This window comes from Nelusetta ayraudi, unplaced genomic scaffold (genome assembly GCF_046127955.1).
Source record: "Nelusetta ayraudi isolate G7.1 ecotype Tasmania unplaced genomic scaffold, CSIRO-AGI_Nayr_v1 ptg000060l, whole genome shotgun sequence".
NCBI lineage: Eukaryota > Metazoa > Chordata > Actinopteri > Tetraodontiformes > Monacanthidae > Nelusetta > Nelusetta ayraudi.
Window position 1 is genome coordinate 4,275,029 of NW_027466110.1, and position 52,333 is coordinate 4,327,361.

General features: G+C 45.3%; 3 protein-coding genes across 5 annotated transcripts in view; 1 reads left to right on the forward strand and 2 right to left on the reverse strand.

The window, feature by feature from the left end:
* The window catches only part of sp3a (sp3a transcription factor), a 6,183-nt gene extending 4,585 nt beyond the window's left edge, over positions 1-1,598 (reverse strand). Inside the window, exons 1-3 of the mRNA XM_076040163.1 lie at positions 1,424-1,598; positions 904-998; positions 1-113 (exon numbers count right to left, since the gene is read on the reverse strand). The exon at positions 1-113 is cut by the window's left edge and continues 1,103 nt beyond it. Coding sequence (XP_075896278.1) covers positions 1-113; positions 904-963 — 173 coding nt within the window. The 5' untranslated portion in view covers positions 964-998; positions 1,424-1,598. The remainder of the gene's footprint in view (positions 114-903; positions 999-1,423) is intronic.
* Positions 1,599-6,957: 5,359 nt separating this feature from the next.
* Positions 6,958-45,701, reverse strand: LOC142897682 (obg-like ATPase 1). Of its 3 annotated transcripts, XM_076040177.1 has the most exons (11): positions 45,547-45,701; positions 45,354-45,445; positions 41,222-41,365; positions 40,351-40,478; positions 30,248-30,423; positions 26,464-26,544; positions 26,075-26,172; positions 13,472-13,612; positions 12,762-12,858; positions 9,518-9,640; positions 6,958-7,207 (listed from the first exon to the last, which is right to left on the reverse strand). In XM_076040177.1, exons 1-11 carry the CDS (start codon positions 45,559-45,561, stop codon positions 7,106-7,108), a joined length of 1,197 nt encoding a protein of 398 aa, XP_075896292.1. In that variant the 5' UTR covers positions 45,562-45,701; the 3' UTR covers positions 6,958-7,105. The 3 variants fall into 3 exon arrangements, with proteins under 3 accessions (XP_075896292.1, XP_075896293.1, XP_075896294.1); XM_076040178.1 differs by lacking the exon at positions 9,518-9,640; XM_076040179.1 differs by lacking the exons at positions 45,354-45,445; positions 45,547-45,701 and adding an exon at positions 44,522-44,570.
* A 2,896-nt stretch (positions 45,702-48,597) lies between these two features.
* sp9 (sp9 transcription factor) lies at positions 48,598-51,399 on the forward strand. The gene is made up of 2 exons (XM_076040171.1): positions 48,598-49,003; positions 49,569-51,399. Exons 1-2 carry the CDS (start codon positions 48,983-48,985, stop codon positions 50,886-50,888), a joined length of 1,341 nt encoding a protein of 446 aa, XP_075896286.1. The 5' UTR covers positions 48,598-48,982; the 3' UTR covers positions 50,889-51,399.
* Positions 51,400-52,333: the final 934 nt, after the last annotated feature.

The window sequence follows — 52,333 nt, forward strand, 5'->3', positions numbered from 1 at the left end:
GTGAATAGTCCTTGACTTTGGATCTGTATCATTCCAGACGCATCCTTTCCTGACGTGGAAGTCAAAACCTCCCACTTGTCACTCCCAGCAAGTTGTGCAGAAGAATCTGAAGTCTGTGGAGGGAAATGAATGGTATTAAAATAAATAAAATGATGAGGCGCATACTGTTAGCTGAAAAAGAAACATCAGTCATTTGTGTGCAGTATGCATCTATGTCTGACGTGTTTGCCTGGCAAAACAACATTATTTTTTTTTAACCGAAAAATATTTAGAAAACATTTAATACGTCCGACAGTCCTAATATGTCCTGCAGGCTTTAGAGTCACCATAAATGTTTCAAGATGTTTTTTTTTAAACAAAAACAAAAAACAGCTATTTAATTCTATTTACTTATATGAAGCAAATTACTTTAGTTTAAATAAATAAGGTTTAAAAAAAATGGGGTGATGATGCATAAAATATCAGAATCGTTCTTATTTGACTGAACATAGAGCGATATTTTTTCACTTTCATATTAGACAATGCTGAAAGTTTACTTCAGGAGCAAAAAATAAATGTTTGCAAGTTTGCTGAATGAGGTTCTGACGTCCTGAACTGTCCTCGGCTGAACCTTCAACACCAGGCAACCAGACATCGTTTAGCTTTGATTCGGCGGAGATCAACACCCTTCTATCACTTCAGTCCCGGTGAAGAGACAGGCACCAGAGATGCAGAGTGAACCAAAGTGTTGTTGCCTGAAACTTTTACACAAGAGTGCAACAACACCCCCTTTTCGAGTGTGAAACACATCGACTGACATAAACACCGGCTACTGGAAGCTCTACAACTACACGCGCGCCCGCGCGCGAGAGAGACAGAGAGATAGATAGGTAGGGGCAAAAGTCCCGAAGGCGCAAAACCTACCTGATTGCCCGCGTCTTCCTGTTGCAAGAATCCACTTTGACCACTATCCAAGGAAGCCATATCAGCAGGAGGAGGTTTTATAGGCCGTTCTGGAGCTGTGCATAAAATAATAAAAACATATCAGCAGAGAGCGATAAAGCTAACGTTAGCTAAACAAACCCAATGGGTTTTGGGGTTTCTTTTTGGCACAAACGCTTTGTGTGGAGCGTGAAGCAACAATGAACAATCAAAACTATATAGGACGCAAACAATCGCACTGGGTGTTAATTCAACGAGAAATAGCAAGTATTTGCCAAGAGCCGACTGGCTTTGCTTCCAAACAGGCTAACCTAGTTAGCGGAGACAAGGAGCGAAGCGTTAGCCACTGATGCTAACGTTAGCCTCCGCTGATTAGCAGTATCGCGGACGAGCATCATTGCTAGCGCGCTAATTTAGCCGGAGGATGCCTGTGGTAGCTCGTTAGCCTACGTGAGGGTTAAAAAACAGAGAGAGAGAGAGAGAGAGAAGAAAAAAATCATACCAGCCACAGCGTGAACGGAAAGTTCCGATGGTCAAAAGCCAGACGACATGATCGGCGGACAATATTGATTACATGCGCGCAGGGATAAATAGCTGTCAGATGTTTTTTTATATATATATTTTTGATTGACGGGCAGTAGGAAACACAAAGGGTGGGGCCTCTGTGTTGGCTGGAAGCGTTGCGTCACAAACAGGAAATCCCGCCCCTTATCAGAAAGCTGATTGGTTATTTGCTGGGAATGTCGGGTTGCTATTCGGCACACGCATGCCACTCATCCTTTGTTGCGTTTCCTTTCCTGTTTATTATTTTTTCAGATTTACGTTAATTGTCCTGGCGCGGCGGGCAGCCGTTACTTTATTTAAATACTTTAAGATTGCTATCGAAATGCCCTCACATCATCTTGTATGTGATGAAAAGACCTTACAAGTTTAGACTTTAAAATTTACTCCTATTTATTTTAATAAACACGTGAAAAAATAACTCGTTTTGTGCCTCAAATGCCTCTGGACTTCCCACTTGTATAACTGGTACTTTTTGGAATACTAATTCTATTAAAGAAATGTAATATGGTGGTAAGAATGACGAGAGCACTGATTTTTATTTGTCTACAGACACTTTACAAAAAATGTCTTTGATGCAAGTGTTTTGCATTGTTACAATATTTTGAAAATGGAAAAAATTAAATCAATAAAGGCTTTGTAATTTTGTTTTAACCTCTGTTCCTCATTATATAGCTGGTCATGTCATGACACCTGCATCTACTTGTCACATACATTTGTGAATTATTTAAATAACTAACAAACCAAATGTTTTTTTTTGGGGGGGGGCAGCCTAACTACATTTTTTTCCATTGGAGCTTTGCCCTTCCAAAGAGATTTACTCCATTTAAAACATTGATACCTTAAATTCTATCTCTATAATAAATCTGAAAAATACCTCTGTTATTACACCTATCATAACCATTTTCCAAATTGTGGCTTTCCGAACCGTGAATAAGAATTTTATCACAGTAGAGTTTAAAGATGTCTATTGTGTTTTTGTTGTTGTTGTTGTTGGATTTTTTATTTATTTTTTCTTAACCGGGCATCAAGGCAAAGGTAGAGAGGCACAATCGAGACACAATCTGAATTTGTATTTGACTGAATTTCTTCCCCTCCATCTGATTCTGCACAGTGCAACATTGTGAAAGAGTGCATTGAAATGAGAGCCTGCATGCTATTGTGCCCGTTCTGTGCCTGTGATGCTATCTGGGCCCCACTCGTGGTATTATTTGTGGTGTGTCAGTTCCTCACAGTGTGCGACCGCAGTGAGGCTATTTCTCTCAACCTTCAATTCAAACTTGGCCCATTACAGCCAGACTACAAAAGCACTTTCCATGCACTCAGGAGCTCACTGCAGTGAATGGTGGATATTTCCAATCACTCTGCTGTCAATCCAAGTGTCAGATAAACACAGGCCGACGGAAACAGCTTTAGAAAAACCTTGCAGTTATATCTGTCTTACTCCAGGAGTCCTTGGAAACGAATCAACAATTTCGACAAAGACCTCCAAGTTAAAGGGAAAAGTGAAATATTCTAAAAGCACCAGAGATGCGACACCTTGGAAGGATGTTGCAGCCTGCGTGAGACCTAACTGGTGCAGTTGTCCGGTAAAATCAGATTTTTGAGGATTCAGTCTGCATGTGACTGTAGCACTAGTGACCTTGACATCGCATCTCAGAAGCATTTATCTTGTTTTAGAATTGCCATTTAAAACAAATGCCTCTTTTTCAGTCTCCTTCCAGGAGTGGACATGCGGTCACTGAAATGTGTGGCAGCCAAGTGTGTCCACAATGGCTCTGAGTGTCTCACATTAACATACTGACAGTTGTTTTCATATCAGGGCCGGTCCAAGAGAGAGTGACCCCGCAGAGACAAACGGCCCTGCGGGAGACACCTCGTAGGACTCAAATGGGATCTGAGGGAGAGAAGTGAAACTGGCGCATCGTGGAGACGTGTGTATGGAATATCAAACGCGTGTTCCGGCCTACGCTGGAGCACCTGAGGCAATCACACTGTTCTTTGTCTGAGGAACTGATCATTAACAAAATAACTGTCGGGATGAGAGAAAAATTGAGAAAGTACTGAAAGGGGCTGCGATTTCAGTGGCATGCACACGAGAATTGCATAAAGTGTCATTTCCAGGGAGCTAGCCTATACATCCCCTCTGCATTGATATAAATTCTACACTGTATAATCTACAGCATGTAATTTATTCACAATAGCAGAAATTTTGGAGGGCCTTCGTACAGGGAGGTGGAGAGGAAGATTATGGTGAAAGTAAGTTTGATAATGCACACAATCATCAGCATTTTTAATGGTATGTGAAGGGACCACCTTTAAGAATAAAGTAAACTTGTGCAACATTGCTTGCATTATACCATGAAATGAATGAATGAATGAATAAAAGAACTGAAGTTTTGTTGGAAAGGACTCAGATGCACAATAGATGTTGCCCTGGGTTACATAGGAGACCACAACGGCAGTATGTACAGACATACAAATGGCAGACTGTATGTGACTGTATGTGATAGTTGGACCACAGACCAGGTTGAGCGTGTATGAAAGGTTTACCTTATCTGCTGTACCTGCATGGAAGGAGGCTCTATGGCTGAGTGACTTGTGCTTGTGATGGGGACAGATTTAAAAGGCCTGGAGAAGAAACTTTCAACGCTCAGCCACCTCCTTCCTGCTTCAGTGTTTTAACTACATGTATTTTCCAAAACTTACTAGAACAGCCTGTTGTGTGACTGAACTTGCATGTAGGCATCACGGCGATGAATGTCCCCCTTGCCTCCTGTCAGAATATCACACAGAAATATTACCTATTAATAGAAATATATTTTGAGTTTTGCAGTATTTGTGAGGCGGCTCTGCTGATGAAATTGAATGGCTGCAGACATAAAGTTGCACTGTATTCTCTATAGGAATCCCAAGAAATAACATCATCTGGCTGCCTCAACTTTATGCAAAGGCATTTAGTTGACCTGACAAATAAAGCAAAGCAGAAAATAACCAAATTTTGCCTCATTAGATCATTTGTAGTCCAGTAGGAACTGTCTGAAGCAGACACCTGCAATGGCAATGATCTAACATTTAAACAGAGACCCTGACTTGTGTGTGTGGAAGTGTAACATGGTGGCGAAGACACTGTTGCACAGCCGCTCAACAACGAAGACAGAGAGGGACTGCCATTCACTTCAGGTTGTGCCCTGATTTCTCATCTGCTCTGGTGCACACTCAGGCAGAGATGCCGCCGCACAATGTGAATAATAACAAGACTGCGACTCAACTTTCCTTGTTAACCAAAATAGAGATAATTCCCCCCGTCTTCCGATGGCATTCAATAAGGTTGTAATAGTCGTGACATTTAGCGACACATTCCCTCTCACGCCCAGCAACAGCTCCTGCAAAGTGCCACTTATTTATATGTTTATTTCTCAAAGCTTGTACATTCTTTTTTTTCTCTTTTTAAAAATGTTTTTAATCCTTCCGAGTGCTTTGGTGTGTGCGGTGATTTACGGCGGCAGGCTGCGGTTTGTGTTACTGGGTGTGTTAACAGAGCAGCTTCCCACTCTGTGCCCTGCTTGGTGTGATGCCAGTGCGGTTTGACCCCAGGCCGCCGCGGCACCGCCTGATTGATGACACTGACAGATCATTAAATGTGCCACATTTCTGAGCTTGTTTTTGCTTCTTAGTTTATAGGGGTTTCCTAACAATCGGATAATATCGTTCCATCGTGTTTGTGAATAACTGCTGGATGTGTAAGCGTCAGTACTTGTGTGTCCTGCGGTGTCAGCTTTGTAATTGATTAACTCTTGCGTCTCAAGCGGCCGCAAACATTGCTCATGCTGGTCCCTCAACCTGCCCCTGGGGGTATAAACTCCACGCAACAAAAGACTTTGTTGTGTTGTTTTGCCTGCAAATAGTTCTATTACTCGTCACTGAAGAAGATTTATCCCCGCTTTATGAAAAACAAAACGACTACCAGGAGAGTTGAGAGACTACAGCAGATCACAGATCCTTCACGTTGCAGGTTTAGATTAGGCAGCGTCACCGCAGCCCTGAGAGGAATGCAGACGCAGTCTCGCCCTGAGCCCTTTTTCTGTGCCCTCCAAAGGACGACGCCTGTTGTGTCACAGGGAATGAACGCGAGAACATTTTCGGTCGCAGCAACTTCCTCGGTCTGCTGCATAAAACATCTCAGAGTCATTAAAATCGGCGGTTACAGCTAAAGCGACCAAGCTAAGCTTAATATAATTTCATGCACATGTTGTCATCTGCCTTTTATTCCGCCTAACCACAATAAAGGCCCGGCCTATGCTTTGCCACTGATCTTGAACCTTAAAGACTATAATCCACCTTATTTCCATGACAAACACTGTGCTTTTGTGGCGGCGGCGGCGTTGTCTCAGCTCTGTAAAACATTCCATCTCAAAAAACTTGCGATATGCAATGCTATCTGCACAAAATGACCATTTTTATTCAATCCTTTTGTTCCCATCAGAAGGCCATTTTATTCTCCCCTAATGGTTACAAGATATTCAGCGGAGCACAGTTGATCCAGCGCTCTTTGTTCGGACTCCTATGGAGAATACAATCTGACTCTGGAGTACCGGGGGTGCAGCCGTGCAATTCCATCAGCATAAATGCTTCACAAACACTTACGCACAAAGTAGAGGGGCAAGAAAAATACCACTCCACACAAAAGGGCAGCGTTTTCTGCTCGTGCCCGAGAATTGTTTCAACCCCTATTTTTTTATACTAGACAGACTTTCAAAATTGTGGAGTTTTGGCTTGAAAATATGGTTTGAATACATTTTCCTTTTTTCTTTTAGGTGCGTATTTGCCTTTCTTGTGCTGGAAAACCACACATAAGAAGTTAAGGATAGTAATAAGTGAAACAAAACAAATATAAAACCGTGTTTCTGTAACATTTGATGGCAGGAAATATTTTTGGCATGATAAGGGTTTGAAAAAATAATGTAAGGGTTTGAAAAAATAATGTAAACAGCCGTGAAATCAAAGTCTTCACAAGGAATCCTGCAGATTGACCGCTTCCTTTGGCGCAGACACCTGCATCCTGCACACGGCCCCACTGAAATCAGCATCACTTAACAGATTTAATTATAATTGTCCGCTCTCTGCTACAGTCAATGTCAGCTGTGTCTTTTTAATTCTGTAATCAGCGGTCGGCAGGACCGCTATCACCATCACCATGCAGCTTCCCCACTCAATACAGACATCCCAAAACACACACAGGCTGGTTTTGTCAAATGTTTTATTGAGTGTCGACATCTGGGCTACTGTAAAACATGCATTATCTGCCGGAGGGGGAGAGGAGCAGGTGGCATTGTCCCCGCTGTCAGCTGTGTCAGCGCTGGCACCCGTGATGGAGATTAATGAAGTATCTGGAGAGTAATACGCTCCTTCAAATGCTGCTACAATTTGGAGTGGGGGGCCGATCCTGATCTTAAATAGCAAAGCTGTCAGAGTTTACTGAACCTGCGCTTTGGCACGGAGGGGCGACTGGGGATCTGCAAGTGAGAGCGTGGCAGCGCTCGTGAGGCTGGGCCAGAGAAATAAGAGGAGGCCACGGTCGCAGTCACATGTGCGAAGCAACAAACACGGATGGCTCTCGGGGTCACTTTTTCTTGGGCGCGTTCGGCGTGTTGAATTTGAAAAAGATGACGTCTCCGTCTTCCACCGTGTAGTTTCTTCCCTGCTGTCTGTATTTACCGGCCGCCTGTAAAAAAAAAAAAAAAAAGAGGGGAAAATGCAAATCTCAACAAACACAAAAAACAACAACAGATGATGTCTGAAATGTTTTTTGCAGCTCATTCACAGTTTCATTAAATGTGTAATTGTACATATTTGAAAAATATGGAAATTAGGCCTAGGATTTATATCAAAGCCTTGTTATCTGGCCAATTGCAAATATCACACACACCCTCTTCACTAAATCACCACCACATACACCCACCCATCCATCCATCCACACACACACACACACACACACACACACACACACACACACACACACACACACACACACGCACGCACACACACACACACACACACAGCACCATGTTTTGCTCAAGGGGTGCCTGAATTCCCACTGAGTGAATGATCCTTTTTCTCCTGCTCGTTTCAGTTTCTTGCGCACAGGCGCAAAAATGTTAATAAGTCTTTGATTACGGCTCGTGCAAACTTCTCAAGGAAACAGAATAACTTCTAACATTTCTTTTGTATACAGTTGAGTGTTTGTTCTCCTTCCCGGCAAACTCAAAAATAATTGACTTGAAGTGCTAATACGGACAGGTTTATGCATTCTGGTTCTGCACGGCGCACAATTAATTAGAGGAATCAATGTCCCCCTTAAAGGCTCAGGAGACCATTTAATCCGAGCTCAATACCACCAGAAACACTGCATGGAGAGGGAGGCTGGAGAGGAAAAAAAAAATCAATGGCTATTTGTGATTCCTGAGTATGTATTAAACCAGACACGTCTAACTGGTTCATTTGCACTTGAAAGCAGCCATCTGGAGCAGCAAGCTTGGCTTAAGCAGATATGATTACTAATAATGTGATATCCCCGTACACTTGCCCTATTCAGACAGCCTATTCCCACAACTGGCATTAAATAGCATGGGCCCTAATGCCACAGTCAGAGACGCTGCGTGCTCCGGCCCAGAAAGGGATTAGCAAGAGAGCATGCAGCATAAGGACCTGACACTCAGATCTCCACCTCAGATAACAATGCCCAAACTCCCCAGAGAGCCACACATTTCTCCCCACCACCCCCCTGTCCCCACCGCCGCCACCACCACCACCACCACCACCACCACCTCCCCTGTTTGCAGCTTATGAAGGGTGTGGACACAATACAACCGCCGCTGCATTAAATACTTATGTAAAATGGCCTGAATAGTAAAGAGCTTTAAATGTTTTCTTAGGGCTTCCTTTTCCCCCCGCGGGCCCCCGTGTGTCACCGTAATTACATCAGTTGAGTCTGTAAGTGGGCTCATAGAGTCGACGCTAGCAACAGTCGCATTGTAACAGCGCGGCTTACAGCTGCGGCTCACAAATGTCATGCGTGGCAAGGTTGAAACGACTCCGGCTCTAATTGAATCAGCCGAGAATTAAATTTGGAAATGTGTCCATACAGAAAATTAAATTGCGGGCCAAAAAAAAAAAGAGCATCTCTGATGTGAAAGGCATCCTACGGCGTTGATTAGCTGATTATTAAGTCTGTACCTTCAATTACCAAATCACAGTTTGCCCCGTGTGAAAGTAAATGCCAAAATTCCCCGCCAAAACACCAATGGCGGCGGTGAAGAGGAGGAGGGGGAGGAGGAGGAGGAGGAGGAGGAGGAGCATCTCGAGGCGCGTGCCGCCTGGTTATTGTCCCCCACCACCACCACCTCTCTCCAAATCCACCATGAAATCAGTTATTACACGTGACCCCCCCCCCCCCCCCCCCCCCAACTCTCCCTGAGCTAAAAGGTCAAGGCAAACACTGACCGCGGCGGCGAGGGGGACAATAAAGACATGCAAGTCACATTTCTGCGCCAGCCAGCCATGAGAGCGCCCTTATTTGGGGGGAATTTCACACTTTATTTAACTTGCTGCCTCGAATCACTGTCAGTTGCGGCCACAGCGCCCCCCCCCTCCACTGCTCCACCCCTGGAAGGGGTGGGGGGGGACTTGGGCAGAGTGAGTGGAACTGTAACACAGCACAACTCTGGCAGATCAGACGAGGCGCCTGGTGGGGCTGAGGAAGTGCGACGGCGGCGAGGCCGCCATCAGCCGGTTAAAGGCACATTGTGACAAAGATATGCACAGCTGGAGCAGAGAGGCAGTGTTTAGAGACCCGAATCAGCCGGCCTTGTCAGGAGCGGAGTGCGCGTGCAGTAATTTCTTCCCCCGGGTAAGGAAGAAGAAAAAAAAGAAAAGGCGAGGAGCAGTTTGCAGTCGGAGGCCGCGTCGCCAACTGTCAGCTCCACTGATCACAGGAGAATTCCCCCGTCATCCAGCCGGCACCCTGACTGCTCACCTTGACAGCGCTCTCGCTGCCTTCCTCTTTAAAATCCTGGAATTTCATTACTTCCGCCATAATGAAGCCCCTCTCAAAGTCTGTGTGGATCTTCCCCGCAGCCTGCGGAGCCTTAGTTCCTTTCTGTCACCGGGAAGAAGTAGTGGGGGAGGTGGGGGGAGGGAGGAAGGGAAAGGAGAAGAAGGAGAAGAAGGAGAAGAAGAAGGAGAGAGAGAGGACAAATGAATTGTTTTGGAGAAGATGGATTACAGCATGCGAGCGACATGGTGTTTGATAGGGCGATAGCGCCGCGAGCATCACTCGTGGGCGGGTGTTTTCAGTCGGGGGGGTGCGGTGGGGGGAGTGGTGGTGGTGGTCGGGGGGTATTCTCGCCTCCTGATCTCTGGATAGCTTTCCCACTCGGCCGTGCCCTGGCAGGGGCAGCCCGGACTCTGATAAGGACCCCGGGCGCTGCTATCAATGCTCCCCGACTCCCATTCCGTGCTCGTATTGATTTCTGTCCGAGCAATCTTTCCTCATTGTGGGTCGCTGCGCGGCTCTCTAGTCATGACAGCAGAAAAAAAAAAAAAAAGAACCCGGAGAGAGTTGAAGGGGGAGAGACAGAGAGAGAGAGAGAGAGAGCGAGAGAGAGAGAGAGAGAGAGAGAGAGGGAGAGAGAGGCGGGGGCCGCTATTCAACTCACTGCATTAGACCCCACTCCTCTGGCAGGCCAGCATTTAGAAATTATTTAGTTTTTAGGGATGTTTCACCGCAGGAGGCGCCGACGGCTGCTGCGGCTGTTTAGACTAAATTTCACACAGACTGCAGCAGCAGCAGCAGCGCATTGACATTCGACCTCCGAGCGGCTACCGGAGGCTGTTTACAAGACAATAAATAGACATTTTCACAATTTTATACATTTTCTGTGTTCATAAACTAACAGGCCACGAGTGGCGACTGTTAAAATGTGCAATTTATATGCAGCGAAAATAATGCCGGTCGCATTTGACAAATGGCCCAAATAAGTGACATGGCTGCTGTGCATCATTATGACTCGCGCCTGTCGACCTGCTCTGCCGTGCACGGCACTGTTGAACACTTTTAATTATGTATATAATCAGGGTTGGGGTCAACATATTTCATGCCAAAAGAATGATGCGTATTTAATGACTCTAATACATTACCATCTCTTTGCAATCTCTTTGACGGAGTGCTTGTGAGTTTAACTACCATTAATCAGCATCAAGGTTTGTCTATCTGCAGAAAAATAGATTAAGGGAGGGATTTTTTTGTACCCCTCCTCCCCCACATACACACGGAGGCCTTACAGAGATCCACATTGTCCTAGTTAAGAGCTATGCAGAGCAGGCTGATAGATAATGGTCACCTCCAGGCTGCCTAATAAAGCATGTTAAAGGGTTTGGGAACACGACATTACTGAGTGTAGTTTTTACAATGCAAGATGTATTGGCGTAATATAGTTACTCACTGATGCTTACCTGACTAAATGCCCCTCGCACACAATCAAGGCTGGCTGCAATCAGTTATGTCAGAGGAGGACGGCCGTGTTTTGGAGGATGCCTTTGAAGTGTTCCGGGAGTTCTTTAGTAAATAGCGAGGACATCAGTCATGCTGAGATGAATTTTGCACCTAAATCCCGTGATGTCACCCTGCTAAAATGTTATGTGTCCTGTGTTTAAGAAGCAAATGGGAATGGGGATATAGCGGTGGGAGGTGGGAAGTGAGCTCACCGAACCCTCTGGCCCGTCTGTGAGGCCATCGTCAAAGTATTTTGTTTACAAACCTCTGGTGTGGACCTGGTCTGTGTCTTAATATTCAACCGTGTCTTAATATCAGGACACACAGAGTTAGATAGAAAAAAAAAGAGAGAGAGAGGCACCAAAGTTTTTAATTCTAATATTGTTATTTGTGCAGAAATAAAACGCGTTAATTTTGAAATTAATTTCTGGTCTTTGTTCAAGAACGCGTGAGTCAGATGTGCAAATGAAAAGTCCTGTGTTGGCAGCAGAGACACTATATATACACATGACTCAGAGAAAAGTTCATGTTTTTTGATGAATCTATGCATTTTGCATCAGGGAACACTATAACTTGAGTGGAACATTTGACGACAGGCTTGGGAAATGAACAAGCTGGAGCGTAAAAGATGTGAAAGGAAAAACATGGGAAATTAGGTTTGTTTTGGGATTTTTAAAAAAAAATCTGGACTTTATGGTTAATTGACTCAAAAAAATTGTTATTTTAATTCACTGTTTGAAACTCGCAATCAAGCATTTAATTTAGTGTTATGAGTTTTAACACTAAATATTTGCAGCTACAGACACGGTCAGAACTCATCGGCATGTAAAGCTTGGCAGAAGAATATGTGATTGAGTCTGCAAATGCACATTTTGATTATGCAGTCTATCTGAAGTATAGTACACAGTCATTCTTCTGACAAAAGTTCCTACTTGTCCTTTAATGCATCAAAACCCGTCTGCAAGTTACCGGACCTGCACTGAAAAAACACCTTTAACTTGTGTACATAATGACCTGTCAAAACGCTGCAGCCGATCCTTCGATTTTCTCGCTAGGAAGGAGGAGGAAGAGGAGGAGGGGGAGGAGGAGGGATGAGAAAAAAAAGAAGAAGAGAAACAAACAAGAATCTGTGCACAATAAGAGCATGCGCGGCCAACATCTGTATTGATGTAAACCCCGCGATCGCGGGCGAACAAAGCTCTTGGCGGCGCCCCCTCCGGCGCTCAGTAAACTGAGACACACGGGGAGGAGGAGCCCGCCGGCGGGGCCCACAAACAGTCGCGTGAAAGGCGACATCAATTTTGGCGCCGACAACCTCCGTCACACAGATTAGGCAGGCACAAAGCGCCGGCTCCTTATCTGCGGCGGCAGGAGGAGGGCAGGCAGATCTTGCGCGGGGATGGAAACATTCTCATGGACGTAATGGGCAAAATCAATTGTTGCCCTCCTCAATCAATGTGGCCGCCCCCCCACCACCACCACCACCCCCCACTTTCACTGTTGAGCAGCTCACCAGTAATTGAAGTTATCCTCAGGCCTGTAATGACTGGCTAAAGGCACAACCATGACAAAGTTGAGAGTGTGCGATATCAGCGAGGGCGTCAGCAGGGTGGAACATCTGAGTGCGCACACGCGCATCCTTGTGTGTGTGTGTGTGTGTGCGTGTGACACATACGGCACTCAGATGTGTGTGTGTGTGTGTGCACCACAGGAGGGCCGCTCTTACCCGAATGGTCCACGCACGGACCTCGTCTGGCCCGGCCGTGAAGAAGTACTCCAGCTGCAGGACTGCGTAGCCGGCCTTGATGATCTTGCTCAGGGCGCTGGTGGAGGGAAGCGAGAGGAGAGAGGTCTGAATGGAGAGAGAGAGAGCTCTGAAGTGTTATTTATCGCCCGGGATGCCCGGGCGGCAACAACGCCCCACCGCCCCTCATCCACCATTTGTTCCAATATAAACTCATTAGGGCGCGAGAAAAGATGGGTCACTTCGTTTGGCGCGAGCCATTCAACTCTCGGGTGGCTTCGCTTTGATTAATTGCGACGCTTGAAGAATCATTTAGCATTTTTAACAATTCAACCCGATGCCTGCGAGCGGGGAGAGAGGAGAGAGCGGAGAGGAGAGGAGAGGAGAGGAGGGGCGGGGTGCAAAAAAAATAATTCCGCTGTCACAATTTTTCTCTCCGAAGAGGGTTTTCACATGAGAACAATAAAACCAAAATGCCCAAGTTATAATTATACCTACAGATGACAGATGACAGTTAAAAACTTAATTTAGAGGAAAACCCTTTTGACTGAGTTGTTCAGCAAGAAGAGGGATTCTTTGCTTTATAATGGTAATTACTCTGCCATTTATTATTCTATCAGCACATGCAATTAAAGGAGTGCACGGAGGACACGGCTGATAATAAAGTGCGGGGAGACTGCATGCTAATTAACCTCTGCGTCTTGCACTCGGCGCAGTACTTCTGCATCTCCTCCTCACTCTTGTCCTGTAGCTGGCTCTCCAGGCCGCCGCTGAAGGGGATGACCAGAGCCCCGGGGTCGTGGCCGTCCACCCACTCCTTGATTTTCAGCAGCCTGGCAGAAATGGAAACGCGGAAACGCGACGGGTTAAAAGTGTTCGGTTCAACACAGGAGGGTTTGTTATCCTCGGGTGCATGAATATTCATGGCAGAGAGGCTGAGCGAGTGTACAGCTGTTTGTGGGAGATTGCGCTCTGGAGGTGGTCATTTTGTTTTGTCACACTTCACTTCAAACAATGAAAAGTTTCAAAAGAATGTGACATAAAGTGAATCCTGGCATTTGTATATAATGAAAATGTTTTACAAACTGAATGTAGTAACAGTGATGTGCTTTAAAATGTCTTTCTGTTCATAATAATAGAAAGGTGAAAAGATGTGATCAGCAAATTGTTAATGCACAAGTGTCACTTTGTTTGCATATTGTCATAGTGCAGTACCGTTTGTGGTGCATTGATGCAAAGATGAAAAATAAAGCGTCAAAAATGTATTAATTTTTCCACTGGAAGAGAAAGACGTTATAGGGTAAAAGCATGGTATGAAAGATTATCTACAAACTACTAACAAAACATGCTGTGCTTCTCCGTACAAGTGGACCTGCCTGCTCTTTGTGTAACTATAGAAGTTAGTGATCAATGGACAAAAACAGAAGTTGTCAATTTTCAGTGACTGTATCTAAATATAAACACATGTATTTTCTTGTTTTATTTCATGGCAGTGGATAAGTTCAAATGTTCACATGTTGCCTTTGGGCCTTAAAACTAGTTCAGTTTAAAGAAGAAGAACATTTTTTTTTAGATCAAATGATTTGGACCTAGATTTTTATTTTTTACTTTTTAATATATTGAATCATGATTTCAATAGCACTGCAGAGTTAAATGAATAAATAAATAAATAAATAAATAAATAAATATCAAAAAATTCTAATATCAAACAAATAAAACACAAAACAAGGAAACATTTATTTAGTTGTACGACTTTGCGTAGGAGGCAAAGCACCTTGCAAAGTTTCCCCTTCACTGCGTTAAAAACTTTCCCCCCCACCCCCCCTCCGATCTGTCTTTGAGTGCAGCGGGACACCTGACATTGCGGGACAAAGATATCCACGCTCTTAATGGCAACCCTCGGCCAGAACAATATGAGGGTGTTAGGACAATTATGAGATTAGCCCCCGCTTTCTCCCAGGCTGGGATTGGACAGGCCTGAAAAGAAACAGCGCCACACAAATCTATTTTCACACGGCGGCGGCCCCGGCAGACAGAGCTCCTGGGCTGGATTGATTCCGAGGGGTCCCTGTCATTATCTGTAATCCCGGTTTCCTGTTTAAAGCTCATAAGAATCAAAGACTGGGAGGTTCCCCACCACTTCAATGCCGCATCCATTCCAATAACAATGTCACCCGGCTCTGTCACCTTGCAGCAGCACCGTGGCGCTAACCCAATGATTATCAATATACAACATGTGACAGGCTAACGGGCGCGAGGGAAGAGCACCGGTTTGCTTTGATTGGGTGTCTTTCCCCCCCTCTTTTCTCCACAACAGGCGGAAGAACAACACTGCGGGGGTACATTTCTGAAATGCATCACGCTCGCCAGTTTGTCCGTCCGTCCGTCTGGATGCACCAGCTATTAAAAGCCGTAACCTGATATTTCCTCTTGCTTTTATTTCCCCCCTGCTCGCACCGAGGACGCCGTCTTTTGACTGCCGCCGCAATGAGGCGGTAGCAAATGTCTGTGCCCAATAAAGGGCAGAGTCAAAGTATTAAAAAAGAAAAAGGGAAAAAAAAAAAAAAAAAGTCAACAAGAAAATAATAAATAAAAGGCTGAAAACATTGGAGAGATGGCAGGCTCGTCCAGAGAGATGGGGGGCGGGGGGGGAGAGATCCAATCTGAGATAATAACAGCTGTAGTTTCTCACTTTTAGCAGCACAGCTGTCTATTTGGTGGCAACGTTATTTGCATTCCTCAGGTACCGCGCGCTCTGCGGGGGGCTGAATAATGATTCACAAATCACTCTCTCCACACCAGTCAAGGGCTGTGATCCCCTGAATAGACCATTGTACCTGAGACTGTAATTGGTAAAGACTTGACAGAGCCCGAGCCCGAGCCAGCCGAGTAACAAAGAGGCTCTCGGGCAGAAGGCTGAGGGATGATTTTAATAATGCCGAGGCGAGACGGGAGAACGCGAGCTACAAATGAGCACCGGGGGTCTCCGGGTCCTCGCACTGAGTGACACGGGACCAGACAAACACCTTGCAGTGGGAACATGAAACACCCCCTTTTTTTCCCTCAACTCCAGAAACAAAGCGCTGTCAATTAAGAGCTTTGATGCTCCGTCAACGCGGCTCCCCAAAAGCTACTTCGTGTCAACACTGGCCGCCTCGCATTTGTGTCCGTTCCAATTATTTGTGCGAGACTTTCTTGATGCTGATGTCCAAATTGGGGGGAAATGTGGATGTAAAACACGCCGCGGAGCTGCTTTTTTTTTTTTTTTTTTTTTTTTTTCCCTCTTCCGGGAAAAATTGAGTGACGTGCGCAATGCCGTCGCCCGCGCGCCGGCGTCGCCGCTGTTTCCATGTAATTAGAAAAGCCACTTTCTGAAGGATCCGTCGTAAATCTCCATTTCCGCTCGTGATGCCGCGTCTTTACGGGAGGGAGAGAAATAAAGGAGATTCCTTTCATATTAAAACAAGACACGAGACATGTTTTTTTTCCCTCGCGGGACCATCTTTAACAAGTCTCACACACACACACACACACACACACACACACACACACACACACACACACACACACACTGAGAGAGAGAGTGTGTGTATGTGTGTGCGCCTTGTCAGTCTCCCATTATGTGCCAGCGCTGAGTGCCATCTCTCACCATCGCTTCCCCTTAATAGAAAGATTCAGCACTTTCTGCTCTCGATATCCCTCTCTGAACAAATGATGCCTGAAATTTTTATTCTTTTTATAATGGAATTCCAATGGCCTCCGCTGGCAAATCAACTGGAAATTTTTGCATATCAAGTGGGGGAAAAATTAAATGTTAACCACGTTTTAATGTGATTAAGGGTGACAGGGACATTATTTCTGCTAATCATTCACCAGCCTGAAGGTTCAAACAAAGCTGAGGAGCGGAGACTCTGTTTGTGTGCCTCTTTTATTTTCCCTCCACCCCACTGCGCCCAGGAAGGAAATAGGTGTGTCACACGTCTCTTAAAAATATTTTTTTCTCTCTGTGTGTGCGCGCTGATAAAAAAAAAAAAAAAAACTACAAAAACAACAAAACAAAACAAAACCGAGATATGACGTGTGAATATTGGTTGATGTCACACTAAAGAGACGCCTGTCGTGTTTTCTGCTTCAGGCTTGTTGTAATACATCTAATTTAAAGTGGAATATATTGTGAAATGACAAAAAACAATTGGAGCTTCCACAACAGGCTGGCTCTGAAAGGAGGTGTCCCACGGGGGGCCACCCTCTGGGGCCGGCCTATTTGTCTTTTTGTGTGGGAATCCTGAGGGGGGGTGGTGGTGGAGGGTGGATAATTCCTCTGTTTCCGCATGCCTGGGGCTTCCCTGGGCTTTTGTCAGAGCTTTGATCTGCTTAAATGGCTCAGGAGGAGGAGGAGGAGGGTTTAAAAAAAAAAAACAATGGGCCTTTCTAGCGTACAGGCGCAGCTACCTGAGACAATAACCTGCGCCTGTGTCATGACATCAGGTTATACATTCATCCAGGTCGGCTTTATTAGGAGCGCTTAGCCGGCTTAAGCCTCCGCAAGGTGGGTCTCCGCTTCCAAGAGCCCCCCTTTCAGACGCAGCCCAACGGAGCTGAGGTGCTTAATCCACTGGCTGCAAGCACCAGGGACCCGCCCGCAGGTGGATGGCCCTGCACCTGAACCCTGTGCACAGCCGAGTCGCCCGCTAGATCGACCACCTCGTTTCCTCATGCGCTCTGCATCCAAAGAAACCAAAAAAAACAAAACCTCAGTGGAGTAGTCTGGGTAAGGCAAACCTGAAAGGGCCGAATGTGGCCCCCGGGCCATAGGTTCCCCATGCGTGGTCTACGTCACATGCAGCTGTAGCTTTACGCCGGACAACCACTACAAAAGTCAGAGTCAGAGTTTTAAACTAGACTACACCACTGGATGGGATGCTGTGGCTGCCCTACCCCTCCCCCTCCTCCTCCTCCTCCTCCTCCTCCTCATCCTCCTCCTCCTCCTCCTCTTGTCCCCTCATCCTTCCCAGAGTGAAGGGAGGTATGAGCTCATGGCGACTTTTTTTTTGGTGTCTGGGGAAGTCTGGAGGGGGAAGGAGAGGGGCACAGTGGGAAGCTTTTCATCCTCCCAGTGGTGAGCTCCTGAGCGACGAGAGTGCAAGACCCCCCCCACACCACCACCACCACCACCCGCTCCCAGCGGCTATCAGCAGTGGTCGGATTGGGGGGCGAAAGAAAGGCATTGCACGTCAGCGTCTGAGAGAAAGAGCGACATCCAACTAACGCACACAAACACACACACACACACAGATACACACTCAACACTGTCAACTTCTGGCTGCCTTCAAAGCAATCACAACACAGCGCCAGCACAATGGCAACAGCTTCAATTAAGAGCATCATCTCAGATCGCTGGCAACACAGCTTCTCTCTCTTTTTTTTTTTAAACTTCTTTAGTAAAGAGACAAATTTTGCAAAAACTGTGTTGGACGTTTGCACTCGGGAGGTGAAACCCACTGGCGTCCATAGCCGCAGTGCATGATCTGAGTCGGCGGACTCTTCGTGTGGGGTTGTGAGGTGAGACGTCTCTCACATCTAGACGGCAGCCAGGGGGAGTTCGTTCAGCGCCACCCAAAATGAACTCTCTGCATGGGGCATCCAGTGCTGTCATTCACGCAGGCTGACTGGCCGACAGAGCGAGAGAGAGAGAGAGAGGGAGAGAGAGAGAGAGAGAGAGCGGGACGAGGGTGAGGAGCTAGAGGTTGGGGCGGCGGTAGCAGCAGCAGCAGCGGTGGTGGTGGTGGTGGTGGTGGGAGGGGGCATCAAGATGTGACAATTGTGACAAGAGCAGGCAAAGTGTAGCAGCGCCGGCGAACACGGCATATATTTCTCCATCTCTTCTCTCTCTCTTCCCCCCTCCACTTCCCTCCTTCCCCTCTCTCCTCTCCTCTCCTCTCTGCCGAGATGACAGCTTAATGTCTCCCACATGCAATATTTATTCTCATCGTGTGTCAGACTGTCTAGCTGTCCCAGGAAGCACAAAGAAATGCCACTTATTAGAATAAAAAGCAGAAGGAAGGTAATCAAGGACATATGTAACATCAGCCAATCATGCCTCCTCCTCCTCCTTCTTCTTCTTCTTCTTCTTCTCCTTCTTTTTCTCCTTCTTATTCTCCCCTGCCGTCCTTTTCCTTTTATCGCCAAGAGTTCAACAATAATCCCAATAAAAACCGTGGCAGAGGCTGCGAGGGGCAGCAGCAAAATTCATTTGTTGCTTGTTGGAGCCAGTTTGAGGTCGCAGGCTGCTCGCCGTGAGGTTCAGTCTCCAACCTTATCACCGGGGGGGAAAACAAACAAACAAAAATAAAAACAGAACAATAACAACAAAAACAACAACGCCGGAGCCGACCAGGACGTGGTTCTGCGACACCCCAAAACTACGGCCTCAGCAAGCAAATGGTTCCCAAGTGGCCTTCAGAAGGATGTGTGTCTGCATACATCAGAAGGAGCAGGCAACTGAGGGCCCATTTACACAGACACGGGTTTCTCTGGAAATGGTAAAATATTTTGTCGGTTCGGCCTCGCGTTTACACGAAGCCAGTGTTTTCACTGAAACCGCACATTTTCGTAAACGCTCCTCAAGGTGGATCAGTTTGAAAACGTCGCCTTGCCCAGCTCTGTGTAAACACCCCAACTGGTAATTTTTGGAAACGCTGATGTCACAGCTCTAAACCTCTCCCCTGCCTTACAACCTGAGCCGCTGTGGGGCGCAGACGACGACTCAACAACAACAACAACAACAACAACAACAACAACAGCGATGGGCAACGGACTTGTTACTGCTACGAATGATCAGCCTTCAGTCTTCCCATTAACCTCCACTACGACGTGCTCCAGGTGTTGTTCTTCTTCCTCTGCCTTCAGGGAGTAAACTTGCAGCGCCACACCAGGCCTGGCATAGGTACTACATAATTTTCAGTTGTTTCCAGCGTCTTGAATTTTTGAAGATGGCTTTGTGTAAATACGTTTTGTTTATTTTTCAAAAGCATTTCCGAAAATTGCCAGTTTAAAAAAAAAATGCTGTCTCCGTGTAAACGGGGCATTAGTCAGCATCGGCCGACTGATAAACGAGGGGCAAGTGACAGCCTGCAGTGGATTTTGGAGCGCAAAAGCAATTTCACCGGCGGGTCATTAAAGAACAAACAAGTACGAGGGAGGGGGAAAAAAAAAGGTCGAGGTCTGTTAGTCTTGAGTTTAGGGTCTGTCTCATTAGTCCCCGACGACGGCGCTGCGTCCTCGCCGCCGCCGTCGGGACACAACAAAGACAACCGGGGGCTGACGTGTGACGCGTCCTCTCATTACCTGGGCCGGGGACAGTCAATAAGCAGGCCGGCCGGCCGGGACGGCAGACTTTATTAGCGCCATCTGTTTCGGTTTTTAACTATACAAGCCTCCTCCTGTTGTTTTCTCTCACTGGATGCTGGCTGAAGGCATGCATTAGCAGCGTCAGCGGGCAGCAGGGTACACGTCTTAGCATGGGAAATAAAGAAAAAAACAAAACAAAGCGCTTCTCCATATCCAACACTGCGCGATGGAGAGAAAGAGGACAGAGGGAAGCCTGCGCACAAAGAAAAAAGGCTGGGAAGGAAGGATCGTATATCTTTTTTACAGCTTTGAGAAAAAGTGAACTCCACTTCTCCCCCAGATGTGGACCCCTTCAAAAACTGAATCTTGGAGCCAGTGGTTTTGCACTCAATAAAGTTCCAGTTGTGTTTATGGGAGTTATGGTTTTTGGAGTAGCTCAAGTGGGCTGCAGTGGCTGCTTTCATGGAGCGGCTTACAGTGAGTCACTGCAGTGCAGCCCGCCCGCTCCTCCGCCCCACCCACCACTTTACTTCCCCCATCGCCGACATTCAAACTTGCTCTGCCGCCAAGTTGGAAAAAAAACAACAAGACAAAAACGTTCACACAGATTAAAACAACAACAACAAGAAGAAACAAAAAAGTAAACCCAGTGCATGTCTTAATCATTACTGGGTGGCTTCAGAACCACAGAAAATGTGCAAGTCAACAGTTAAACGAGCCACTCAGTGACGACACGGTGGGAGAGCTTGGGGACAGTACGACTTTTGGAGGCAGAGCCATCATGCTGGTTCCTCCTGTCAACGCTTCCTTTACTCTGTCAAAGCTCCTCCTACAGGCCAATGTGAGTATCAGACAGCGGCAAAGGCACTTTCCTCCCCTTCAAATGCATTTGTGTCAACAGGGACAGATGTAAATGTAGGACCATAAAGTTATTTGGTTATTATTTCTCAATGTTTAGGAAACAAAAATACATTTTTTTCCTCAATAATAAGCCTTGCGTAACGCATCCTCCGTTTGATATTTGTAAATATTTGATCCCCACTGTGCCCCAGTGACCTTCTGTTCCCATTAAATCTGTGAATCTTTAAAAAGGAGGTGATGAAAACATCCAAAGTTCACAGAAGTTTGTTAGAAAAGGTCTTGTTTCGCTTTGTTTAATCATTTGAGGGGGAAGATTTTTTTAAACTAAAATAGAGATTTACAATGTGGCACAGTGAGCAAGTTTGTTGCATAATCACTTGCAGCCTTATAAACATGTTTATTCCACAATGAACACATTTTATCTCCCACTTTTCATTTCCGCAAACACTGACGGTGGAGGGGCTGAATGAGGTCGAGCTAGTGTGTTCCACAGTGACTTAAAAATTATTTACTTATTGGAGCTGATGTCTGAGTTTCGAACACACAAGGTCAACGGGTGTGAAATTTAGTGGCAGCTCATTGCAAAGAGCCCACTTGACCTCACATAGAGTAAAACCCAGAGCAGATCCACACTATGGGCTACTGGAGATACTGTAGATACTTGTGAACCTGCTCTTCCATTAAATATAAATGATTATTATTTAAAACAAGTGAAAACAAACACACACACACACACACACACACACACACACACACACAATTTTGTGACAATAGCTGATTTTAATGCTTTTAGTGGCAGAACAAAAAAAAAAGATGATTGACACAGCCAAGGGTGAGTCAATCATCATTTTCCTCATGGAAAAGCAAGTGACCAGCAAAGGGAGCACAAGGTAACTTAATGCAGCAGGGCACTTCTAAAGGGATGATGTATTAAACGGGCTTGAATGAAAGAGAAAAAAACTAAAAAATATATCTTAGAATATACGGAAGATAGAAATGGTCACACATATATATGGATATTTACACACGCGCGTCCACACACACAAACAGGCGCGCGCGCGTGCACACCCACTCGCAATCAAGCAGAGAGACAAAAATACAAAGAGATAATAAAAGCTGCGAGCGGCGGTACCCTGCAGTTCCTACACTCACCAGGAAAGCCCACTCTAGCAGGCACTCAGCCACAGGTCACGCTCGCTAGTTTCCTTAAAGGTCAACTCATCTACTTAATAGGCAACACTTTACTTTAATGCACGCCGTCCACAAGAGGAAGCAGCAGCAGCAGAGGAAGAGGAAGAAGAAGAAGAGGAAGAATAAGGAGAGGCAGAAGAAGAAGAAAACACAAAGAGGTAAAAGCAAAAATCCCCCGTGAGGGCTCCTCGTGGTGGAGGAATGTCGACTCCTCTCTTGGCACAGAATTTCAACATCAAACCTGATAAAAGGAACGACAACTGATGATGAAAACAACACCTCCGATCCCCGTAAAATAAACAGGAACTAAACGGATGAGTGGAAACGTGCTAAGGCTGAAGCCCCGCCCACCTACCAATCAACAAGCTCTCTGATGGCACTCTAAACGTGCAAAAAAACAAAAAACAAAAGCAGGGTGCAGAAAGTCTTCCAGGGTGGTTACAGAGGAGAGGAGAAGTGAAGAAAAGATAGGAGAGAGGAGAGGAAAAGAGGAGAGAAGAAGAGAAGAGAGGAAAGGAGAGGAGAGGAGAGGAGAAGAGGAGGAGAGAAAGCCTCTTGAAAGTCTCTCGTGGATGCCATTCCCCATCACGCAATGCCTCTCAGTCATAAACACACGACAAACGCGGCCTTAATCATTTTTTACGAGCAGGGATGTGCAGGGGGCAGCGCATGGTTGGAGGCCGGAGGGCCGCGCGGCGCAGCCTCCTCTGGAACATCACTGGGCCCCGCCGCCCCTTTGATCTGCAGCACCGCAATTACACCAGCATCCAAATGAGCGCCGAGTCGCCTCCGAGCAGACTTCAAACAGCACGCAGCAGCCCGGCGCATTCTCATACACGTGCGGCCCGGACGGGGATTGGAGCCATGTGCTCTCTCTCTCTCCCTCGTCCCTCTCTCTCTCCCTCTATCTTTCTTTCTCTCCCTATCTCTCTCCCTATCTTTCTCTCCCACTCTCTCTCCCCCACTCTCTGTTTCTCTCTCTCTCTCCCTCTCTCCCTCTCTCTCTCTCTCTCTCTCTCTCTCTCTCTGGCAGTAAATGATGTACCGTCTCCAGCAGAGAACCCGGGGATGAAAGGAGGCCTTGCTCCTTCCTCTGATCCGTCCATTAATGATGGCTCGCCGGAGCTAATGCCGTGTGCATTCTCATCTAAACAAGGAGCGCTCGGCGTCTTGATATCGGCCCCCGTACTCCAAACCGGCTGATCCTCGTTAACAAATGGGGGGCGGGTGGGGGCCTGAAGGGGGGTGGGGACTCCGCCCGGCTGCCAGAGGTGGCAAAAGTGTTCACATTCTGTACTTAAGTAAAAGTATGGATACTTGTGAGGAAAAATATTCCAGTTAAAGTTCAAGTACTGATTCAACTCCTTTACTCCAGTGAAAATACAGGTTCTATGATGCACTTAAGTAAAAATAAAAAATTTTTTTTTTTTTTGCTATTAATGAAACAATACATTTGTTGATGAATTTGCAAATATCGAAAAGTTTTCAACAGCTTTGGTACTCGTAATACAATATGTTTTATCTTCTTTTTCAACTGTAGCACAACCAAAATGTAATGTAATCTGTAATCACTAAAATCTATGACTAGTGAGTCATATTTGGACCTTGACACTTTTAATAACAATAACCAATGTTGTTATCTACACGTCTATTTCTCTCTGTATTGAAAACGTACTGAACTGTGACCTCAAAAGGTTGAGGTACTCTACACAACTACATTGAACAACAGCATCGTTCAAATAGCTCCACTACAAAGAGATTATAGACTATATTAAATAATAAGTGAATTACTTTGAACAGAATCTGTACCTTTTAAGACATAGAAAGTACAGATATTTGGGTAAAAACAAAGGCAAGTAAAGTAAAAAGTCACTACAAAAGGAAATACTCAAGTAAAGTACAGATACCTCAATCTACTCAAGTATTTGTACTTTGTTACTTCCCACTTCTGCTGACACTGATGGCATCTCCGTTTCTGTCGGCATGCCAATGAAATCAACGACTTGGCAAAGTGAAAGTATTTTGTTACAAGTAATAGAATTAATATAAAGGCAGAATGAAAGGTGAAAACAGATAAACAGCATAAACAAACAAATAAATACAAAGTTTTTTGAACAAAACTTAGGCCTTAGTGTGAGCGAGAGCCCAGAGGACCAGGATCAGATTGGCTGACTCGCTCCTCATTCCAGGATTCACCTCCTTTACCCCCATCCCCCCCCCCCCCCTCCCCAACACACACACACACACACATTAAAAGGCAAGGCTTTGCAAATTGTCTCGCTGTTTGCTTTGAATAGTCCTCACACCCGTATCATCATCTCGACTGCGCCGCTGGGGGAAAAAAAGTCGAGGGGCCACGACGGCGACAGCCAAATGGCAGCCTGGCGTCTCTGCGCTCGCAAGACCGGCTGCCATTAGAGCTGAGAGCAGCGTTTATTGTACAATTAGGGCCGGCGGAGATCTACCTGTAATCATCTCCATACAGGTGTGAGCCTCCCTCTCTCTCCGGACAAGGGAAGTGACTCATCACTTGTCAGGCATCGACACTTTGATGTGGGCCATTGTTCACGGCCGAGGCCCTCAGGACACCTGCGCACTACTGTTTGCCTGTTTAAAGCGCTCGCAGATTTATTGCATTTCACACAGTTAAAACACACACAAACCCAACATGAAGGCCTGGGGGTGGTGGTGGTGGGGAAGGGGGGCTTCTTTTCCGACTGATGACGGATGTTCCACATGCCATGAATCACTTGATTTACGGCTCCACTCCCTCCCTCCCCCTTTGACATTCATACTTTTGTGCGCCGACCGTTGGGCAACAACAACAGCCGCGGGTAAACAACTTCCCGTCCCAACGCCACACTGCCAAGTAGATAGAACACTTTTTTTTTGTTTTTTCTTTTTTTTTTGCTTAGGGCTGACTTCACAAGCCTGGAGGGCAATTGGAAAAGTGGGATAACAATCGGCAAGTTGGTGTCGCGGACAAATCGGCCCGCAGTGTTGGGGAAAGTAGCCCTTTTCAGATATAATGGATGTCAATGACCAGCTTTCTAGAGCCGCTCTCCCTGCGGCTGCGTGTCAATATTACGATAAGAGAAAAAGTGTCTTTTGACAACGGAGACGATCGCAGAGATGAAAAACAGGGTCCGATAAGTTCGTTCGGTGCATTAAAAGGCACTAGAGCGTCATGTTAAGGCAAGACGCCGTCATTAGTGGGAATTACATTCATTTTCTTTTCATTTATTTATTCATTCGAACAGGTTTAAAAACATAAAATAAATAAAATATGTAACCATGCTTAGGCAACAAAAACCAAAAACAAATGTGAAAAGACAACTTTATAACGACATACAGTAAGTAACAACTCCATGTTCGAAAAGGGTGTAGGATGAAGTTCATAAAGACTAATTAATGTCCTTCCCCTTTTGAATGACGTGGTTGTAATGCAGTGCAAGTATAATAATAATAATAATAATAATGATAATAATAATAATAATAATAATAATGATAATAATAATAATAATGATGATAATAATGACAATAATGATGATGATAATAATATTTCAAAAGGTGTTTACAACTTGTGTCTTTTCACTGTGAGATACTGGCCCCATAACTGGCAACATAATTTGATATCACCTGGAAATGTCAGACTGCAGTGTAAAATGAGGACCATATGCTAGTTAGTGTGTACAGTATGTGGCTAATGAAGAGCAGGTCTGCAGGGCTTACACAATCCCACCTCCAGGCTGATTCTCACACACTCACACACGTGCATCCCACATCACTTGCATTCCGTCTGAAATGAGATTGAAAGGGGAAAATGTTGCTCGCCGCCGATAATTGAAAGCGATGAGACGACTCTCACCTTTCATCCCCCACCGAGCACTCACCATTTGTTCTTTCTGCGGATGTAGTCTTTTTCTGCGAGGTTAACGAGGTAAATCATTGGCTTCGAGGTCAAAAACAGGTATTTGTTCAACACTTCAATCTGAAAATGGGGAAAAAAAGACACACAAGACAAGCGGCTGATGATCCAAATTTGACGGACTAAGCTTCTTAAGACAGATCAGACGGCCTCATATTTACATTCTGCAGGGGAGCGACTATTAAAGGTCTTCAACTAAAATCGACATTGGCCTGATGTCGTTACTTTAAGTCACGTCAACTGGACAACTTGTAATTTGCAAAAAAGAAAAAGGAAACAGCGGTGGTACCACGAAGCCGGACCGCAAAAAAACAAATCAGGGCAGTAAATCAGCGTCTCACATCAAAGACTTACCTCCTTGTCGTTCCAGTCGCGATAGTAGCGGACGTGTTTCTTTTCATCCACAACCCAGCTCTTGATTTTGCACATAACGTCCTGTTTGAGGTTTAAAAGGAGAATGAACGAGGAGCCATTAGAGAAGATGAAAAAGAAATATAAACCCAGCAGGGTATGGCGTAATTATTTCCTAAAACGCATGGCATCCTGATGCCAAAATGAACAATGGGAAGGCAGGAGTGGCCCCGGCTTTGACAGGGCATGGCAGCAGCGAGGGCCCGCGAAGCTTCCTCCTTTAAATCATGAGAAAAACGCCTCGCGGGGGGAGTCGCGCTCGCCAAAAAATTCCCACCGGGACTTTTTTTTTTCTTTTTTAATGAAAAGGACAAAATGGGGGGAAGATTGGGGAGCTAATTGGAAGTTGGTTTTTTGCGAAGGTGTAAATTACTGGTCCTTCCTCGGGCACTTTGCGCCGGCGAATGCGGAGTTGCAGCCGAATTGCCGAATTTGAGCGTCGGAGCTAATTACTGAGCGCTTCTTCTGCAGGAAAAAATATTGTGCGTTGGCAGCCACGTGTGGGACATTCATCACTGATGCACTCGTGGGGGGGTGTCGTGTAGTGAGTCCCCCACCCACCCGCCGGGCGAGACTAGGGGTCTCGACAGGATCTGGAAGCGGAAAAGGGAGGGAAAGATGGGAGGGAGCACGTTTATGAAAAAAAAATGTAATAAAGAAATTGAGCCTATTATTGTTGATCCAGCGCCGCAGAAATTAGCGGAACACATTCGTTTTTTTGTTCCCGTCAACTTGACCTCCCCCTTCATATAAAAACTCCTCCACCCCCTGCAACACTCCCCCTACCTCCCCTTTTTCCCCTCCCCAAGCCCTTGCAGCACTTCACAATCACACTCCCCTTTTGAAAGAACTGAGGGGGGAGACGGAGAGAGAGAGAGAAAAAAAAATCTCCTAGCAGAGCCTCAATTACACAATGGCAGAAAAAGCTCCACACGCTGACCCCCAGCCAGCTGCATTCACTCTCTGCACATCTCTCTCCGCAGGAATTCTAAAGGCCTTTTAGTCAGGCAGCCAGAGTGCAGCCAGCGGGAGAGGGCGCAGGAAGAGCCGCGTACACTCCGCCCGCGCCGTCCCAAGTCTTCACAGAGAGATTAATCATCTGTGAAATGGAAACAGCAAACGGCCAGTGACACAGCCTGAACCCGCTCCAGGTTTCCCTCATCAGCTCGCCGCCGCCGTGCGGCGCTCCTCTAACAGGCAGGTGTTAATAAAAGGCATATAGGTCCCCGTGAGGGTCAAACACATATGCCTGCCACCATGAAGCGCCGCTGGTGGGCCCCTGGCTTCCTCTTATTGTTTTTTTTTTTTTTTTGGGGGGGGGGGGGGGGTTCTGAGAAGGATGGGGATTTCTGAGGATTTAAAGGGGACAAAAGCGATGAAATATTGTTCTCGTAAACACGGCGCCGACAAAATAGGCCCCGGGGTTCACAACACTGCACGCACTTGCGGCCCTTGTGTCGCTGCATATGCACGCTTTTAAATAATCACATGAAAGGGAAATTTTTCTTTATTGAATCTAATCTTCTTTTTTTTTTTTTTACAGTTTGCCACTTATACATATATGAATAAATATACAGAAAACCACTTTCCCCTTGAGTTTCTAAATCAAACGTCTAAATTAAAGATTATAACGACGTAGACGTCACTTATATTTTCATTTTTAGCTACGTCATCCCCACCATTCGCCGTTATTACTCCTCCCGCCAGCTGCTGTCTCTTAAAACATCTGCTTGTGCATATTGTCTCATGTCGTCTGGTGTTAGCGGGGCACAGAAACAGAAGGAACTCCTTCAGTGCAGTTGTCTGCACATTCCGTCAACATCAAACACACTTTGATGTGTGCGAAAAGTCGCATCTATGGCTGAGACACAGGCAGGCGAGGCCTTTTACACAACTGTTTGGTCTCTGAGTAATGCTGCGCTGTCCAGTTTCCCAGTGTATATGCACTAACCCAATATATCAAAACAGTACTGATAATAATAAATGTGAGAGGACTTCAGTTGAAGAACTCTTTGCAATGTCAACAAAAATACCTAGACAGATTTACAAGTATACTCTTAAATTAAGTATGTGTTGCGTGTACATATGTCATTTTTACATTTCACAAGCAGAATCTAATTAACCTGGAGACTCTGGAGTGCAAAAACAATCACAGAAATCTTATTTCAAATGTGTAAATGAAAGCGGAGGAGAAAAATCTATGAAAGCGCTCCTTGCTTTACATTTACCTCTCATTTCCTGCATCCTGTGGAGCCTAAAAAGGAAAAATACAACCTCTACTTGTTTGTATATTTTTCAGACTTTTGAGACGTTTGCCTGATGCATACATTCAGTGCATCGTTTGAATAAACGCGTGTGTGTTTGCCTGTGTGTGTGTGTGAGTGTATGCGTCTGCGCAGCTGAGTTAGTCAAACGTTGGGCTTCCAGCCTGTGAGACAATCACACAATCCCTCCCATTTAAAAGCCCTGTGCAGCCTTTGATAAGCACCATTCTTCGCCATCTAAAGAGGTCTTCTATAGATTTCACTTTGCCGACGTGCGCGCAACCTTTGACAAGTAATGTATCATTTTTATTCATTGCCTAAAATTGTTAGCAATTATGTGCGTAAGCGGCCACCTGCCTAGCCTGAATGGCTCCTGTCTGTGGGGCTACAGGGGTGAGGGGAAGTGCTGCTGGCTGTAAAAGGGAGGTGGGCTGGCGGTACGGCGGCGGCGGTGGCGGTGGTGGTGGGGGGGAGTGGGACGGTTGCGGGGGGGGGGGGGGGCGGCAGTCTGAGGGGAACCAACCGAACTCTGCAGCAGGTGAAAAAAAAAAAAAAGGAACCCCTCTCGTTAGTGTAATGAGTGGTCAGAGGCGGCGTGGTGCCGGAGGCCTGGAATTGAGCGGGCCGAGAGAGAGAGGGAGCGAGAGAGAGAGAGGGGAGGGAGGGAGAGAGAGAGAGAGAGAGAGAGAGAGAGAGAGAGAAAGAGAGAGAGAGAGCTCCCATCCAGGCCTGTTCCACTGGAGGAGAGACATCATGACACATTTGAAACCAAATCATTGCATCTCAGCCTCATTACCCTAACAATACTAGGCTGTGAATGTGTCCGTGTGTGCTGCCCTGACGTGCAGGATGTGTGTATGTGTGTGTGTGTGTGCGCCCGTGTGTGTTTTTCTGATCTTAGCCCTCGTTTTGCTGACACCCAACGCGGCCCCAGGAATCCTCTGTCAAACAATATTCTAAACATTTACTGTATCCATATTGCGCCGCGGCTATATGTGTCACCCGGCGTGGCCTCGCACCGCAACCCCCCCCCCCCCCCCCCCCACACACACACACACACACACACACCCTCCAGGCCGCCGCTGTAGGCGCACGAGCATCAGCGGAGAGAGAGCCGCACCATGATTTGAGTATTACTTTAGATGAAAAGAGCTGTGTGGCAACACTTTCATTAGCCCGATGCTGCGACCCCGAGGTCAGCGGCTGAATAAGTAACTCTCTATTAATGATTTCTGCAGCAGAAAACCCCTGACCCCTGATCACTTTCAATCTCTGAAAGGGAAAATAGGGCAGGGGGAGGGGTGAGACCTATTGGAGGGAGATTAAAAAAAAGCATACTTTTTTTTTCTTCCCTTCCCTCCCCCCTTCCTCCTTCCCTCCCTCCGCGGACATGTGTGTAGGAGGGTTATTATTTGTGCCTCGCTGCGAGGGGGAGCAAAGGGCCTGCTGAGACATTGACTCACGTATTCTGGTTTGAGTTTCTTGTCGCCGCCTCTAATGGCCGTCTTCTCCAGCTTGTCAATAATGGGGCCGATCATCTCCTCGTCCTTCAGCCTCAGCTCCTCGTGGATGATCTCCACATCCCTCACCGGGTCCACCGTCCCCTCCACGTGGATGATATCTTCGTCCTCGAAAGCACCTGCAGCGACAAGGGCACGCAGGACGGTGGGGGGAGGGGGCGCGTATCAGTGTGGAAATACAGTATTTACTTATTTATTTGTATTTTATATATGTTTTGTTTTTTGTTTTCTATTTGCGGCAGCTCACACACAAACAATACAAGCAACAGCGCCATCAGATACAATCCCAAAATGATGGGACTTTGAAAGAAAATCAAAGCAAACCAACCATCCATATGTATAAATCACACAGGACGACTCCAACTTGTCAAGAGACGTCTTATTTTTAACATTTTTATCATAAAGTCTCAATGTGCAACACGCAATGGGAATTAAACATACAAATAATTTAATTAAAAAAAAATAATAAAAAATTAAAAAAAAAGCTCTGTGTGTAAGAGGGAAAATGTCAGCATTGTCTGCGATGGACAACAGTCCTTCCCTAATCATTTGCATCTTAGCCGCGGCCCGTGCTGGTGATTAGGTAATGAGGCTCTGAAGCGGACCATTTAGCCGGCAGCTGCTCGAAGAACTGCCTCTGATTCTGCAGCAGTGCTCAGGGGCGGGTGGGGTGGGTGGGCAGGGGGAGGACTGTGGGAGGACTGGGGGAGGACTGGGGGTGGGCAGGAGGAGGGCTGGGGGAGGGCTGAGGGGAGGGCTGAGGGGAGGCCCCAGCAGTGCATCTGTCACATGAGAGTGACGGTCGTTAACCGTCCTAGTGGCAACTGTGGGGAACTGCATCACACAACAGAATCAGAGCCTTAGAGTAGATCCACGTCTCAATGAAAAGGGTAAAAAAAATAAAAAATAAAAGTTGTATAAAGGATTCAGATTCATGGCCATTGTTAATGATGCAGTTGAGTAGCAATTATTAGAGTAGTTATTAAACTAACTCTGGCTTTTTCAAGAAGGTATCTTGTGATGCTTTTAGGACTTCTTTTAAAAAAAGATTGAGTTGTGTGTTTGGTCAAAGTAGATGAAGAATTACCCTACGAAGAGAAGTGAGTTACAGCTAACCTGTACTCAACTGCATCACCTGTCTTGAGAGAATTGCTGTGTTCGAAACATATTTTTCTAAAATTCTGATTCCACCTCAACATTGTTCGAGAGAAATTGTTCAGGGCATGCCAATTGTGTGCACCCATAGCTTGTCACACACTTTATTAATAGTGAGTGTACACCTTGCCAGGAAGCCCAGTGGGAATACGCCTGCACACGCCTCCATAAATCAGTCAATGACGGTGACTCATGAAGTTTTTCCACGCTGCAGCACATTCGCCGGGGGAAGCGTGCGTGTCAGGCGACGGATGACTGTAAACATCGACGTGCCGAGGGGACACTATGTTTGGAATGTGCACATTGCAGTCACCCAAAAACAATCTACATTCACAGGCCCGCACAGGATGAGTGAAGCGGACAAGTCAGGCATAGCGGGGCGATGACGTCGCCGAGGTGATTTGACTCTTCATCTACAGTAACGTCTCTCTCTGACAAGCGTGAGCCGTCGATACACGTCAAAACTACCGATGAGTCAGAGCCACGCTGTACGCTAATGGAGGCGGCAAAGGTTCCGCAGGATCGTGAGTAAAGACAATAAATATGTGGGGTTTCTCAAGACTTCACCGTTCAAATCTTGCTCATCCATCCTTCCAACATTCAGTATCCGGCACTTTCAACAGATTTCATTGAATTCCGAAACCAAGTTCCTTTTAATGATAACGAGATGAGACGTAGGAGCGGCTCGAGCGTGCTGGACAGTTGGTTCGTCTAACGGCCATTCAAAGGTCGGCCTCCCCTGGCAACTCAGTTTCTATGAGCTCATTGCAAGGTGGATACAGAAGATAAAACCAAAATATTTGGGGTAAAAAATATTCTTATTCAGGCAATCCAAAAAAAAGTGTCGGTGGCTTCAAATGACATGGACCTTTCCATTTAACGAAGCAGTGTCAGTGGGATGTTTCTGAGTGCTGCTCAGCTGTGAGCTGCGAGGCTCCCGAGGTGACATCTGCCAGTTCCGCTGATCCTCCACTTTGACCCAGAATTGAATATTTTAACGACTGACAAGGTTTTCAGGCAAATATTGCCGTCCCCAGGGGGATAAGGCTGACTGCGGTGACTTCCCCTGGCTTGCCACCATTTGCTCAGCGATTTAATGGGGTTGGAGTGAAATTTGTAAACAAGAGGACAGAAACTGTTTCGTAATCCCACGGATAATAAAACCAAGCCCGGTCAGACGTGTCGAGTGCTCCGGGACGAGCTCTTCTTGGTCTGGTGTGTGGTGGTTGTTTGTCACCGCTTCAGAGGAAAACACCAGAATGATTCTTGTGTTTTTCATTGTTTCTGAAATTATTCATTCCATTCTGGGGGAAAAAAAAAAAAAATCAATCTTAAAACTGAGAAAAACATTTCCATCAGATCCTTTTGGAGAAGCTGAGACATGAACGAGCTGACGGCAGATTTTTCACATGCTGCTATTTATATCTGATTACAGAATTAGATAACGACTCTTAAGGAGTTGAGAATCCCAGATACTGTTTTTTTTTTTTTTTAATGTCAGGTGCACTTACTGTAAAAATGCTCAGGGGAGTCGACAGACCCTGCATACTTTTGTGCACGCTGTCGTCCTGTGCGTTGTACTGGCGGCAAAATGAACTTATCCAATTACTCTTTGCCTAATCAGGCTGTTTTGGTTCCTCTCCTCTTGCAGAGGTACTCCACAGTATAAACAGTTCACTTACGCCATGCAGAAAGGGGCTAATCAGTGGAATTATTGTTTTGCCGTGCCAATTTACCAACTCCCCGTTCAGCGCTGATTGGAATGAAAATTTGCCATTGTCTCTGCATGAACTCTGCAAATATAATGCAATGTAATCATTTTGCGAGCTGTGGGGATATACATACATTATAAACAATTGCACATGCACAGACCGTGCATGTCAAATGAACATTTATACAGGCATGTTGTTTAATTGAACACATTTCAATTAGCTGCTAAGATGTTCAAAGCAGGTACATGTGGTTGATAAATAACTCAGGGGTTGAATCGTAGCTAACAAAAGGACAAGGAGAGACCATGTTCTAGCCTATTTGGTAGCAATAGTTCATTAATAAATGCATCCTTGGCTTGCACATTTCTAATTTTATTCTGAGTGCCTTTTGTTTGCAGCTCTATGTTTCAAAAAAAAAAGCAATAAATCAAAAAATTTAAAGGAGAATTTCAAAGAGTAGGAGCAGCTGATCGCCCCTCAGACTACCACATATTCCAAAGTAATTTGGTCTGATTAATTTCGGCTAATTTAACATTCACAGCTACTCTACTGCCGCACCATTCACGGCTTAAAGCCGGAGAACAAATGCACGAGGTGAATGAGATGAGAGACGTGTCGGGGGGGTTGTGGGGGATGTCCACAATTAGTCCCCTAACAACTGGGTCTCGGTGGGTCTGGACAGACTTTATGAGGCGGCGGCAGCACCACACAAAGCCGGCACGGGACTCTAAATAACACACACACAAAACAGCAGAACAAGCCTGTTTTGGGTCGTCACATCTGTCTTATTATGCAGATTTTACAGCGACGTCTCAAACTGTGTGTGTTTTCTGGGGACGGCATTAACAGGTGCTGTTTTATTAATAGGACAAAAGGATTAGCCTCTGGAGGGTGAGTGGCGTTCAATAGCCTGATTAGTGATTAGCCTAAGCTCCGTAAAATTATGGACTTAGGGAGCAGGTCTGCAGGCCGGAAGAGTCTGATTGGATGAAACTTCATCAACTGGCGCCACACAAAAGAAAACGGGAACCAACACTTTGGTTTGACTCTTTCACATCAGGCTCACCATCCACCCCCCCCCCCCCCCAAAAAAAAAAAAAAAAACAGGAAAACGACTTGCAGGATATTTAAGCAGAGTCATCAGCTCATGCTGGCTTGTATCATTACTTTTTTGTGAGGCGCAGACTTTTTTGAGTCAAAGTCGTGGAATCAATACCAACTCAGCCACTTTCCTGAGACGTTGCTACCTGGGAGCGTACGTGGTCAACATAATTCAGTTAAATTGCAGCATTCATTGGCTTTTAACTTCCCCGTGCATGTTTTCACATGCAAGACGGCTGAGAGCACATCCAAAGAGCTTGCATTCCTCGCGCCGCCGTTAAAAATGTGCATGCAAAGTCGGTGCTGCAATTCTCCTGGTATTCAGAGCAGTAAAAGCCATTTTACGAGTCTGTCAGGAAAAGCACATTATGGATGGGCCCGACTGCATAAAAACAACACTGGAGATGCCCGCGCGCACGCACACACACACTAACACACAAGCGCATTTATGTTCATTCACAGAATACCCCCCCCGCCAACATTCATTCAAACTAGGGTACGTGACAGAAAGTGACGGCAATTTGAGTTTGCGCCGTACTCAGCCTTGTTTCTTATGCCAATCACAGCCAATACATTTGCTGCTAAGAAGTGCCCACCAAAAAAAAAAAAAAAAAAAAAAAATTAAATAAAACCTGCTGGGTTTTTTGAGCCCCGTCAGTGATACACTTACATTTTCTACATGATCCCATCTCCCAAAAAGGGATCAAATCACAGACTTCCATAGTACGAATATCAGCAACTTAGTGTGGGAGGGAGGGAAGGTGTGGGGAGGGGGAGACCTCCTAGTGCGGTACCTCCTTCCTCCACCGTTTGATATCAAACTGAGGAAACAGGAACTCTCGCCTGTACAAGAGGAAGCTTCTTCCACAAGCCCGTGGAGAGGTGAGGCGCCCACGAACTCAGGCGGAAAACTACGGTATTAATTCCCTATTATCGTCCCTCACCTCTGCCGCCGTTCCATTTATTTCTCCGCGCCCGCGGAACACAAGAGGCGCCTTGATTGAAAGCGGCCGGGACGTATGCCGCGCACAACGCTGTTGTCTCACATCATTGCGAGAACAAACCTTTTTAGATCCTTAACTACCCTCGTGCTTGCTGATTGCGCAGGCAACCGGGCAATTTTCTAACCAACCGCCACCTGAACAATGATGTGTTCAGCCTTCGGGCCCTCCAGCCTTTCAAAGGTGAATCATTTCGCAGTTTGGAGCGGGATCTCCATAGCAACTCCTCTTTGAAGGGTTTAGAATCACCGTCCAATAATTCTATGATCATCGGGCCTCGCCATTCCCAGTGGTTCCTTTCAAAGTGGACAGGCGAGGGGGGCACGAGGAGGAAGCGGGTGGATTCTGAAGTCTATTCCAGGCAATTCATCGCGCGGCCCCCCATTAGAATTCAAAATATTGCGACCTTCAATCACCGGGCGTGTTATCTGGAACCACGGCGATCTCCAGTCAAGATGGATGGACGTTTTTGCTCTAATCATCCGCGATGAGTGGAGGCCGACATTCGCGCCAAAGGGGGAAAAGAAAAATGCTCATTTAAATGCTGCGGCGGCGGCTCCTCCGCACTGCAGGCTGGAGAAAAACACACAAAGGGAGGCACGCGTTTAGATTTTCTGGATTGGTTAAAACAACAACTGACACAAACAGAGAGCCACATATGGAGACGTGTCTGGGAATTTACTTCTTCCGTCGAGGTGAGATGTGAAATGCATCCCTTTGAAAAGACAACAAAGGTGACACAGAGGGCCAGGAAAAAAAAAATGTATAAGAAAATCTCATGTCGCATTAACACCCCCAGTTGCCAGTCCATGTTTGGCTGTTATATTGGAGCGTCTGCTAACTGTTTTTAATCTTGTGCCTCGTGTTTTTCTCCGCTCTCGTTTCTCGCCACGAACAAAGCACTTCCACACGTCAGATTTAAAAACTATCGCTTAAAAAATTGTCATATATCAGCGAGACAGTGTCAACACATCAGCGCCGCCCCGCAAAATGATTGATACCGTTGTGATCCCTGCCAATCACCTCTGTTGTTGCCGCAGTTTTGAGGCGTGGACTTCACAGTTTATCTGTTTGCAAAAGAGCCTCTGAGAAAATCTACGTAGTCTTTAGTTTACTTTAGTGTTGTTTAGCTGCCTTCACTTTAATATGGGGATTTTGTTATATATAGTATAGTATAAAGTATATAGTATATACAGTAAAGTACCATTTAGAATCCCATCTTAAATGGAAATAATGTACGCTGACAAAAAAAATTTAAAGTGATGTTAACTCTATGAAATACGTGTTGTGAAATATTTTGCTGAGCAAACAATCATGAATGGTGAAAATGACGAGCGCATGAAGTAGCGTCACTGGTATGTGTTCACTCCCCCGGCTGCCATCTCACCCAGCCATAAAGAGACAGTCAACACTGGGCTGCACCGAATACTGCCAGTGCAGGTTCAAATATTAAAGGTGTTTATTTCAGTGATAAACACTTTTAGGTGCATTCATCTTTATGTTCATCAGTGCTTCCCTTTTTATTCTTGTTACCTGACTTTCTCTGATGAAAGTTAACCACATTTCGTGTATCAACTTGCCAACTTGTCAGCGTTGGTAGTTTATTTAAACGGCTAATTCGTTTAGCCCAGCAACGCGTGAGAACGGAGCCCGTCAGTCTGACAGCCTGATCTGCTTGGATTTGTCTCACGCCGCAGATGTCGGCGGGTGGGGCGCGAGGTGCGCTGGATGTTTGTCAAGTTTGACAATCTTTGTGGCCTGATGAGTGAAAAGGAGGACTCGGCTGGAGAGCCGCCAGCACTGGCGTCGGAGCGGTGGCGGGCCGGCTATAAATCAGCTCCTTCTCCACTGCAGCAGCTTTTACAGTCACTCTGATTTGTTTACTAAAGGAAACTGTACTTGCAGTTCTCAAACACAGGAACATTGTCCCAGCAGTAAGGAGTTTGATAGAAGAATTTTTGTGTGTGTGTGTGTGTGTGTGTGGGGGGATGGGGGGGGGGGGGCGTATTGCAGTATATTGTACAGTTTGGGTTCGACTATCATTGAACCACAGGAGTTCACAAGGACATAATATATCGTAGCAATGTATCATTATTGTTTTTCATTATTAATATTTATATGTTGCACATTGCACTATATATAATACATAAAATATTAATATTACTACTTAAAGTACAAGATATTATGCAGTACCGTATGGTGTATTTTTAAAGTTTGAATGTTATAGGTTTTTTTGGAAGTTGTTTTTTTTTACTTCATGTTTCTATGGTCGACCGCTGTCCCTCAACATAAAAAGCAGAAAAACCATGTAATGACTGAGGGGTTAAACTGTCAAACGCTCCCCTATGCTCAGACAACTGGGATCTCGACTCACTTAACTAGTGTCTGGGAAATTTAACACATCACGTGTATGAATTTCACCTCTGCGCTGCTTGGCAGCCAGAGGGTCCACGTGATCACGTTTTAATGGTTTGTTTTCCTTCGAAAAATACCTACAGCTGCGAGCGCCCTCGCTTTAAGCAAACCTCTTTGCTTCGTCATCTATCAGTGCAGAAGGAGCTTTGATGAAACCAGGAGTTTAGGAGTTTACCAGCGGGGGATCTCACCACGAGAGAGAGAGAGTCTAAAATAACATCTCCATTCCAAGCTGCAGCCCACGAGCACAGCCAGCCTCCAAAGATTAGATGGTGTCGTACACCAGCATCTCCAGGCTAGGCTTCTCTCGGCACAGGCATGTGAAGGTCTTCATTAGAAGTGAGCCAGAGGAGGAGGAGATGGGGACCCACGGCGTGAGCATTCAAACATTTAATTGCTGGAAACCAAACATCTGGGAATGAGGCCAGGTGAGAACAGAGGGGCAGATGAAGTAGAACATGCCAGAGTCTCGTCTCAGACACTGAGGAAGCGGCCGCGTTCCAGTCGGCGGAGCAAGCGATCCGAACAGCTGAGGCGGCGAGTAGCTGTGTTCTGAGGCAAGGGGAACTTCACATGTGTGACAGAACTATCTTTCCTGGGTGTCAGCATAAACCTTAAAACTCTAGAAATGGAAGACAAACTTATCCAAAAAGTAGCTTGGAATCTCGAGCCTAACGGCGCACATCTCTGTTAATTCCCCAGACAAAAATAAACAAAACAACATTACACTCCAGCCAGCAGAGAGTCGGCTCTCCACAAGCGTATAATCTAGCTATATAAAGTTGTGGCTTTGACATTGCAGTCCGCCTGACACCAGATATGTGTAATTACCAGAGCCCAGCTATGTTTAATGGTTAACTTTTGGAACACCGCATTGTCTTCTGGGACCCGGTGAGACTGAAAAACAATGGCGAGCCGAATGTAAACACAAAGGGAAGAAGCTTTCGATGCCTCAGTTTCCAATGGCAACGTGAGGATGTTTGTCTTGGCGGGAGTGAAAACACTAAATGTGTTGTTTTGGGCGAAGTGGCTATAACACAATTGCATTACATCTTTTTTTCCTCAATGATAAAGTAAATATTCACAAAATAAGAAAACATATGAATTCTAGGTGATTGTATAACCCTATATTTATAAAAGAAAATAACAAATTTTACTTTATTTTATATCAAAATATGTTCAAGAATGGATTTTCAATGAGAACCCATCTTAAAACCAAAATCCTTTCAAAACAGACCGACAAAGACTCATTTATCTCCCTTAACGTGTCTCGTCGGCTCGGTGAATCATTAATCAAGTCTTACTGTGGGTGGTCCTGAAGTCCTCTCGCACATCTTCGGTGGGTAAAACACTGTTTGATAGCTGGCCATCACAGAAGTCACACAGGTTTTAAACACAGCTCACGTGTGCGAGAAAACTTCATTAATGAGGTAGCAAAAAACACAACACAAGCAGAGAAAGCTTGATTTTGTGTCTCACACGGCTCACTGCTTATGTTAATGCAGAAACGTGCGTGCTGTTCATTGATGTTTTCTACTTACTGGACATGAGCTACTAGTCCGCCAGTGATTCTGTTTGCCCATTCAATAATTAAATAAAACATGCCGATCATCATATTAAAATTGAAATAAAAGCTTTTGAGGTAACAAAACAACCATATCCATAACATTTAGTGCCCCCCACACCGCCAGCATGTCAAATTTACATTGTGTCGTCCATCAGTTTTAATCTGCATCTTTTCCCTCCATTTCCATGCAATTTGTGTTGCTGAGTTCCCTCTTGATCGCCAGAAACACAGCCTTAATCTGACACCTCTCTCTCCCTCTCCCTCTCTGTCTCTCCCTCTCTCTGTCTCTGTCGCTCTCTCTCGCTGGACGCTCCATACCTGCCAGTGCCGACTCTCTAATCAGGGCCCCTTTCACAGAGTGGCAAAGTCAATAAAAGCATACAATCAGTAAACAAATCCAGCTATTTCAAAAGGGGCCCCCTCTGCATTTATTTCGCCGGCCGTAATTTGAATTATTCTAGCGTGTAACGCTTAAATTGTGCAAGACAAAGGCCGTGTCAGAGACACAGGGGAAAGTGAGACAAAGGATAACCTGAGAGGTGAGACATGACTGGCAGAGGGACAAACCCGGGAACAATTTGCCCAGACAATCGCATGTGTAGGGCCCGGCGTTCACAGAGCAATAGGAGGCTCAGAGTATCAGATTAACACAGCCATACAGACGTTCTGCTGCTAATAAGAGGTACCCTATAGACTGCCGTCACCTTTTAAGCAGTGTCAAGAACAGTTTTCTCATCATCATTCCACTCGTTTATGGGAGATGTGAGACACTGCGAGACGGTAATTGTTCAGTGTTCCGATTTAAAACCTTACACAGAATTAGTGGAAAGTGAGACTGCGTAACCATACTGCGTGCGTGATAATGGCATAATTTTCTCTTATTTGCAGTCATCAGACAGCTCAGGGATTTCGATACCCACGCAGCAACGTGAGGCTTTGGTCTGGATCTTCATAGCAAAGGCATGGTAAAATAAACATTTTTGCTTTTCAATTTGGAACCGAAAGTGTTTAGGAAATGACCAAATGCAGTTAAAGTTGCTTGTGGGTTTGATGCGGTGTGTATGTGATTGTGAAAATCCTCAACCCGCGACTCACGTGTCAAGTGGAAGATGCCATCGCAGGCGCTGATGTGAGACAGGAAGGCGTTCCCCAGGCCTTGGCCAGAGTGGGCGCCTTTCACCAGTCCGGCGATGTCCACCACATTGAGGAATGCTGGGACTTTGCTGCAAACCAGGAAGGGTCACTTACTGAGAGTTTATTTAAAAAAATTAATAAAAAAAAACTCAAAACACTCCTGCTGAAATCCAGTTGGAAAACTGTGTATTCTCTATTTACCTTTCAAATAAAAATCAGTGTAAACTAGTTAGCCCAATAATACAAAGAGCACATCAAATCTAGAAAAGTTGTTATAGAGCTGTTAGAACTTTTCCCATGATATTTTATTTTTATGGCTGCGGTTTTGCACTGTTTTCTTTTTTAATTTAAGTTAGAAGGAATATAGCAAAAATATGGACGGAATCTGTAAAAACATCATCAGAGAGATTCATAATACTCCTCTGAGGAGCAAGGCACTCCGCCATTGTGACTGAAATTCATGCAATGAAATGTTCCGGACGTTTCAACATACCAATTCGGGCCTTCGGAAAAAAAAAAAGAAGAGCATATGCCGCAAGGCAATTTGTCCGTCTGGCCGAGAAAATTTTGAATTCAAGCTCCAATTTTTTTTTTTTTTTAACAGCCGCTGCAATTGTGTATGATAACCACTTGTTGAAGGTTGAGCAGCTTCAGCCTTTACCTCAACTGGGAGACGTGGAGCAGCAGAGCAGTAATCAAACATCACACAGAACTGGCAGCTACATGTCAACAATATCGTTATACGTTTTTCCTCTCACGCCGGCGGCAAGAAGCGCGTCAAAGACTCGCGGATGTGAGGTGTGAATAATGGGTGAACGACGTGACCCCATACCTGGCAGGTTTGTGGAATTGGCAGAGGAAATCATAGCGTTCATCTGGAATGGGCACTCTGCTTTCATTTGGGTCAATGGTGCAGAAGGGGAAATTTTCAGCCGCCGCCTGACTCTTTGTCAGCACGTTGAAAAAGGTTGACTTCCTGAAAATAAAAACAGCTGTGAGACCAATCCTGTCTCAAAGTGCTGGCGAGTGGAGACTGATGGTTTGATAGCGTCATCCGGAAACACTCCAGTAAATTATGCAAGACAGCTGTTTTTTTTTCCTCTCTCTTCCTCTGCAAAGAGAGCAGGGGGGTGGGGGGGGGGGGAAGGTTATTCTAATAGATTGAATATTTGAGTTCTCAGAAAAATAAAAAAAAATACAGTGCCCAATTACAAGGTCAGATAATCCCATAATGGATCAATTGAACGGTACACGGAGGCAAGGGCCCAAATTGCGTTTTCTGATGGGTCGAAATCAGCCAAACGCTGCCCCATGTTGTGGTCAGCGAGATTTATTTTCTATGGTGCAAGCCGCTCGAGTGTGCTTCAAAATCGACAGACAATAGCAAGTGTGCAAGAGTAGTAATGGCTGGGCAGTTAAATGTAATCCCGGACTTTCCCTCCGTCCCGCCTCTCCAGGTACTTCACATTGGAATGATTATTTGCAGAGTCTTGCAGCCAACCAACTGGTCACAATCACAAAGGGCCAGACTCTAATTCTTTCTTTATAAAGTTAGACAGTTCCTATCATGTCCTCTGCTACTGTTTTTGGGACACTTTGAGGGAAAAGATTGATCCTCATCCAAATGCTACTGATGTGATCAAGAAGATAAAAATGAACTGCTACCGGTTCCAAAGTTGCTCCTACATTTGAATGCTGTGGAACGGCTTCACCTGATTAATGAGCCAAAACCTTTGTGCACCTCCAGTAAACCACATATGCAGCCCTTTGTTTACAGCTTCCAGCAAAAATGCTACTTTTAGCAGTGGTAGCACTGAACTGTGATGCTGCAACGGGCATATTTGGAATGGGGGCAGAAAGAAGGCGGCTCCAAGGGGCGGAGCCAACACCTGACTTGGTTTGTTGTAATTAATTTCTGTGAGAATTATCACTAACGTATCATGGCCATTTATAGCATCACAAAAGGCTGATGTTTAGAAAGGCATGTTTTGTTTCTAAGGAAGCAAAGGATAGACTTTCCAAATGAGTCTGAGAATTCATGAGCGAGCGAGAGAGACATTTTATTGATCGGGAACACTGATTGTTTTTTTTGTTTTTTTTTACAAAATGTTAAATACATTTTTAATGATCTTTAAATGCCATTGACCGAAGATATGCTTAACATTAACCTTAAAAGGAGTATTTATAAAATAGGCCATTGTAAAAAGGAGGTATTTCTTTATTTCTAGATTATGAGATGCTATTAGATTGAAAATAGAAGTCTCTCTAAACTGGTATATATCACTTCACCACAGCTACAGTCTACATACTGACGCGTCTGAAGTAGCTGCTGCGTTTCACAGCTGGAAAACAAACAAATCATTTTCAATAGTTAGAATATAATTTAAAAGCACATAAAGACAACTAATGTATATTTTTCACAACACTTTTTTTTTTAACTATATAGCTGATGATGAGCTGAGAGACTAAATTTACAATGAGGGAAAATATGATTGCATAAATAATACTTGTTTTAGTGTTTCGAAATTAGACCACAATGGTCCAAAAATGATTCTGACCCTCATTGATTTGAGCATAAATGGGGGCAGAAAAATGTCACATAGTTTAGTTCATAAATAAATCATAAGTTTATAAACCGTATCTTATCTAATCATTGCGTCATTTCAGAACTTTCAAACTTTGCCCCCAAAAAATGCCACTATTGTTATTAAAAAGTCCTTAGTAGCAGAGCCGGGAACAGTGTGACCCTGTCAGCCGAGCAGCAGGAAGACGTGTTAACGTCACTGTGGCCTGAGAGGTTAAAGGCGATGCAGGAAAGTCCTGCATGAACCGCCTGTGATTACGCCCTGTCAGTGGTGATGCTGAGGCCTCGGGATGCTGCTGACAAGCTGGTTTTTGCCAGACCAGGTACCACATGCAGCCATTTGGCAAGAACTGCGTCCAAGCAGGAACGAGTCTGCGCCATATTAAGGCAAATAAAATCTCCCACGGAAAGAAACAGAAGGGAACTCGGGCTTATAGGTGGGTTGTTGTTTTTTTAAGCAACACTGTCAAATGAGCAGGTACCGCTGCACTGTTAGACTTTCTTTTTTTGAACACACCTCAGCTGGTAGTGTGAAGAAGCCCCGCCCCCCTGAGCCTCCCCTTAAAGACTGGCGGCATTTGGTTTGGAAAATGATGCTGTCTGGGAATCTTGTTTTAAATCTGAGGGATGTAAAAGGTTTCGCTTAAAACCCAAAAAATTGGTTTTAAGAACCATGAAATCACTCCACAGGCTGAAGATTGCATTTTTTTTTGTTTTAATGGGCCGTTTCAGGAGTGGTCCCTAAACTGTGGAATGAGCTCTCCATCCCCACAAAATCACAATGTCCCGCGGCCTCGAAATCTTTAAACACATCTTAAAACTTGATTCGAAGGCTTTTGGTCTTGTTCTGCCAGTGTGTCTGAACCTCCAATTGTGCTTTGTGTGTTTTTTACAGTATAGAATTTACTTTTTACATTTACTTTATTTTTTGAAACCATATCTTAAAATGTTATTGTGCTTTATTTTTACTTTGAACTTTGATTGAATTTCTTACTTCTTTTTTTTTTATTCAGCTACTACGCTTTATTTTTTCATTGTGCAGCATTTTGGTAACATTCTTCTCAAAATATGCAATATAGATAAAGATGATTGGACCTGAATAGGTAAAAGTCAAGCCCAATGTGATGCAGTTTTCTTAAGCGATACAGACTAACTGTCTTAGGATGTGGAGACATCCACCTTCAACTCAGCGAGTGGCTCAATGTGCAGAAAGTGGGATCAACTGTTGTGTCAACCTTCCAGAGGCCACTGACAGAAGGTTGGAGCTGTGACTTCAGTCCGTCGTGCTGTTGTGCACTGTAACAGTCAAGGCACTTCAGTGGCGAGAATGCATGTTTACATGTGGGTTTCCTAAGAACACTTCGAAGAGTTTTGGATGAAGGTGGCAACCTTCCCAAGTACCCTTGAACCATCTCACTGGCAGATTGATCAAATATACAAGATTACAGTTTAGTGTCAGATTTTCATCACAATTTCAAGTTTTTGACCAAAGAATGAGTCAGAATTCGAAACAGCCAATCAGAGAACCGTCGAGCAATGAACTCTGACCTTTGATGTGGTGGCTTTTTATTTCTCGTTGCACCAACTGGTGTATGGGAATATTCTCATCCATAAGTTTTATCACTTTATATTCCAAAAGAGAACACACATTCACAGTTAAACCACAATATACAATATTTGACTGAACCAAGTTTACCTCAAAATGTGACAAACACACACACACACACACACACACACACACACACAACACACACACACACACACACACACACACACACACACACACACACACACACACACACACACACAACACACACACACACACACACGCATGACCACAACACACAAACAAGTTTTAAGTTGTGCACGTCTCACACTTTTGTTCATACTTTTACAAAGAGAAAGTTTGAAGTGGCAGCAGTCAAGGCTTTTGATTTTGATCCTGGTGGCCACATGTGGTCCCGGATACTTACCACCCTCAGGGATCCTCCTCATGTTGTAAAGAAACCCTCAAATATTTCCAACAAGTACCCATTTAAGAATTTGTTTCTGGATTAACTCAGACGCAAGAACCACAAATTACTTTTTGTTGGTTATGGTGTGTAAATCAGGACACGGGAGGAGTGAATTATCCAGAAATTCAAAGCTACAAAAAATACACCCATAAGCAGTGAGCTGCCTTGATGCCAAAAATCAAAACCAATCTTTCTAATATGAATGAAGAGCCTTTGTGTTCCGCATTCTGCTTTCCATGCTTTTATATTTATAGCGTCGTGGAGAGCGCTGCCAAGTTGCAGTGTGGACACTGCATGTGCTGCCGCTGCAGAGTCTGCACGGTGAATGGTGAAAAAGTAGCGCTCGCTTAAAGCCTTTTACTTACCCAACATTGGGCAGGCCAACTATTCCAATTTTCAAGGAGGTGCCGAACCTTCCAATCAGCGGCGGCGCTTTTGGTGCATCATCTCCCTTGCCCTGAGAAAGACAACGAGGAAGGCGTCAGATCGAGCACTTGCCATTACATAACCAACAAAACGTGCTTGTAACTGATGGGGCTAATCTTCGAGGAGCTGCACCTTCTTAGGAGCCATTTCCCACCGATCAGGTTATGTTGACTTCCACAAAAGCTTACAAATGGAGATGGAGGTGGCGGGGGAAGCAGAAAAGCACATTCAGTGAAAGAAAAGGGGGGCTAGACTCGACTAAGTCCTCAGATGAAACCAGCCAACTGCACTTTGACTGGCTCACTTGCCGTGCTCAAAATAGATTGTGCAGCCTCTGGAAATGAAAGTTGACACTGTAAGTTGGCAGCCTGACCTGTGCATCCAAATTTAGCCGTCAATACTATTGATGCACGTTGATGAGCTCCTGTGAGTTGGCTGAAAAGGGTGCATTGAAGGCACGGTTAATCTTTATCAGAGGCCCTGGCTGTGTTCTCAGCAGCTGACTATTAACGTTTAGATCGTCTGTCTTCACAGGCGACGTCCAAAAGTTTCCGTCTCTGCTCCGACAGGTCCAGGCAATTTGGCAATTTCCTTTTTGTTTTATAGCCTATTGACTTCCTGCAGCAATGAATACTCATTGGGGATGTTTTTTTTTTTTTTTAATCAAGAGTGCCCTTAAATATACATCAAATATATTATTTAGCTGTGCTCTTCGATTAAATGACAAAATTAGCAATGACCGAGTGCATGAGTGAAAAGTTAAGGTAAAAGAGCAAGCTGGTTAATTGACAGAATGCATAATACAAGATTATAAAAAAACAACAACAAATTTGTAATTTTTAACTAATTGCAAATCCTTAGTAAAACACATAGAATGGAATCTATAAGAAGGTGCAGCATCTTTGTAAAATTGTCAGTCTGGAACGTTGTTTAATGTAAAGAGCTGCCTGCAATCTGCTATGAGGGTAATCTCCAGGAGACAATGTGCAGACAGCACTGAAACACTAAAGTAGAGCATCTTCGCGCTCACGCTTCCCTCCAGAGCCCCTTTGAGAGAAACAGGTGTAGCCACGGGAGCGCTCCAAATTACAACAATTAGTTAAATGTCCTCAAATAAACTTCTCTCAGCAGAAATACAAATTAAAGCATGGGGGGGATAACAGGGGGGGCACAACCCAAAAACCATCGGCCAATCCGGTAGCCTGTCTGGTTTAACATGCAGAAAATGAGGCTCTAATAATCTGGATTTGAGGCAAGTGAGGCCAGCTTTGTAGAAGGAATTCAAATGAATAGGTTTGAATTAATCATTTATCTTTTGTTGATGGATGCACCCCCACTTAGGCTCATCACAATAGACGCAGAGCGTTTTGTTCGACCAAATAAATCATTCCCATTGTTTAAGGTACATTGATCAATCTAATGGCTTGTAATAGGTTCCTAATTGCCTCAGAGAAGTGCACCCGAATGGAGTCCAGAATTACAGATTCAACTCAAAAATTTTCACTTGAATGACAAGGCAAGATCATGTTCTCCTCTTTTGTCCCAAGTATACATCATCATCTAAAAAACACTTAGTGTATTTTCATGGTGGTGACAATTACAAAGATTCCTTTATTCTAAAAAAAAAGAGAGAGCAAAAATATGAAAGAAAAATGGCTCAATGGGTTCATAATTATTTTTATTTATTCTTTAATACAAAATTATACAAATCTCAGCAGACTAAGAAAAATTAGACCAAGATTAGCACCGCATATCCCTAATAATAGCAAAGAAGTAGATCGATTTATTGTATTTTTGAATAACCTTCACATAATTTGAGATGTTTTATTATCAAAGCAGACTGAAACGAAATGGGGCTTACACTCACTCCCGTTAAACGCCTCAATTAATTGAAATTCAACACAACCAGCTTTGTTTTTGCAGAATAACAATGTAACATAGCACTCTTTCAAACTATCATGATTACGAAAAAAAATTAATACATCTTCTCGGCGGCGCTCAGTGTTTGATGAGGCAGATTTTTATTCACCCTTCCAAAGGTGTTTTTTCCCCCTCTTTTTTTTTTTTTTTATATATAAAGGGGGTGCTGGGAGGGGGGGGGAGAGAAAAAATAGAAGAGTATTCGAACAAATTGCGCCTGTGTTGACTGGCAGCATTCAGGCACTATAATGGAGCGTTATTTACCCATTTTGAATACAGTAATGCGCATCGTTCGGTCAAGCCTTTCTCTGGAAAATTGCTTTAACTTTTAAAAGGAGGATGATTCACGTCAGAACAGGTCAATTTTACATTGTGCCATTATCCCTGGACGTTTTAACAAGCCGTGCGCTGCTTGAATTGTGATATTAAAAAGATAAAAAAAAATAAAAAATAAAAGGGAGGGGGGGGGAGAATCGCAAGTTTCTAACAATAAATAATTATAATTATAATAATAATAATAAAATAACAATGATAATAATAATAATATTGACAAGCCAAATCTTCTTCATTGTCCGCGTTCTTAATGAAACCAGTGATGAGGTTGGCCATGCATTTTATTTAGATGATCACGATGCCTCCTGTTACAGCTGGCGGCCCAGCAGCAGGTGGAAGATGAAACTTCAACTCCTGCCTATAAAATGCCTCTTCTTTAAGAAATAAATTAAATCCTTTCCAGGAACAATGCCGTCATTTTTAATGAACCCGTCACCTGCATCCCACCAAACTAGAGTAAGGGGGTTAGGGAGAGCAACCTGGCCACACGCACGAGCACACATGCGACTTTTCTGCCCAACTAGATGTAAAGAAAATAAAGTTAAAGATTTTATTTTTTTTTTTTCCCCTGAAAATGATCGATTCCGCTGATTTATTAATCTGTCACCTTGAATCCAAGAATAAAATAAGAATGAATGGAAGTTGTTGCATTGCCATTAACGCGACGTAATTTGGAAATAAGCCCATCAGCATGGACCTTCCATCGCACTGGCTCTGCAAAGATTGGAATGTCTCGGTGACGTTTTGCGCGCACATTTAAAAATCACGAGTGAAAAGCCGGAGCGACGCAGCGGCGCCACGATTCACAGGCGTTCTATTTAAAATAATATTAATAACAACAACAAATGGTAAAAAAGCTTACCTCGCCCAGGACTGTGGCGTGAACTCAATTCTGCGATGAAAGGAGACATTGAGCCTCCGTGTGAGCATTACATAAAAATAACTGTATGCATTTTAGGGAAGAGGAAAAAAAAACAACACACCAAATCCTGTCGCGTATGACAGACCGAAAAAGAGGCTGCACGGCGCATGATTGACGGCGGACTTTGGTGTGTTTTTGTCTGCGGTCGAGTCTCCCATTGGCTGAAGAGGGGCCCCGGCCCAGAATCCGGAGAGCGGATTGGCTTGTCGTCCCCGTCAGCTGTACTTCAAAGAAACACGCTCTCTACAACTAGGTAGTGTTGGCAGCCGCGAGCCAAGAAAGAAAAAGCGTGTGACCCGAGTGGAGCCACGGCGACTCCGAGTCAAGTTTGAAGGCACAACCACAACGCGTTCGCGCATCGAGAGCAGCTTCATCACGGCGCAGACCCTGGATATGGCTACGTCTATACTTGGGGTGAGTCTGGCTTTTGTGTTTGAAGGGGAACAACAACACAAAAAAGGGGGGGAAATGGTCTGAAAAAAAAAAAAAAAAAAAAAAGTTGTGTAAAAGTTGGTGCTTGGTTGCTTTGCTTTGCTTTCCCCCTGAGGAGAAAAACGCGTTTCCTGCCTCATAAAGATTCTTTCCTTCAAGTGGTTCTTTACTGCGGTGTTGGTCATCATTATTAGTTTTCTTGTGCTGTACAGCGTTGCACTTATAAAAGAAGCGCGTTTAAATCATTTTAAAGGTTCAAGACGGATTAATTAAACTTATGTTTGCTGTGGAATAATGTTAGTCAGCGACACAGTCAGACAGGGAAATATTGCTATTGCGCGTCTTGTAAGTTGTATTTCACTTTACGCGTTATTCCAGTTACTATACTTTAGAATCTTTTTAAATGCGAACACCATCCTCTCCGCTGCCTGTTTGAATTCCACTCTTTAAACGAGCGACGACTGTGTTGTGAGTCGTCAGTGTGAGCGTTTGCTGCCATCTGCGTTTGCTGCCAAGTCCCAACTTTTTTTTGTGCGCTGCTCCGCAGGAAGAGCCACGCTTTGGAACTACACCTCTCGCTATGCTGGCAGCGACATGCAACAAAATCGGCAACACCAGTCCCCTCACCACGCTGCCTGACTCGAGCGCCTTCTCCTCCAAGGGTGGATTTCATCCGTGGAAACGGTCGTCGTCCAGCTGCAACTTGGGCTCCAGCCTGCCGGGCTTCGCGGTCGCGACGAGCCGCGCGTCCACGGGTGGACTTCCGACGACGAGCGGCGCCGGCAACAGCGCCTTCTGCCTGGCCTCCACCTCGCCGACGTCGTCCGCCTTCTCCGCCGAGTACGGCGGCCTCTTCTCCAACTCGGCCGGCGTCGCCGCCGCGACCACGACGCAGGAGCCCGGACAGTCGGCGTTCATCTCCAAGGTGCACACCTCCGCCGAGAGCCTGTACCCGCGCGTCGGCATGGCGCACCCGTACGAGTCGTGGTACAAGTCCGGCTTCCACTCCACCATCTCGGGCGACGTGGCCAACGGCGCGTCCTCGTGGTGGGACGTGCACACTAACCCGGGCTCGTGGCTCGACGTGCAGAACCCGGCCGGCACCTTGCAGACGTCGCTGCACTCCGGGACGCCGCAGGCCATCCACTCCCAGCTGAGCGGCTACAACCCGGACTTCTCGTCGCTCACGCACTCGGCGTTCAGCTCGACGGGCATCAGCCCCACGGCGTCGGCGCACCTGCTGTCCACCGGGCAGCACCTGCTGACGCAGGACGGCTTCAAGACGGTCATCCCGACGTACACGGACGCTACGGCGGCCAACGCCATGATCTCCGGGGGCTCCTCGGGGATTAGCAGCTCGTCGCGCTCGTCCCGGCGCTACTCGGGCCGGGCGACGTGCGACTGCCCGAACTGCCAGGAGGCCGAGCGGCTGGGGCCGGCCGGGGCCAGCCTGCGGAGGAAGGGACTCCACAGCTGCCACATCCCCGGCTGCGGCAAGGTGTACGGCAAGACGTCGCATCTCAAGGCGCACCTGAGGTGGCACACCGGCGAGCGACCGTTCGTGTGCAACTGGCTCTTCTGCGGCAAGAGGTTCACACGCTCCGACGAGCTGCAGAGACACCTGCGCACGCACACCGGCGAGAAGCGCTTCGCCTGCCCGGTGTGCAACAAGCGCTTCATGCGGAGCGACCACCTGAGCAAGCACATCAAAACGCACACGGCCGGCGGCGGCAGCAAGAAGGGCAGTGACAGTGACACCGACACCAGTAACCTGGAGACGCCGAGGTCCGAGTCTCCGGAACTTATTTTGGACGGTGTGAATCCCAGACTGGCTGTGAAGGATCCGTCTCCGCACGACGAGCCCTGAGAGGGCATCACCTGCCGACAAGCCAACCAACAACCCCTTCACCCCCCCCCCCCCAACCCTCTCTCTCCAAAAAATAAATCAAAACACTAAAAACAAACTGCACAACATTGAAAAACGGGTCTTATCTGATGGACAAAAAAACGAACGGAGAAAATGTTTCAAGGGGCGGTTGCAAAGTGAGAGAAAAAAATATATTCCCCGCAGGTGTAGCGACTATTTCATCCGTAAACCCATCTAAGAAAAACAGATCTACTGCAGGGGCACTCGGGAGGTTTTATGAGCAACTTGAGAATTGAAATGGATGTTTTTTTGCGTAAAAAAAAAGAAGCGGTGGGAGCCAAACCTGTTGAACTTTGGACAATGTGAGTCCCATCTTGTATATTTGACCACTAAACTATGTGTTATTTTCATGTAAATGTTAGGCTATGATTGTTTTATTCGTGTTGGTATCCTGGAAATCAGGGAGTTTACTTTCGACGCACTTTGTGGATATGTATGTACACAGCTTTTTTTTTTAAAAAAAAAAAAACAAAACAACTTGGGTTGACCATTTTATTTCTTTGCTAAAAATATCTATATATAAATCTTTACCTGTATAATGTCACACGTATAAGACTTTCATTTTATCGTAATTAAAACATCTTAAAAAAAAACAGGCTGTAATTGTGTGATATAGATGTTATAATTTATTTATTTTTGTTTTAAGCAGAATTATATTCATTATTTGGAAAATAATATTTTAATTTATTGTAAAAGGTTTTTACTTTTTTATTTTATTATTATTTTTTGCTTTTAGTTTACCTACGATGCGTTGAGTTCCACTGTTTCCCCTATAGAATAAATCAGTGTTTAATGCCCCGGAACAAAACATTTCATGGCCAAATGAAAACCTTGTTAAATTGTATTAATTATGACTTGGAGCACATCGCAGCCCCATGTGTCTTGTATCGGCGATTAGGGATTCGTGTCTTATCAAATATCTAATTAATCTCGGCGACATCTTTTGTTCACTTTCACTTTATCGGGGGGCTTTTCCGAAGGGAGGCTTGATGACAAAGGTCCCCGGATATTTATTCTAATTGTCCAAATTAACTGCTTTCATTTGCATACCAATCGGCGGGGCCAAGAATAAGGGATGTGGTTTCTCTATGTGTGCCAAAAAGTCTCCCATGTTCGGGGAACACTTCTTTAAAACTTTGAGGGAAAGGGGGGGGGAGGAGGGCCAAAGAGTCACATGCAAATATCGAATTTGAAAAAGCTCTCTGGCCGCCGGAGTCAAACGGTGTGTGCATGTTATTTGAATATCAGTGGGGCCCGCATTGAAAGGGTTCAAGGATGCTCGCTGACTTCTTTGTGCTTGGCCAGTGCAGCGTCCGACTCTCAAAGAATAAGCCGGGGAATAATTACAGCGCTGAGTCCACGGCTGGGGAATACGTCAGGGGAAA

Coding starts and splice junctions, on each gene's coding strand:
- LOC142897682 (XM_076040177.1), bottom strand. Junction 30,424..40,350: donor TGGCATCTTCCACTTGACAC/GTGAGTCGCGGG, acceptor TTGTCGCTGCAG/GTGCTTTCGAGGACGAAGAT. Junction 26,545..30,247: donor AGAAACTCAAACCAGAATAC/GTGAGTCAATGT, acceptor AACCTCAAACAG/GACGTTATGTGCAAAATCAA.
- sp9 (XM_076040171.1), top strand. CDS start 48,983: ATGGCTACGTCTATACTTGGG. Junction 49,004..49,568: donor TGGCTACGTCTATACTTGGG/GTGAGTCTGGCT, acceptor GCTGCTCCGCAG/GAAGAGCCACGCTTTGGAAC.